Source organism: Alligator mississippiensis, chromosome 11 (assembly GCF_030867095.1).
Source record: "Alligator mississippiensis isolate rAllMis1 chromosome 11, rAllMis1, whole genome shotgun sequence".
NCBI lineage: Eukaryota > Metazoa > Chordata > Crocodylia > Alligatoridae > Alligator > Alligator mississippiensis.
Genome location: NC_081834.1, coordinates 68,390,075 through 68,456,335, shown reverse-complemented (window position 1 = coordinate 68,456,335; position 66,261 = coordinate 68,390,075). Strand labels below are relative to the sequence as shown.

At 42.1% G+C, this 66,261-nt stretch overlaps 1 protein-coding gene across 3 annotated transcripts; it reads left to right on the top strand.

The window, feature by feature from the left end:
* Positions 1–13,354: 13,354 nt before the first annotated feature.
* LOC132243286 (RPA-related protein RADX-like) lies at positions 13,355–45,020 on the top strand. 3 transcript variants are annotated; one of them, XM_059715361.1, is made up of 14 exons: positions 13,355–13,439; positions 16,877–17,019; positions 17,994–18,186; positions 22,959–23,067; positions 23,382–23,473; positions 23,558–23,680; positions 26,995–27,099; positions 27,595–27,774; positions 28,366–28,526; positions 29,253–29,449; positions 31,966–32,045; positions 40,169–40,453; positions 42,325–42,507; positions 43,442–45,020. In XM_059715361.1, exons 2-14 carry the CDS (start codon positions 16,909–16,911, stop codon positions 43,585–43,587), a joined length of 1,965 nt encoding a protein of 654 aa, XP_059571344.1. In that variant the 5' UTR covers positions 13,355–13,439; positions 16,877–16,908; the 3' UTR covers positions 43,588–45,020. The 3 variants fall into 3 exon arrangements, 2 of the variants coding, with proteins under 2 accessions (XP_059571344.1, XP_059571343.1); XM_059715360.1 differs by lacking the exon at positions 13,355–13,439 and adding an exon at positions 13,890–14,595; XR_009455794.1 differs by lacking the exons at positions 13,355–13,439; positions 42,325–42,507; positions 43,442–45,020 and adding exons at positions 13,885–14,595; positions 39,298–39,395 and having other exon boundaries at positions 40,169–40,252.
* The last annotated feature ends 21,241 nt before the right edge of the window (positions 45,021–66,261 follow it).

The following is a 66,261-nucleotide window of genomic DNA, read 5'->3' as shown; positions in this document are numbered from 1 at the left end:
ATGGATAAAATAAGAGCACAGTGCACACTGAAGCACCGATCAAAAAGGCAATATTGTAGGAAGAAGGTAAAACAGATGCAAACAGTGCTGATGCCCCAGACAGTGCAAAGCACTGCAGAGTAACTGTATAGGTTGGTCGTCCTGCTGTGTTTTGGGGGGGAAGCTTTGATAGATTTGATAAACCTCCCTGAGTGGATCACGTTTGTAAAGTCAGTTTATTAAGGATTTCCCCCAGGGCCAGGAGCTAACCTTTTACCATCTATTTTCTATGCAGTATTTCAGTATAGGTTTTGTTGGAGTGGATGTGATTTCCTTTTTTGAAGATACAGCCTAATTGAACTCCACTGTATAGTTAAAAACTGAATACTGGGTGTGTCTAGATTTGCAATCTTTAATATGCTTACAGGGGGTAAATGGACCTGCCGTTTTACTAACAGCAGACAAATATTTGAATCCCCTTTGTTTTACTAATCTGTAAAATGTGGCTTTATTTCATTTTAGCTTATCTTCACTCTAACCAGGCCATGGGCTGGGAAGAGAAAGCTATTGAACTGCGCTCTGTGGAAACAGGAAATCTGGAAGGCATATTTATGCACAAGAAAGCACAGAAGCTAAAATTTCTGTGTGAAAGAAATGACAAGGTACAGATATGGTTAATAGTTGAATAAGAAAAACAAGATTCACCTATTTATTTATTTTCTTTAACATGTTATTGATGGTGGATTTTTCTTACTTTGGCATAACTTCTCAATCAAAAGCAGCCATAGGTGCTGATCCCACGAAACTGCCTTTTATAGACAGAATCCCACATCTGAAGCCAGACAGGTCAAATTTGGAGCCTATGCACACATATTTGCACTTTTTACTTACAAGAATCTCGTTGTTATTAACTTTCAAAATTCATATTCCTTCAGTCAGGAAGAAATTCCATTTTCCTGTCAAATATTTGCAAAAGTGTTTCATTCCATCTACGAAAAACATGGTGCAAACCAAGACTGAATTCACAACGTAGCAAATAGCAACTGTAATGAAAAACCTAGTGACTATAACAGGCTCCTGCACTCTGACAAGTGTACATGTTTTGCACAGATATTGTAACTGTATTATTTTGAACTGAAATCTTTCTCTTTGGACGCAATATCTGCAGTATCAAATATCTGTATTGAGTTGTGAGTTAGAATCTACTTGATTTTGAATTGTTTCTAGCTTGCTTGACTTTCTTTTAACCAAATTATTACTGTCCGAGTCTCACTAGTGAGCTAGCAACTATTCACAAGGGGGCTTAGCGCACACTTGGGCATTCAGGGATAGATGCGTGCCCTGGGTGTGGATGTGCTTTGCTGCAGAGCTCTGTAGAATTAGCTGCTGGATACATAGGCATCAGCCCAGGAGCAGATTTTACAAAATGCATAGGGCTGACTCTGTTAATCTCTCAAGACAGGATGCCTTAGTCCTTAGACACAGTTACTGTAGAATGTATTTGTAAAGATAATTTAAATAGCAGTTTATCAGAACCAATAAACACAGGGCATCATGGACATTTATAGATGTGCTCCAGGAGTTGGGAGGGGGGAGCGTGCTCTGATTAAATCAGCTTCAAGATCCTCTCTAATTAAAGCACCCAGAGCATCACATGTATCAGTGACCCTGTGCTGAACAATGGCAGCGGGGACGCTTTAACTAAATCTCGTTGAACAAGCTTTAGTTAAAGGGCCCCTGCTGCCATTTTTCAGTGCGGGGATACTGATACACATCATGCTGGAGTCTACTGGAGTACAGTTATTACCACGCTCCAGCAGACTCAATTAATCAAATCTGCTCCAACGTGCAGTAATTACAGCATGTCGGAGCAGCCTCGCTGCACGTGTATAGGTGCCTATTAGGCCTCTGACTGTTACTTATACAAGTAGCTTCATTCCATGTGAGATGCTGTCAACAGCACTATTCATGGATGCCAGGGTGCCCAATCAGGGACCCTTTCTTTACATGATTCTCATACCCGCTTGTTCAATAACAGAACCTACATTTCCTAGTTTGCAAATATAAGTCTTTCCAAAATGGATGCCATGGTTAACGAATGTATTCTTAATATAGTTATAAATTTATCCAAAGAACCAATTTATTATAAAAAGAAAAGATAAATAATTTCAGGCACTCTTTCTATACTAATCCCTTCTAAATAAAGCCACATCTACTGATGGCATTGATTTGAGTGCTTCTGTTATAAAGCTATTCTCAGGGGCTAATATCTTGGCCATCAAGTATATAGACATACTAATGCGGAACCATAATGTTTAAATGCACAGTCATTAGTTAGCTAAAGTTCACGCAATGCTTTCAAAATGTAAAGTGTTATATAAGTGCAAAATATTATTATAGATGATAAACTGGACATGCACCTCAGTCCAGAAGTGATCCAGTGTAAAGCATACTGTAGGTAAAAGGAAAAAAAAATAAGGTAGTTAACAGCAGTATTTAAAAATAATTATTTTTTCATTTGAAATCTGTAGAACTGACAGGTGCCTGGGAAATGGTTCTGGAATAGCTAGTCTTCTACCTCTATGATGATGATTCAGAATTGGGTAGGTTGGTAACAATGAAGAGTGAAGCTTGTTACCGACCGGTGGCAGTTTTGCAACCAATGTGAATTGAGGTTGCAGTCACAGTCTAGTTGGACCAGGGTTCATGTTGCAGAACCATCTCCAGAACTGGCAGCAGAGAAGCCAAAGACGGGTTGAGTGTGGAGGCTAATCAGTATTCTTGTCCCTCGTAGTGGTTTTCCAGGGACCAGGGGCTGGACAGCGTTAGGGAAGCCATCCCTGCTGCTGTCCATATGCTTCAGCTAGAGGATTGTGGTTTCCAAAGCTGTCAACCCAGCACGCGTCATGATTATTAGTTTTGCCTCTGACCATATAGTGAGTGTTATACACATTAAATATGCTTATGTCAAAAAGTTTGAATGACCAAATTGTCCCAACCAAAGGCCAGGCTCAGAATGTGCATGCAGCTGCATGCCCAAATGGCTGCTTGAACACCCAAATTGAAGTTCTCCTCAGCGTTGGGTTGCCCATGGGTGAACTGCTGTGCCAAGCCAGAACCAAGTTAAAAGCAGTGGGGCTCAGCTTATGTGCAGTGATCTTCCTACCCACTAGCAGTTGCAGAATTGGAACTATTGTAATTGCATGGGGTAAGTAGGCATCTAGTTTTTCATAAGTCCTGATTTCTGGGCTACTGATCCTTGTGCTTTCTGTGCTCTGTTTTTGCCAAACAAAAGCTGCAAGTTTAAAAATATAAGTAAAGGTAATTGCTGACCAGCAGTAAATCAGAACATAAAATTTACTACTTTTTTTTTTTTTAAAGAAAGCTAAAATACTGTGAAGAAAGGATATCTTTCATTATATGCCCAGTAGGTGTGCAAAGCTTACTATCAAAATGCTCTTGCTATAGCACAAATCAGTGATCCAGGCTGTCCTATATACTGTAACATAGCAGCCTCTGTATTACATTTCTGAATGTCTTGGTGCCAATAGTTACAAGGCAGGTTCTCCTGACACTAGCAACTAATTCAGAAGAGTTTAGCACAAAGCAGTGGGAGCTTGGAACAGCCCCTGCCAAGAGATTGAAGAAGCAAATGTGATTAAACTGTTCTTTTTTATATTATACCAGAAAAATGTGATAGTGAGTTGACATACTGTAAAACTGTTTAGATCCATACCAAGAATAAAAGCTGAGCTTGTGTGAGAGAGAACATAGCATTATATTACTATTTAATCTTCCATTCTATCCCCACTCTACTAGTACAGATTTTTCTGTATGTGGTAAAAGATTGAGTCAGATTTTCAGATCTCTTAGACAAATGCAACTTTGTGGAAGTGAATGGTATTTCGCCCATGACAATACGAACCTGCCCCAAAGAGGTTAACATTTCTTAAAGGATTTAAGGGAGGAATTCCAAGTAATAATGGGAGTTGGGTGCTGCATGGAGAAAAATGTAAGAGCAGGAAGCTAATCAAGACAAAAGAGAAAAATGGAATGACTGAAGGGAAGAGATTGAAGATGTCAAGAGCAGTAATTGAAGACGATGGAAGTGACTGAGCAGGGAAGAGTTGTTGAAGGAAGTGAATAGAAGTAGCTGGAGAGAGGAGATAAATGTCCAGAACAGTGCCTGAAACAGGAGCAATGGAGATGGTTGATGTAGGTCAAGCTGGGAAAGTAGAACGGCAGAAGAGATCAAAAGGTATCTGTAGATACAGTTTATTGCAGGGAAATTCTGAGTAACTGCTGAAGCTGAGAGCACATAAGGTTCAGAAGCTGAAGAGAAAAAAGTCAGAGACCCAAAGTCATTTTTGATGATGATTTAACTTTGCAGAATATATCTCTGGTTTTTCAAATTGAGTTTGCAAGAAGCTGTGATTTTTCTTGTACTTCATTAGAAGTTTGTTTTAATTTGTTACTTGTGTTCTTAAAAGAAAGGCGAGCTGTTACATTGTGGGGGGGGGGGGGGGGGGTCTTTTGTGAAATCATTTTGTTCCAAAAATATATGGCCAACACATTAAACAAGGCTCCACATGATTCATAGATTCATAGATGTTAGGGTCGGAAGGGACCTCAATAGATCATCGAGTCCGACCCCTTGCATAAGCAGGAAAGAGTGCTGGGTCTAGATGACCCCAGCTAGATACTCATCTAACCTCCTCTTGAAGACCCCCAGGGTAGGGAAGAGCACCACCTCCCTTGGGAGCCCGTTCCAGACCTTGGCCACTCGAACTGTGAAGAAGTTCTTCCTAATGTCCAGTCTAAATCTGCTCTCTGCTAGCTTGTGGCCATTGTTTCTTGTAACCCCCGGGGGCGCCTTGGTGAATAAATCCTCACTAATTCCCTTCTGTGCCCCCGTGATGAACTTATAGGCAGCCACAAGGTCGCCTCTCAACCTTCTCTTGCGGAGGCTGAAAAGGTCCAGTTTCTCTAGTCTCTCCTCGTAGGGCTTGGTCTGCAGGCCCCTTGACCATACGAGTTGCCCTTCTCTGGACCCTCTCCATCATGAAGATGATTGCACTTATGCAAGCAGTTTTCCTACAACAAATGGAGCTCCAGATAATTATACTTGTATGAAGTTTGAGCTAATATTCCATCAAAGTTGTGTTGCGTGGTGTCTGCAGTCCATCTAGAAATGATAAACTGTATTCTTCAGTATGCACCCTGATGTCTAACTTCAAAACCTAGGAACAATGCAAACTTACTATGTACTGTACATCATGTGGGGAGGTGGGGGGCGGGTTTCTTCCTTTTATTGATCCCTTACGTTCAAAATGTACATTTGAAACAGTAAATAATAAAACAGTATTCTGAAATGAAGGACTGTTGTGACTGTGAAGTTCCTGGGAGAAACCAACGTGAAATCATTACAGAGTTGTTATTATACACTCTCTTATTAGGTACAAATATAGCTGAAGATATAGATATATCTATCTACAGAGAGAAAAACACATTTGAGTAGATTGTTTGACTTACAATGGAAAAGGGCTTCCAGGCAATGTTGGGATAGCCAAGACAATACAGAACTTCAGTCATGATGCAAATTTGCACTGTGCTTTTTTGTTGCTGTTTTACCTCTAAACACAAATACCAGGAAAAAAATGGAAGTAGGGGTTGTCTCCAGAGGATGGTGCAGCCTGGAAACTTTGATACAGTACAAAAACAATTTTCTGCTTCGCAATATGAATGTGGCAATGTATCCTCCTTCATTGCAGTCCTTTCCTAGCTATCCAGAGCACGTTTCTCTGTTATAGCCTGTAAAATTAAATACGTACACATCATCTGCAAAGTAGGGATCTGACACAAACAAATGAGGGCTTCTGCTTTACCATGCTGGCTCATGAAGCTCATAAATGAGGGCCTGATGTTCCAGTCCTGTTGCGTTCATCCTGAACTATCCAGTGTAAGTGAAAATAAAATCAGACTGAATGTCAACAGAATTGTGTCTGAGCCAGCTGTATTAAATGGGAACAGTTTTATTTTGTGAGGGGAGTTTCAGTGTTTTTTATTGTTTTCTTCTCACAAAATCAGGAATAAGAAGAGAGAGGGTGAATTATTCTTTAGCTTTGCCTTTGACTAACTGGCACTTTGATCGAATCATTAGAGACCTCTGCACAATTTACCTGTCTCTAAAATGGGTATAGTGATGCATACACACCTCACTGATAGGCATTTATCATTTTAGTTTGCTTTAGTACTACCACTTATCATTAAGCACTTCTCATTAACAAGACCCCATTTTCAGTTTTATAATTTTGTCAAACTGTAATGGTTTGGGTTGCTGTCTGTCAGCTATAGGATCCCCTGCTGCATCTGCAAAAGTTATAAGATGTGGAGAGGTGACCAGGGTATTGCAAGGAGAAAGAGGATGGACATATGATTAAAGCAAATCAAAGCTGTCCTGGAGAATGAAATTATCTGCCTGCCTCCTCCATGGAGTTCCCGTGTGATGCTAGGTAAGTCACTGAAACCAAACACTTCACAGATGGTCACTAAAACCTAACACTCCCCATATTCTGAGTGCCCAGTTTAGGACTTTGGGATGTCATTTGCAGAAGTGTTGAGAACTTATAGCTGCAATTGGTATCATTACAGATGCATTGGACACAGAAAACATATCTGATAATACCAAGTACTCTGAAAGAAACAGGTCTTTGTGTCTCAGATTAGGTCTGTAAGATTAGTGTGCCTGCTTGACCTTAACTTTTGACCAGGACTTTTTCATATTTTTACGTAGTTTATTTATACACACTCGTACATATGCGTCTTCACGCACGCACACACAGAGCAACTCTGACAGGGTGAGTGTACATGGTGTTTCCCTGTCCTATGAACAGCTTGAAGCATTTGAGAACGTTCCTCTATTGATACTTGGCATTATTTTATCTCCAGGCATAAAAGTTTTAGTTGGCAATACGCTATTGCTTCCAGACTGACACTTAATTCTGTTCAGGTTTTTATACCAAGGCTATCCTTCCATTAGAAGACATGTCACATGAAGTATTAGGCAAGCTACTGATTAAAATTCATTGCTGTTTGGTGGCCGTAAATTCAGTAAAATAGACTGACTGACTGATTTGTGGGAAGGGAGCATGCCCATGTTAAGAAGTAAAGTAGGATGACCAACTTGTTAAACTGGAAAGGCAGACATGTCTGCCTCTCCCTCCTCCCCCACCCTGCCATGGCCAGAGCAGAGCCAAGTGGAACAGGGGCAGATGCAGGCTTCTCACTGTGGGTTCAGGGTTTCCTGCCCTCCAGGACCCCCACACCAGCCATGCGCCCCCTGCCTGCCTGGTAGCAGCAGAGGGCACAACTCTACACCACCACCGCCCCACTGCTGCCAGACAGGCAGAGTGTGCATGGCCAGCTCAGGGCTCCCGAGGGAAAGGCAGTTAGGCAGGGAGCCCTGAGCCCACAGTGGACAGCCCACATCCACCCCATGCACAAATCCGATGGGGGGCATGTGCCCCCCCAACTCTCCCCAGGGGTACATTCAGTGGTGGGGAGCTGCCCCCGCACGCTCCCTGTACGAGCCACCTATGGCTCCATCCCATTCCACACCCCAGTCTCAGGCCCCATGCACTGCCCTGGCTGGGCAGAGCACCCAGCTCCTGCCCCACTCCCTCCTTCAATGTGGGGGGCCTCAATCTGCCCCTCCCCATGTCCCCTCTCCCACAGACTTATCTGCAGGAAGCTGCTCTCCACACTGCCTAGCTGTGTTCCCGACCACGTGCATGTATGTGGGTGCACATGTGCATGTGGCACCCCTTGCAGGCTGGAATGCTTCCAGCCTACAAGGGGAAACCCACCATTTCCCAGTCCCTGCACAATACTGCAAATCCGGGATAAATGCTGTCCCGGAGTCATGCAGCCTGGGACTGGGACTTGATGTTCCCATTCTGGTACTGTCCTGCCCAATTAGGGATGGGTGGCCACCCTAAAAGTACAGGCAGCCACAAGGGTGCATACAGGAAGCATACAACTGATCTGCCTCCTAACCACAGTTCTGTGAGTATGCTGTGGCTGAGTTCTAACCAAGCTTTCCAGAATCAAAGTAAGCTTTACTGGGTACCAAAAGTGGCTTTTTGTGCTAAGGAAGGGGGTTGTTACTCAACTTATTTACAACTAGCTAAGCTTGTCCTTTCTCTGACCTCCAAGGCCCTGTATTAAAGTGAAAAGGCTTTTTTCTACAAAAGAATTGAAACACACCACTGGAGAGGGTCTTGACTACAACCTCTGTGCGCTTCTGGAGCAGAGAATCTGTATGTGCAGGGGCAGCAAAGGGCTCCATGCTTCCCCCTTACACACACATACACTCCCCCTCACCACACAAATCCTGGCTGGGTTGGGGTAGTTCATCAGCAGTACATTTGATCAGGCCCCCAAATTCTTCTACCTTACATGAGCTGCCTGTGTCTCTAGAGCAGTTCACAATCCAGATGGCACAAATTTATCTTAAAGGAATCTGCTGCCACACTCCCCACCACTGCTGCATTTCGGGGCTGCACCTTTTGCCCCGAGCCTCCTGAAAAGTATTGCATAAAAATCTCAGCTTCTACCAACAGCCACAAAACATAATGAACTCTGGGTCTCTCTCAGCATGATCAGTGGAGCACAGCATCAAAAAATTCTGCCGGCTTCTCGATTAACCCCTGTACCTTATGCAGGCATATAAGAATCTAGCTTTAAATTAGCTGGCTTAGGTACTGCTAGCAATGTAGCCACAATGGCATAGAATTCATCGAGCTGCAAAACCCACATGAAAAGAGGAACCACTTGGATGGTTAACTTCATGTTGTTATGAGTATGCTGTTTGTCTACATATGCATATTAATATGATGCAATGAACTCCAGTGCTTACTGCACTGGACTGTATTGCTCCTGGGCATAGCCTTTACATATATGCCAGGGATCGCAGCATGTTGAGTTCAGAGCAGCCTCAACTGACAGGGGGTCCAGGGAGTTAGCTTGTCTCCCCCCCCAACTCAATGTGCTGTGGAGGAACTGGCTGGGACATGAGGGTGCTCTAGAGCGGGGCTAGCCTGCAGGCAGCCCCCACACTGAAGCAGCCTTGTGCCCCAGCCAGCTGGGGCAGCATCTACATGTGTACTGCAGCAGAGCTTTCTAGTCTGCAGCAGGACAGTACTTGCAATTACAAGTACTATCCTGCTGCAGAGTAAATTGGTGTAGTCCAACCTAATTGGGGCACATATGTAGACACACAACATTTACTGCACAGCTAATTAGTCTACTGCACAGTAAATGTCTTAACGCACCCACTTAAGTATACACGGAAGCTTCAATCACACTGGTATTGACACACCTTGGTTTCAGAGATCCTTGATCTCCAGGGATGCATTATATGTAGAGAATCTACCATGCTTTCAAAGAGTTGGCTAACTCTTCCCCCATCGCCCATGAAATTGCCCTGATTTATTCACTTTGGAATAACTCCTTGGGATGGACTAAGTGGTTTATATATTACCAGCCCCCAAGTTATGCCTTTGTAAAACAAACAACCCAAATCCAAAGGGAAAACATTTGGTTTTTGCCTCAAAGCTGGAGAAAACAAAATGCAAAAACCACAGGGAATAAATTAACATTTCTCTTTAATATACAACAATTGGCTGAACACAGCTAGGTAACGATAAATATATGTATGCATTGTAACTTGCACAGTATATCGACTAAACTGGGTAGAGCTTTGTACCTTAGTGTATTACCAATCTTCACAGGAACCTAAATGAAACTTGGCATTTTAATTTCATGTCTGGTTTATTTAAAAAAAAAAAAAAAAAAAAGGGGGTTCTATTCTATAGTGTCAGGTTATTCTGCAATGAGATCTGTTTCTCTAAAGAACATCATAACTTGCAGTTTACAAGTCCAGTTCTATGCTTAGACAGCTGTATTTAAGTTAAATGGAACAGAAGCAACCCTGCAATCTATATAAAAAGACTTGTTTTCTGCACATTTTAAGGACAGAGCAATAAATCAAGATTCCACATGACAAAAGTGCAAGAGATCTTCCTGCTGATAGCCTGCTACGTTAAATGCACTTCATAGTACATGCTGGTGATTAAAGGGCAAGAAGGTGTCTGCCAGGTAATCGCCTCAAATGATATTTTAGCATTATTTATGGTTTCCTGTTATTTTCAAGGTAGGATTAAAAAAGCACCTAGGAGATAATGCTGAAACAAATATTGGAAAGGCTATTTTTGTCCCCAAAACACTTTGCAGCAACTGTATTTTACAGTAAGCTTGCTGTCCTGTACAATAACTAGATCCTTCAGCTGAAACATAAAATGTTATCCTGTTGTGCCTTTCATTGCTCCAACACTATGTGTGTTAAGTTATTTTTTTTTCCCGTAAGAGAATATAGTCTTTCCTTTTGAAGTAGCTCAGCTTTCACTAACAGCGAAACAGGAATTTGCAGGTACGCTGTACATGGGTTAAGTGCACAGCAGTGAGACTGAAGAAAAAGCTATGTTACCTACCCAGACTATGCACTTACCCAAATCAAGATAACCAATAGTCATTAAGTGCACAGAGCCCTAGCATTAGGAGCCCTGACACAGACTAGCTCCCATCATTTTCAAGGCTTCTCAGTTTCGGGACTTGAAAAGAAGTCTTGGAAAATGACTAGCTCCTGTCATTTTCAAACCTTCTAATAGCAGCCATGAAACTGCTTGTCATTCTTCAAGACCTTTAAGAGCAGCCCTTTGATAGCTGCTTTCTCTTTACTCCTGGCTCCCATTATTACAATTAATTTACAAAGTGGACATTGGAGCGAAAGGATACTACACACTTAAGTGGTTTATGCACTTAACCAATATGCATTTGACAAGAACTGATTTTTTTTTATAATGTAAGCAATCGGCCAAAAACACTGAGACTGGCACGGTGTTGTGCTGTTGAGCGACGCACACATTCACTGTGGTTGTGAGAACACTGGGATTGATCTTTGTGATGTATGCCAGAGCAATCAGAAGCACATCTCCTATTCACCTAAATACTTGGAATTTAGGCCCAAGTGGGAGAGCCTACAAAGTGCTCAGCATTCCAGGCCAATTCAGGAAAAGTTTCCTAAATGTTAAGCATGGGCAATCCCATTCAGTGATCTACTTCCATGCCTGTCGTGAAGCACATGGTTTGCCAGCTCAGTACACGGTAAGCATCAATGGTCCAGACATTGCTACCTTTCTCTTCCTTACGGACTGTGAAGGTATTTCTAAAGAAGTCAAAGGCTGCCTTTCTCAGGATGATTGCAACCTGTCTAATGTACAGTCACACGCCATATGGTGATCAGACGTACTGGAATGCTCTTAGGGAAACTTTTGGATAGACTCATAAGCAGGGATGGGTACTTTCTTCCATTGCTAACAGTTTCACACACCAGGGGAAAAAACGTAAAGAGAACTGAGGCCTAAAGCAGCTTCATCCCGTTCAGTTCTGATTCTGTTGTGTGGCTGAACCCTTGCTCTGGGAAAAAAAAAAACCCCTTCAGGAACCAGACAGTGGGAGCTCCAGCATGAGGCATAAAGGTTTATTCAGAATTAGAAATTGTGATCTGTACCATCACAAATAGCTGCCTTTCAGTGTGCAGACCCTATGCATCCACAGCATTTTTCTGAGTCAAACCTGCATGATTTATAGACATGGAAATCCTTCCCAAAAAGTTTTAAGCATAAGTACATAGCATTGCCATAAGCAAGACACCCTACAGGACAAGCATTTACCTCTGGAGGCACTGAAAGCATGTTGATTGCAGGGAATCTGCAAGTAACCCACAGCTTTTCCCATTAGAACTGGTGAGCCATTTTCTAGTTGAAAGCTTATGTAGCAAACCTCTGGGAAAGGTCTGATAATATGGTTTATGTGAAATCTTCAACCAGTGTGAATTTAATGAAAATATTTACTCCAATAGATCCTGTTTTATAAGGCATTTAAGCATGTTAGTGGCATGTGTGGGCTTAACAAATGCAACAAAATTTGTTGCTTTCGCAATCTAAATTAAATGTAAATCCACCGAATATTCTTGTCTTGTTTGCAAATTTTCTCATTAAGGAATGATTATAGAGATCTGCAGAAATCCTGGGGCAACCACTCAGTGAAGGACTGTTTTCATACATTTTCTTGCATTTTTCTTGGTTTTAAATCATCTAAGCCATAGGGGTTTCCACTGTTTCCCTTAAAGCAAATAGTCCACTGTCTGAAAAGCAGCAGGCTGATGTATTTAACAGATCTCAAACTGTGGTTCACAGAGCTCCTTCTGTTCCTACGTGCGAAACATGTCAGTCTTCAAGCAGCCATGCTTGTAAGCAGTAGGTGCAGCGAGAGGAGCTACCTGCAGCCCGAATAAGGGCTCTTTTATGGTTTCCAGAAGTCATTTGGACTTTCAAATCCTTCTGTACACTTTGTGCTGCTTCTGCTTCCTCTCACATCTGTTAGATTTCTGCAGGAAACCTTCAGCTGTGATCGGATTTGTGGATGGCACCAAACCTGGTAGGATAGTAAACACGCAGGAGGATGGAACTGTTTTACAAGAAGAGAAGAATAGCACTGGAGTCACAGCAGTGGGATAAAATTCAATATTAAAAAGTGCAAGGTCGTGCACTTGAGAGATTGATAACCAGAATTGCTGTTAGATGCTCATTAGCTGGGAACACCTGAAAAGGGGGAAGACCTCAGGCCACTGGCTGCTCACAGGTCTGGGGGTTTTGTTTCAAACAAAGTCAGGTAATACCATGGTGCAACGCGCCAAAAAGACCCCAGCCGGGTGCAATTCTGATCGTTCCTGTCCAGGAAAGACTGCATCAGATGCAGAGAAAGGCTCTTTTGGTAGAACAGGCAAGTCCAAAGAAGTGTGGCTTGCTGGACGCAGTGAAACGAGGGCTAAAAGGGAACAGACTGGAGCCCTGGAAATACCAGGTGGGGAGAAGGGCAGGGTAGCTCTGCACCTGACACATTAACCAGAGTAGAGAGAGACAGATAGCGATAGATAGCAGTCCAGCTATTGATCGACTGATTGAGAGCAGTCGATAGCGATTGATACAGCTAGCCTTAGACAAGTAGCAAGACTAATAGCAAGAGCTATAGCTACCCATGGGCAGATATACGCGCCGCCAGAGCGTTAGGCAGACAAGGCACTTTATCCGTGGATGTGCCATGCCGGCGATCCGCCGCTTCCGAGCGGACCCGACGCGTCGAGCCTGCTCCGCACGTGAGCTGAGGCGCGCTGCGCTGTGCCACACGCACGTGTATAAGCAGCAAAACGCTGCGGAAAGCAGACGGCGTGCTTTTGAACGAAAACACCTCAGAGGTGCGCTCATGTACAAGCGCGCTGCCATTTTCTGTGCGCTGACGTGCATTTCGCCACATAGACAACTGCGTGCAGCATGCCTCAGGTCACCGAGCAGAGTCGATGAATCGGATAAGTAAATCGGTGTATATACGCCCACAGCAATTAGCAGTAGCTCGCTGTGTGGATAGGTAGCGATGGAAGAGGTAGTGATCGCCGGGTCGTTAGCCAGAGGTAGTGACTGATTAGCAGTAGGCGGCTCCAGCCAACTGTGGATGGAGACCTGTCACGACAGCCATTAGCAATAGCGACCGATTAAAAAGAAAAGCAAGAGGCAGCTGGAGCCAGAGAGGAGCAACAGCTAGCGATGGCTACCGCCGGCTGCGGGGAGAGGGCGACAGGCGGACACAGCCCCGCGGGCCACTGAGGAGTCCCAAGGGCGGGGGGGGCGGGGCCGGCGCGCGGCAGTTGGCGGTTTCGAGCGCGGCCCCGCCCCCCGCACGCGGAAGTTGGCCGTTTGGAACGTGGCCCCGCCCCCCCGCGCGGCCGTCGGACGTCTCGCACGCGGCCCCGCCCCGCCCCGCACGCGGCCGTTCGGCGTTTGGAGCGTGGCGGCGCGCGGGCCTGCGCGTTGAGGGGACGGGAGTGGGTCAGGCCCGGTCGCGCGTACCGCCGCCTCGGGCGCTGTGAGGGGCGCGCTGCCATGCAGGAGCCGGGCAGCACCCCCCGTGCTGCTGTGGAGGAGGTGGGGGCGGGGCTGCAGGGCACCTGGCTGCAGAGGGTGACCCAGGAGTGGCCCCTGGACCCAGCCGCGCAGCCTGCCCCGCCCCTAGCGGTGGTGGCTGTGGAGCGGTACCTGGGCGGGGGTCCCGGAGCGGCTGCCTCGGCCCCCTTCTGCCCCCAGTACCACTATGACGTGACCCTGGCGGACGGCACCTGCCAGCGCCAGTGCTACCTGGTGCCCCCCCTGCACCGCCTGGTGCAGCGCGGTGCCCTGCGGGCCGGCTGCCAGGTGCGAGTCGTGCGCTGCTCCTACCTATACGATGAGCGGCAGCTGGGCCGCGGCTTCTTGTGCCTGGAGCAGCTGGAGGTGGTGGGCGACCTCCCGGCTGCAGCCCTGGGCTGGAGGGCGCCACCCGCCGAGAGCTGCCGGCTGCCCCTGAAGGGCGGGAGGAAGCATTTCCTTCCCCTGTGGAACACCGACGACCCGTACGGCGACCTGTGGGTGGTCGAGCAGCCACCGGGCCAGGTTGACGTCGAGGGTGAGTGGCGCTGGCACGTGGGCGGTGGTAGCACCTCTCTCCTCGGCACCAGTTAGGCCTTGTCTGGAGTCTCGGCTGTGCTTCTGGGAGCCACGTTTCAAAAAGGACGTGGAGACGTTCGTGAGAGTCCAGAGGCCGGCGCCAAAGATGATTGCACGGTCACGTGAGAAGAGGCTGAAGGAGCTCACCATGATTGGCTAGTCTGAAAGGCGATTGAGAGGGGACCTGTTAGCAGTCTTCAAATACTTGAAGGGCTGCCATAAAGAGGAGGGAAAGTGCCCCTTCTCTCTTGCTGCAGTTGGCCTGAACCTGTGGCCTGAAGTTGCAGCCAAGTAGGTTTAAGTCGGATCTCAGGAAAAGCGTCTTCACTTCTAGAGCAGTGAGGCTGTGGAAGAGATGCTGTGGGGAGTTGTGGACTCGCCATCACTGGAGAGGTTCAAGAGGAGGTTGATCAGGCACTGGTCAGGGATGGCCTGGGCATAGCTATGCCTATGTCCTACTATGAGGATTTCCCAGGCTTCTGGGCCTGCTTTCCCCCACTTCCTGCTACCTGCATCAGGGTTTTTTTAAGCCTCCCTCAGAGACATTGGGTGTTGGCTGCAGTCAGAGCTAGGGGTTGTATCTGTGCTATGCCCATGCTTTTGCTAGGACCAAAGCCAGAGATTCATGGCTAGAGGGTTTTGCCCCTCTGCTCAGGGTAAAATCGCTCAGGAGAGTTAGGGTCAAAAGAATTTTATCCCCTGGTCCGATTGGTATGGACTGGGGGGTCGTGGTTGCATTCCTCTGCAGGGGGGGCATGGCCTTCTCCCTAGGATCTCATAAGTATATATTAACAGAAGCAGGATGTTGGCTACCATGATTTCCTGTTACCCATGGCAGGGCTAATGGCAGTTTTACCAAGAGTTTAAATTATGGATCTGTATAGGATGGTTTGAATAGGAATGATCCTGCCTCAGGCAGGGGGTTGGACTAGATGACCTCTGAAGGTCCCTTCCAGCTCTGCTTCTCTGTGATTCTATGAATTCACCTTAGGGTCTTGTTCACTGGGCATTGCTATACGTTCAAATGAAAGCTGGATAGAAAGCAGCTATCGAGTTGGTATGCATTTTCAAGCACTAACTTCGTAGATGGTTGGCTCTTCTTTGTAGTTGGGTAGTGATTTTTATCATGTGATAATTACTTTGCACGTGTGGCCAGCCTACATTTCTTGTATGATTAACCAGTTTATTGCATAATGTGTGTAACATGTAGCAGGGGCCACAGTGTCAGGCCCAGAATCCAGGCCATGGAAAATTGATCTGTCCTATGGATCACCTAGCTGGCATTTCTCAAGAGGCCATACCTTGGGAAACATCTTCTGTTACCTTTGTTTGACGGGGTCCACAACAGTCACAGAAATTATTTCTGTTGTTTGTTGATTAACGGTTACTTACCTTAGATGGATAACATGAGCTTTAGTGAGCTGAAACTCACGTCATTTGATGCTGTGAAAGGATGTGCACAAAGCAGTGCATGAGAAGGAGAGAGAAAAAACCCCGGATCAGAGGTCGGACCCTATTGTGTTGTTTGCTTAACAAATATGTTTGATCTCAACAAATGAAAGGTTATGTTTCCTGCCCACCAAACATAAACAACCTAGATTGCATCATAGTTAAAATATATCCCTGCTTTGTTTCTAGATATTTGGGAAAACATTTTAAATTAAGAGCCACTGGCTGGTCCCTGATCTTTTAGGGTGCCCAAAAATGTTTTCTCAGAATATTATTTTTAAACAGGGGCCTACATCCATACTTGAAGTAAAATCTGAGCTGAAATATCTGAACTGCAGTGCCTGCAGGTCCCGTAAGGAGATATTTGCTACAGGCCCCTGCCAGTGCATGGAGGTGTGAATTGTGCTCGGTGTAGAGAAGTGCCAGATGCTGTCACGCAGAACTTGCTGCATGACCAGGGGCCTCATTCTTTGAACTGTGTATGTTTTAGAATAGTTTTCCGCTGCTCGTGGTGATGGTTTATGTGCTGCAAATGTGGTACTTGTGCTTTAGACGTATGTCACCACAATTTAAAAGTATAGTCTGTGCTATGAACAAATGACTGAGAACTCAGTTCCAACATGTGTAACATTAGCAAACAGTTTCTTATGATAGAAACTTTATAAAAATGCACAACATTTTGTTCACTTACCAAATAGTTTGCCACAGATGCAATGTATGCAGCATGTTTGCCACCAGACATGTTAAGTTCTGACGTTATGAACTATTTTATCATTTTGATTTTTCCATAGCATCCAAATTAATCTCCCTTGGTCATCTGGAAATGAGCTGGAGAAGCAGAATTCACTTCCCTCCCTTGCTTGTGAGAGTCATGCACAAATCTAGACTAAGGTACTATGGGAAACCTGACAAAAGCCTGGACGTTCCATATCAGGTAAAAGAGCAACATGAATTAGACCTCTCATATGAGTAGCTCTAAAATGTATGGAAGCAATTTAATTACCATATGGTTAAGGTTCATGCATTCAGTAACAAATAAACTCTAAAAATGTTACTTTTATACAAGCGTAGCCATTTAAAATATGGAACTGATAAATCCAGGTAGGTATGATTTCATGATTGAACCTGCAGTTTGGTGACGGGGACAGTCACAAATAACAGTAGTGTAAGAGTAATGATGTAGCCGTGATGGTCTAGCATTTATGCAAGCAGCAAGGATTTCTGAGGGTGATGTTTTATTGAGCCAAACATGTAGTTGGGATAGTTAGGCAAGCTTTTGAATGCAAGATGTACTTCATCACGGATAACGAAGTTTTCTAGAGTATCGTGACAAATTGTCTTTTCAGTGGTTGAATCTGTGTGTTTATTTGGGGAGAGAAAAATGTCTTTAAGGTGCAGAGTGAGTAATAAGTTGTTAGTTTGATCCTTTAAAGATTGCAAGTATCTTTATTAACGTGAATGGTGCACTAATGCCATTAAGACCCTCTTTTTCATAAATCTTTATTGATGCCTGATGAGCTAATAATCCACTTTACTTTTTCTCTGCATTTTCTATTTTTATTTTCTTGTGTACCCCTACCCAGGGTATTTTCTTAACCACCTAAAAGAGGAACAGATTAAGGTGAAACTGATTGTAACTCTTTCTGTTCCTTTCAGCACCTAGCAGTGCTAAGAACAGAAATAATTACATCAGTTGGATTCTCATGCAGGGAGGTATAGATTTCTTGCACTCCTCTTGTTGAATTTAACCTCTTGGTGCTAACTATGGCTTCAAGTAAGTGTGACTAGTATTGAAACTACTAAGCAAACTACTGTGAAGTCAGCGGGAATTGTAATAGTTATTTAAAAACAACAGTTCTCTTTTGTGTTACCAAAGGTCAAACGCTTATTTTTTCCCCCCTCTCTTAGGCTTATTTTGAAGTTGCTGACAGTTCAGGCATGATGTCAGTGGTTTTGTGGAATTCCTTATGTCCTGAATGGTATAACAGTATAAAGGTTGGCACAGTGCTTCTACTTGAACAGTATGCTGTCAAAACCAATTATGCATGTAAAACACAGCCAACCCCAAGGGATTCGCAGATGAAGAGATTTGCTACAATTGGTTAAGTATTCCAGAAATCTGTTCCGATTCAATGAAGTGTAGCTGTATAAAGAAGGGTGGTGTGTTGGTGTGTGCTCTTCCTGGATGGAATGAAAAGTAAAGAAGCCAGGGGCTGGGCTGGGGAGTCGGTTGCCAGGAAGATTATAATGTGTCAAAAATCCAATGTCTTTGTTTAGTCCATGATCTCTAGTATGCAGCAGGTTGATGAAATGGAGCTCATAGGCTCGTCTCTGGGAAGTGTTGTGTAAGTTTCCCTTGAGGATCAGGACTGAGAGATTGGAGAGAGAGTGGCCCTCCTGTGAGAATTGTGCCCCCACTGGTAATTGGGTGTTTCTGTCTTTGATAGATTTCCAGTGTGCACACATTCTGGTGCGCAGTTGTTGTTTGGTTTCTCCTACATATCTTCCATCAGGGCATTTGGTGCACTGGATGAGGTATATCACATTTCTGGAGGTGCAGCTGTAAGATCCTGGGATGCTGATGGCTCTGTTGTGGGGTGTAGTAATTGTGGGGGTAGTGGAGATGTGTGGGCAGGTTTTACATTTCTTGTCCTGGCACGGTCTGGATCCTTTTGGTGTGTTCTGGGCTTGAGGAAGTTTGCTTCTGGTGATGAGGTTGGCGAGGTTTGGTGCTTGTTTGAAGGCTAGGATGGGTGGCTCTGGGAAGATCTTTTTAAGAACAGGGTCTCTGCGTAGTATGGGTTGCAATTTTTTGAGGATTTTCCGTACAGGTTCAAGGGAGGGGTGATAGGTCATAACCAGCGGTGTGCAATTTATGGGTGTTTTTCTTCTGTACTGCAGCAGTTCTTCACGTGGTATCCAGGGGGTTCTTTCAAACATGTGATCTACCTCTCTGGAGGAGTGTCCTTGCTGGGTGAAAGCCTTTTTAAGATTGGTGAGGTGGCAATCCCGGGTGTTCTCTTCAGTACAGATGCGGTGGTTTCTGAGGGCTTGGCTGTATATCACAGGTTTTTTGGTGTGTTTCGGGTGATTGCTGGTTCTGTGCAGATATGTATGTTGGTCTGTGGGTTTCTTGTATACCGTGGTCTGTATTTTACCCTTCTGGATACTCATCATTGTGTCTAAAAAGGGGATGTTGGTGCTGGAGTATTCTAAAGAAAGTTGGATGGAGGGATGGTGACTGTTGAATTTCTGATGGAACTCAATCAGATATTGCAGGTTTTCAGTCCAAATGATGAAGATGTCATTGATGTATCTTAGGTATAGTAAGGGTTTGATGGTGCAGTTCTTGAGGAAGTCTTCTTCCAGGTGGCTTATAAAAAGGTTGGCATACTGTGGGGCCATTTTAGTGCCCATAGCTGTTTCCATCTTCTGGAGGAAGTGTTGATTATTAAAAGTGAAATTGTTGTGTGTGAGGATGAAGTGTATAAGCTCAGTAATATCTTTGGGTCTGTATTCTGGGTTGTAATCTTGTTCCTGTAGATATGTAAGGCAGGCTTGGATGCCATCCTGGTGTGGGATGTTGGTATATAGGTGGGTAACTTCCATGGTGGCTAGGAGTGTGTTGCTGGGAAGGTGGTCTATTTTTTTAAGTTTCCGTAGCAAGTCTGTAGTGTCTTGTACAAAACTTGCTCTGTGGGTGACAAGCAGTTTTAGGATGGATTCAACGAAACCTGATATTTCCTCAGTTAGGGTCCCATGGTTGAATATGATAGGTCTGCCAGGGTTCACTTGTTTGTGGATTTTAGGGAGCATGTAAAAAGTCCCTGGGTTAGGTGGCGGGGGGGATCAAGGTCTGTAGTTTTTCTTGTAATCTTGATGGAAATGATTTGATGGTATTGTTGAGTTTTTTGGTGAAAAGGGGAGTAGGCTCTTCTTGTAGTTCTTTGTAGTAGGTGGTGTCAGAGAGCTGTCTCTTGGCTTCCTTTATGTAATCCTCACGGTTTAGGATGACTATGGCTCCTCCTGTATCTGCTGGTTAAATACTATTTGGTGGTTAGATCTTCTATGGCCTTTTTCTCTGGTAGAGAGAGGTTGTTGTGGTGGTGTGTGTTGCTGATTATTTCATTGTTCATTCTTTCCCTGAAGCAGTCAATGTAGCGGTCAGGGTTAGGGTTTCGTCCACTGTGAGGTGTCCAATCTGATGTTTTTTTGGGCTTTTTGGCATTGATCCTTTCCTGAATGTTGTCAGAGGATGAGTTGTTGTTGGGAGTGGGTTCAGTTTGGTTGTGGAAATATTCTTTGAGGTGCAGGCGTTGGAAGAATTCTTCTGGTTCTCCACATTGAAGTATTTTATTAGGGTATTTTTCTGGACAGAAATTTAGGCCTTTAGAAAGGACAGATTTTTCAGTTTTGGTAAGCGTGTGTGTGGAGAATACTCATATAAGCTGGTATGATGCAGCTGTTAACCTGCATGATTCTGTAGCAACACAAGTGTAGCAAAACCACTCCAGCTTTACCCCTGCTTCATTCATTATCCAAGTTAGGGTGACTTAGCTAAGTTGCACCACTGCAGGATCCAGCAAAGGAAAGTATGAGATCATAGCAGTTGATGCATGCTTTCTAGGCACAGCCCAACCCCACATTTTTTAAAGCAGCAAAACAGATCTGTTCATATTCTGTGTTAGTGTAGCACCCAGCCTGGGTGGGTGCGTTAAGTACTCCCTTTGTGTCTGTGACTTCTGTCCAATGCACTGAAGTAATAGTGCCATAGGGAGCCCTATGGCACTATTCTGATATTCTGATTCTGTTGAGGAAGGAAATGACTTTCTCTCTGCTGTTTCCCAGTGTGATTTAAAGCCAAGGAATGCCAGCGTGCTCTGTGCAAAGTACTGACCTCCCCACCCTAGGCTTTGTCATCAGCAATTCTTTCTCCTGTCCTGAAAATGGACTCCCTTTCCCTAATGTACTCGCATTTGAATTAATCAGTGACACCCTTTCAGAAAAGCCACTCCATTTCCTTGAATCAAGCAAAGCTGTGTACTGGAGAGGGATGGCATATGTCTTAGTCTTTTATTAGTGGTGACAGTTTTGCTAATGTAGTTGCCACTCTGCATGAAAATAAACAGTATATGGTACTGCTCAAAGCTGTGTATTTTCTGCCTAATATATTTTGCCTTAAGACCAGATCTTAGCATCTGAAGTGTTTATGATGAGTTGGCAGGAAAGGGAACTGTTCTGCCAGACAGGGAGATTTTGGTGTGGGGGGAGGGGAAGAAGATGAATGAAAACTGTTAATGATTACAAGTGAGCCTAACTATAATTATAAATTGTCACAGACCTTCCTGCAGCAAAGGGGCATAATAAAATATGCCAGTCTGAGAGGACTTCTTATGTAAACAAACCATTTTTAATGGCTTGGTGGCATTCCACAAGCGTTAATGTGCAAATGACAACAGGGCAATCAAAATCAACATGAGAAGTAAGACCAAGAGGCTGTAAATAGTAATAGCTACACAATAGGAGAATGAAGACAGTAACTCGGTGAAGTGTCATGGGGCATCTGCAGGTTGCAGATGTACTGTAAAAAATGACCCATCTTCTTTCCTCTTAAATGTGTACAGTATTTCTTGTATTTTTTTTTCTCCTTTCAACAAAGAGTTACTCTTTTTTTTACTTAAAAAATACATGTCATAGATTGATGGATGAGCTGTTTTCATGGGCCCTGTAAAAATAGAGAATAGTACTGTAAACTGCAAGAATATCAGAAAAATCTGTAGGGTAATAGATATGGTCCATTTTATATCTATCTGAAAATGCGTTTGCTTTGTTATATTTTTCAGAATGATCCTGTCAGTGAAATGTCATATTATAGTAAATTGCTAAGATGTTGAAGATGTATAAAATAGCTTGATTTGAATATTCTTTTATCCTTCAGAGTATCACCTGCATAAACAGACACCATAAACCATCCCTTTTTGTATCGCCCAACCCTGTTTCCAATGAAAAATGGTGATGTTAACCAAGCTGTGTACAGCCTGAACCATTCTATTTGCTATGTTTAACTTTTCAGATGCCGTGGAATGGCACAGAGAGGGAAATAGCAATGCAACCTCTACTTCCTTTGTCTTCTGCCCCCATGACATCTGGTTCCTAACTGCTCGGGCTCATACCAGAACTTGTGCCAGTGGGCTTTACCTGCCTTCCCTTTTGTTTCATCTCTTGGAATTTATCTGAAAATTATGGTGCTCTTTGAGGGTGAAACCAGTAGACAGAGTGGTTAAGAGCCAGTCAGTATTAATATCAGTACTAGTTGACAGAACATACTGAAAAAAGCCTCCCTGGCCAGCAGCAGATTGATCTATACCAGTAGGTTCAACCTTGGGTGCCTTGACATTCTTTCAGGGGTGCCATTCAATGTTAGCACTGTTCGGTGTGCAAACATGACTCACATCAACTCCGTTTTTAAATAGGGATCTGTAATGTTAAAATCATTCTGACCTGTTGTGATCTGAATTATTTGCAACAGGGGAATTGCTCTGTAGTCCAAGAAAGGGAGTGAAAACTAAGAGCTGGCATTTTTCAAAGAGTGCCTTGAGTGTTTGAGTGGTGTCTCAAGTATAAAAAGGTTGAGAACCACTGGTCTATGTAGTGCTTTTCCTATATATGTATTTCCCCTTTCTTTGTCATGATTGTAGTCCTTACTCTACCCACATAGAGATCTAGAATCAAGGGGGTTTGTTAGTAATTTAGAAAATGTAATAAAGTTGTTTCATTTTATTCATTCTGTCAAAATAAGTTTTCCATTGCTCAAATGCATTTTCATGCTTAAAATACTGTTCTGTCTGTTTCCCCCTCCTCTTTCCCCCTCAGAAATCAGCCTGAATTTTCGAGATCCTCCAACTAAAATTACTGTTATTCCCGAATCAGTGGTTAAACCGGAATGGAGATTACCTGAAGTTAAATACCGGTTTATAACTAGGTAAAATAAAGATTTCTATAATTCCTGAAGGGTGAATTTTTGTTAATTAACATTGAATATTGAATGATATTATAGAAAAAAATATAATTGTGTCCCTTGCCCCCCCTCCACCCTTTCTCTTTGGTTTGTCATTTAGGAATTTTTCTGAGTGATTTCCTTTTTGAGTCATTAACAAGTGTGTGTGTGTGTGTGTGTGTGTGTGTGTGTGTGTGTGTGTGTATATATATATATATATATATATATATATATATATATATATATATGTATATATATATATGTATATATAAAAAAAATTCTCCAATTTTTATTTTTAGGTCAGAACTGGATGACTTACCGAACAGTCATTCCTGTGATATAATTGGCCTTGTGACATTTGTGGGACGGACTGAACGGACAAAAAAGAAAGGTTTCTTTAATAAAAATTGTTTTAAATATTTGACAAAAATTATAATTTTAATGGTGTAATTGTGTGTGTGTTTGTTTTGGACAGGACATGGTGAAGATTTTTGGACAAGCCGCTGGGTACATGTTATTGATGGGACCTCAAATCAGCCATTCATAATGGAATTGTTTGCCACATCTCAGCCAGATGTGTTTGAACGTATTCACCCAAGTATTTATCTTTTATAATATTGTGATAATTGTATTTTCTTTTTTATTTCAATGCAAAATACATTCTTAGATGAGCATGAACTTTGAGCACCAGACATCATTACCTTAAAAAAAAATAGCAGTATAGATTTTCCTTATCCCGAATCAAAAAATAAATGACCTGAATGAAAGCAAACCCAAACAAGGCACCCCTCAACAAAATTGGTAACCAGTACCATGCCATAATGTGCCCAGTAATCTAGGTTTTGCTCTGGTTCAGACAAAGTTGAATGAATCTTAGTACGTAAGAGAACATCTGACTGACACTCCCATTCTGTCTTCCGAGGTGAAGCCCTTCTCATTAAAGACCACTGACTCTATAGCTATGTCAGTTCTGTATAGTGGGGAGGTAGTCTCTCAACTAAACAAGTTCAAAGCCATTTAGAGCTTTATATGTCACAAGTAACTCTTTAAACTCCACTCAGAAAACAATATGAAGCTAGTGGAAATCACAGAGCACTAGTGAAGTGTTTGGAAGGATAATCAGGTTAATAAGGCTCCCCGTTTGTTCATAATCTTCAGTTTCTGCATCGAGCTGTTAAGAGAGAACTTTGTGTTCTTGAGTTGACCTAAGGTAGAAATAATTGTAGGAACGTCAATACACATTGCTAGGAACATACTGACCAGGTGGAGATAGAAATTCTGCTTTCTTTATGATTGTCTAATAAAAGCAATGGCTCCAAGTACTGCCTCCAGCTACTAATATCTACTAACAAATGGAGAAACATGCACCATCCGTTAGATGCGCTAATGCAGTTATTGGCTAGCTCTCATCCATGACTGTACTCCCCTGATCCCTGGTACTTGTCAGAACTGGCTGACAAGATGAGAGAGTGCATGCAAAATCTGGATATAATTGAGATGCATGTAGTACCTACCCCTCGGCTCACTTTTCTGAGGGACTTGCAAAGATAGGTTAGAACACTTGGTAAATGTATATTTTAAGTCACTTCAGGATGATAAACAGTGGCCTAAAACTATAAGATCTCTCAGCCAGGGAGAAACAGCTACACTGCAGTCACGTGATGCACTGGTCCTAGAGCCTGATCAAACATACGGTGAAATCAGTGGGAGACTTCCCGTTGACTTCATTCCATTTTGAAGCAGATCTATAGGCACTAGAAAATAGGATTTTAGAATTTTTGTGCTCTTTTTATTCTAATTGTTTTTAGAATGCATATGATTGTCAGAATTCTCATATATAGAGAGAATGCACATAGTTTGACTTCAGAGAATATACTGGTAAGACTTCAGCTGAAGTCATTAGTAGCACAGCTGTACAAATCAAGCACTTCATTTTGTGCATAAATAGAGATTTGAACACATAACTTTTGAGCACTCAAGTTTGAAAATTTTCATCTAAAACTTTCATCTAACTGCACCATATACTGAAGTGATGGATTGGTAGCAGGATATTAAGCATGTGCATCTTTAACCTGCTTATTTGTACGTAGCGCAGACTGAGATTTTTTTTTTGTATGAAACAAGTCTATGGTTTTAGCCTAGACCCCTAGTAGGTAAGAGTCCATATCACAAAGACTGCAATGACACTTTTTACCCACATCAGCAATCCTAGCAAAGTCTAAGAATTGACTGAACATTAGGAATTAACTGCATATTCACTCCAGGGACTACTTTCATGTCAAGGATAAAGCATGTTGAAAGGCACTTTAGGAAACGTAGTAATACTCTGTTTTATTTAAAATTCTATTGACTTGGCTAATATATTTCTGAATATCTTTTCCAACTGCTTAGTCAAGATAATCCAGACCCTATTTATCCTGCTCTCATTAAAAAGACCGAACTGAATATTTTTTTCCTAAGCATGATTACTTGATTTCATGTCATTAACTGCAGCAGCTTTTAAGGAATTTTTATATTCTCTAGTATTTAGTATTTGGTGTTTCTTTTCTGCTTTGAACATGACTGAAGTTGATGTTCAACTGTACCACCTTCAATAGCACTTTCTTTCCCTTGCCAACAGTGATTAGTATGCATCACAGAAACATCAGTGATCTGAGTGACTACAGCTCTAACCAGTGGAGCATGATGAGAGTTCATGGCTAGGGGCAAAGAAATAAACTGCTGTTTCTCATAAAATAGTCACTGCTGTGTTTCTGGGTTAAGGGAAAGGGGTATGGATTGGTAGGGCTTCTGTGACAAATGGTGTCACAGCTGTTAACCTCTTTGAACAATCACATTCTTTTTCAAACGAATTGACATGAAAATGAGTGAAATCAAATGTAAAATTGTACCTTACTTTTAACTGTTTGTTACTTCTAGTTGTTTGCATTGGCTGTTTCTTCCCAGTACCTGATAATAAAGAACTAGTTAGTTCTTCCATTGGGCAACGCCTTCTGAGCTTCAAGCTTTCTTTTTTTGTTTATTGTAGAAAAGTAATATTAAGACCTTTCCAAAATTTTCATGGGAAAAAACCAAGACAGAGAAGGACCAATCAGTAAACTAACCAGAATAACTGATAGCCTAGTATTTCTGGAGCTCATATTGGAAACCTGTTTTCAAGTCCCTTCTCTGCCAGATTCAGATCAAAGACTTGAGCCTAGGTCTGTCACATTCCAGGGAAATCCTTTAATCCACATTATATAGAATCAGTGCATCCCCCTCTCTTGCCTTCCAAATGTTTAATCATTAAAAAAAATCTCTTCACATCCAGTTCTGATTGCTAGAATATAGGAACTAGGGGCTAACACAGTATGTGGATTTCAAATGGTTTCGAATGTTCTGGGGAAATCATGAAGACTTAAGTTCTTGTGAATAAATCAAGTAGGGTACTAAACTGATATCCCTGGGAAAGTTCAAATTATTATAGTGCACCTCGTAAGTAGCCTAATGAAAGAGTAGGCTTGTTTTTTGTTAACACTGTTATGGCATCTGGGTGGTTTGTTTTGCCTAATTATTAATCTGTACCTGAATATCACATTCCAGGGAGGAAAAACGTATCTATATCTTTCAAGTAAACTTACTTTTAATCGTATCACAGCTGTTTAGGGCCCTAATCTTGTGTACACACACGCACATAAGCTTAACACACATCAGGATATCCTTGTTGCATCTTTAACAACTGCAAATCCAGTTAGATTCCACGTGGCAATCCCTTAACACAAAGTTAAAGATTAAGCATATATTTCAGGGTTTGTAGAACCGGGAGCTAAGCTATCTTTGTTTTTAGTATCCATTTTGATATGAGAAAACTTTGAAACTGCAATACTGTTAACGATATATTATTACCAACTGAATTTCTTTCTTTCTCTCTAGTGATGTGCTTAGTGTGTACACAGATGAGAGTGGTACGAAACATCACTGAACATCCTTTACTCATTTATCTTACAACATCGAATGAGAGTCAGTTATTCATTACAGGTAAATGCATTTGTTTTAAACAAATAAATTTGTATATGGTTATACATCTACCATTTTAGAAAATCAGATCCTGGAGCTGTTACATATCTCTGTGAGTTTTATTGATACAGAAGAACAGCAGTCTGCTTTTATAGCAAATTCAGCTATTACGCTGTTGCATACCTTGTCATGCTCCTTCCATTTTACTGAAAAGCAATTTTAAAAATCCTCTGGAGTCTGTCCCTGGTTGGATACAGTTAAGTTTTCTATTTCTTAAAAAAAAATAAGTTTTCTCTTTTCCCCCCATGCCCTAATGTAGCTAAGTCTTATTGGATAGATTAAAACCTGGGACCAGTCAAGTTTCAGCAGTTACAGGAAAGCAGTTAGATTTCCTCTCTGAGACACATGCAGAAAGAGAAAAGAAAAGATTGATTTTTTTTTTTCTGTAGATAGAAGCCAATTGAAGCGACCTGGTTAATTCTTTTATTTTAATTCCTAAATCTCTTGTTTTAATAGGGTGGCACAAAGGTCAAACATATACAAAGGATACCAAAGCAAAAAGCTTTATTACGTGGATTAAAACTCAAAACGAAGCTGATCTTATGAAGAAAACTGTCATTGGTGGATATTACCCTTTTCCACCATTGCCAAATACCTTTCTGGAATACTGTAAAAACAATAGAAGTATAAATAAAGGTATAAACACCCCCTATATGTGCATGCCCACTTTCTTTTGGATCCTCCTTCTAGAGCATTTAGTCAGGAAATGCATTACGTTAATTGTTACACAAATGCATCTTAAAAATTGATTCCTTAGCTGCTATTGATAGACCAGACCTTCTACTGATGTAAATTGTTATAGTTATGTTAACTACAGTGGATCTGTAATGGTTCACACTGATTGTGAATCTGTCCTTATGAGTTTGCACTGTAGATGTTTTGTTCTACTCCATCTTCAAGCTCAAAAAACTCATCATACTGAAGAACATAAAGTGCAATGATGTTAAATAAAATTCAGCACAGCATATTAAATGGAAACTTACTTGCCTATAATTATGTATTTACTTGATATTATTTCTGAGCAGACTAAAAAGGTTTGGACTTCAAGTAGTCTGCAAATGATACGGAAGGGGAAATTCCTCCAAAGTTCAATTGTGGATCAATTTGACATTTTAAGTTTAGCAACAATATCTTTTCAATGTTCTTGTATGTGTCCAGCATTCATACATTTTGGTGGAACTGTATTTCTTTAAAAATGTTAAGTTTGTGGGAATTGCTTTTTTTCAGTTGAATCAGTCTTGAAAATCATAAGTGAAATGGAGAGGGAGCTTGAAGACTTGCACTACAGGGAGCACAGGCGCATCGCTATTCAGGGAATAATTAGTGTTATAAGATATGTCAGCTGTAGCAGTGCAGCTCAAGATGCCTCAGGAGTGGAACCAGTTCAGGTACAGTGCTTGATAATTAAGGGTATAACACTTAAGATGTTATGATCATAATTACAATTGAGATCTTTTGCATTTACATTCAGAAGCATATACATTGTCTTTGATTAACTTAATTTACAAATCTGAGAGCAAAGAAGTTTTAATTTTGAAAGTCATAGTTTAAAACTTGCACAACTTAAGTTTAGTGGTTTCCTGTGAGAGTTTTCTGACAGTCCTCCATCAAATTGCTTTATGTAAGTGTTCTGAAGTTAAATTAATTGATCAAATAGCTTAATTAAAGTAAATTGGGGACTGGGAAAACTATTTTTAATATACGCTGCCACTTTCAAGACAGAATTGTTTTTTAAAAACCTTGATTAGCCAGGCAAAGTAAATCTCATAGCTAGTATGAGTGTGGTAAAAGATTGAGACCTGGGTGTCTTTAAAAGTTACCGCAGGGAAAAGTATCTGAGGAACCACTTGTTATCTTTTTTCCCATTTAAAGACAAAATAGCTTTAGTTCAGGGGTCAGCAATGTTTTTAGGCAATGTCAAAAATACCTACAACCTTAACTTGTAAGGTGTTGGCGTGCCAGAGGCAGGTGGCAGAGGGGCCCAATCCTTGTGGCAGAACAGCCCTGGCTTTTCCCAAGGCATGCATGCCAAGCAAAATTCTTTTGCGTGCTACACACTGTCACTTATGCCAGGGGTTACTATTTTATGCTTTAATTGCTATTTTTTGTCCCAGCCACCATCTACAACTACTGTAAAGCATTCTAAGAAGTCCGTAGAGGATCGTGTTAACAAGGGGAAAGACAGAAAATGTGAAGACAAAGAAGATCCCAGTTCACGGTGTGCTCCCCTTGAACAGCATCACCATGCAGCTGTGTTAACCAGAAAGAGTGCAGTCAAGAGAAAGATCATGCATTGTCTAGACTTTGAAAAGTAAGCCTTTTGCATAAACTGCAGTTATATTTGTTTCATTTCAGTTCCCTACAGTTATATAGGACGGGTTTTAAAAAGAAGCCCCTAATGAGTTAGTAGGACAGTTCCCATTGGAAACTATCCGCAACCCAGTTGAAAGATGGATAATCCTTATTCAGAATAGACCTGGTCTTGCTGACAGACCGGAAATTGGTGGAAACAGAATTGAAGCCTAAAGCCTCTGAGAAGGATTTTCAGAAGTAGATACGGAGGTGCAAACTCTCCCTTGTAGTACTTGGCAGCTACTATTCAGGTGACAGCGGTCTGACTGAAGTGCTCTCATCTTACCAGTGATGATGCTGTTCTGCTATCAGAATCTGGCAAATTTTGACATTAAAAAAGCTAACTCTCTAGTTGTGTGTTCTACAATGATTAGTTGAAGAGTTAATATTGCTACAGTAGTAAAGAATACACCTTTTTCCAAAAATGTTAATAGTGGCTTAACATTAGACCAAGGGGTGTGAAACTGGCTGTTGGAAGATCAGATACTCTTTCGGTCCAATGAGCTGCGTTCGACCCCAAGCAATATTTTCTGTGTTACTTGCTGATTTTTATTTATTTATTTTTTTTTTTTTACGTTGGACCATTTTTAATTTGCAGGGCAGATTGGAACATGAGTTCTATGGCTGCGTGCAAACCATTTTTCATTTTCATTTAAAAAATGAAACTTTCAGTTGTTCTCTGCAAAAAAGAATAGAAACCAAAAAAGCAATTAGGATATTGCAGTTTTACATTCCACGTGGTGTTTTTTTTTATCTGCAAAATTACAAGGCTAAATTTCCAGCTGCTCAGTTAGCACCATTTAAATCAGAATCCTAGTCACAGCACTCAAAATTAGATCAGGATGAAATCACTTTTAAAACTTGGCCAGCAAAAGGCGATGGTGTTATATTTTAATTGTAGGTATTTTTTAATTTAACCTTCTTTATAGCCCCAGAGGTGGGCTTTGTCCTTTACACAGCCAATAAAGGCAATCTTCTATCTTTTATAGGAGTTATTAATATGGATTGTTTGGCTGAATGACAAATATGGAGAGCTAAAGCAAGGGAGAAAGGAATAAATGTCTCTAGTGGCTGGGTTATAGTGGCCAGACAAGCCGTGGCTCCGTCCTACATCTGCCCCGCCCCACCCCAGTGGGGCAGCCCTTGCCCCAGCCCTAGCCCCACTTTCTCCTTCATTGCAGGGGCCTGGATCTGCCTCCCTCCATGCCCCTTCCCTTCCTCCTCCCCTTCCACCACAACAGACTTACCAGCAGAACACTGCTCTTCAAGCCGCCAGGGTGCATATCGGAAATCGGATTGGTATTGGCCCATACGCCTCCTTATAAAATGGCTATCGATATCAGCCCCCAAAATCTCTAGCAGTGCACCCCTGACACATACTAACAATGTGCCATAATTGGTGCTACTGCACGTTAGTGGAGATGAACACTTTTTATGTGACGCTGATGCACAGTAGAGTAATTCTACTGCACATTAGTGCATTAGCAGGGTTTTTGCCAGCTGTGCTAATGTGCGGTAGAATTATTGTGCTGCAACATTAGCATTTTGTGTAGACACGCCCTGTATGTATCATTTTAGTTCCCTTGGAATTTTGCAGGGGTAAGAGGGGATAACTGACCAAAGGGAGTAAAATGCTGGTTGCTGGAGAACTAGTTCATTTCACTGAAAATTAAAATCTAATGAAATCCAGTGTATTTCACTCAACTGTCACAGCAGGATAACATGTAAAATCATTTGAAACCTTTTCTTTGCCACTTTAGGTTTTGGATGATGGTCTAGCGCCATGAGTTCATACTGCTTTGTATCTTCAATTGCTGAAGTGTGATAATATCACAGTACAACAGCACACTCTGTAGCCTTTTTAGAGCTAGTATAGAAACCTGTTTAAAGTCTGTGACGTTTGGCTTTGCGCAATGCTTGACTATCAGGGCCATCCCTAGCGGGGGGCGAATCAAGGCAGCCACCTTGGGCCCCATGCTTTGGGGGGCCCTGTGGAGCCGGCTGCAGTGACTCCGTGGTTTCGCCGGCTTTACGTCCGGGTGCTCGGTACCCTGCCGCCCAATCTGCTGCTGGCTTCCTTGCGTCCAGGGGTAGGGCCCTGCACAGGCTGATTTGCCCTGGGCCCCGCACCCTGCTCAGGTCATCTCTGTTGACCATGTCACACATGCCACTTCCACAAGTGACCAGTAGAAGGCAAATTTTCACATATACTTCCTGCCTTGTGTGCTTTGACAAAGTTGTTCTTAGCAAAATAGTGTTCCTTTTCTCAAATTTGATTTAATAGTTTATGACAGGAAGGTGATCAGTAACTCTTCTTTCTGTGAGTTGATCCAGTTTATCATAAAGACCTTTTCAAGGTCTGAACTCTGGTAATTATTGGAATTTGAGTAATTTATAACATGGTAACAAAAATAACTTACTAATTTTAGCTGAATCCTGCAAACCTCAGGTTTTACTATAATTTTATTTTTACAGCTTGGATGAATTTCACCAAGAAAATTCTATGTCTGAAAACGTTGGACTGGCTGTGCCAGATGCTTCAGAGTCCTGTACTGGTATGTCTCTAAATATTTGATTAAACTTTGATCCATTTTAGTACCATATCGTTTGCAAGTCACTTAGTATTTGTTTATACTAGTGCTAAATGACTGCATGGTAACAACTATGCAGTCAGTTTCTTGAGTAGATGAGGCCTGTTTCTTAATCTTGCTGCTCTGTTGACCCAAATATACTGGTATTCTCCTTGGCCCTACAGAACAGCAGTCTTTAAAAGTCAAAGACAAACGCAGAGTGGGTGGACCAGGATGTAACATATCAGTGAGTCATCAGTATGGGGATAGTATTCTTTGGTTTGGGTTTTAATTTTAAATTAAATAGCCCAGATTTTCTTCCTCCATGTTTGAAAAGTAAACCCTGAATATTTTTCTTAAACTAAAACTATTACTGGGCTAGAAGGATAGATTTAATTTCTCAGTTGACTGTTACTACAGGTTGCTTGGTCCCACTTCTAATTCACTTGAATATCTTGGTTTATATTCTTTTGGCTATTTCTCTGACTGAGTGGCAGAATTTCATCTGTAATCTGTCAGATTCTGATGTCTATCCTGGAGGCTAATACCCCTTAATTTTCTTTCTCCTTCCCAAGTCAGATGTCTCTCTTTGCATTTTGCTCTTCGTTTCTCTTAATGTATGGTATATATATTGTTCATGTGCTGTTTTTATAGTGTATTGATTATTGACTTACTGATTTTACGTTACATCTTTGCACTTTTCCAAGAGCCTTTAGTAGATTAAAATTCTAAATGCCAATCAAACTCTTACAAACTAATATAAAACAAAAACCTGTAAACTGACAAAGTAAAATTCCGTTTAGTGTAAAATAAGAATGGCATCTTCTATTGCATTAAGATCTGTTCTCACATACTGAAGAAACTTAGCTCTTAAGGAAGCTTGAAAAATCCTAAAATATTTTATTCAGTCCCTTTCTATTCTCTTTTAAACTTGAGAGATGTACTTTTCTCAGCATTGTCTCTTAACTTTTTTAACCAGAAACTTGGGTAGTCATAGATGTTAAGATTTTGGTGCAGCTAACCTTTTCAGGATATCTTGTAGATGCCTATACAGTGAAGAAAATAATTACATAATTTCAATATTTTTTTTGTATTCAAAGCATTAGGTATAAAAAACAAAAAACAAAAAACCCCTTATGATAATATAGTTAGTTAGTTGGGTCAATAACAATATCACAAAAAATTTTAGCCTCATATGTTTCCTAGACCTTCACATCTACAACAGCACACCAATCCTACCATGATAATATATTAACATGACATTATCAGTACTGTAAAGGAATTTCACAGAACCTTGCTCACTTTTGCCTTAAATTGGAGAATTATAAGCTGGGAAACTCCCTTCTTGAGAGCATGGTGGCAGAAAGAGATCTTGGAGTCATTACTGTCTCCAAGATGAACATGGGCCGACAATGTGAGGTCATGGTCAGTAGGGATAACCATACCTTGTCGTGCATCCACAGATGCATCTCAAGCAGGGCCAAGGAGGTGATTCTCCCGCTCTATGCGACACTGGTCAGGCCGCAGCTGGAGTACTGCGTCCAGTTCTGGGCGCCGCACTTCAGGAGGGATGTGGACAGCATTGAGACGGTCCAGTGGAGGGCCACCTGCATGATCCGGGGACAGCAGGGCAGACCCTATGAAGAGAGGATATGGGACCTTAACCTTTTCAGCCTTCGCAAGAGAAAGCTGAGGGGGGGACCTGGTGGCCATCTATAAACTCACCAGGGGGGGACCAGCAGGGTTTGGGAGAGACCCTGTTCCCCCTAATGCCGCCCCCCAGGGTAACAAGGAATAACGGCCACAAATTGTCAGAAAGTAGGTTTAGACTAGACATCCGAAGGCACTACTTCACAGTCAGGTCAGCTAGGATCTGGAACCAACTTCCAAGGGAAGTGGTGATGGCTCCTACCCTGGGGGTCTTTAAGAGGAGGCTTGATGTCTACCTGGCTGGGGTCATTTGAGCCCAGTTTTCTCTCCTGCCCAGGGCAGGGGGTCGGACTTGATGATCTTCAAGGTCTCTTCCAACCCTACTTACATGAATCTATGAATTATAATCCTGTTGTTTAGACTGTATTGACAGTCTAATGAACACCTTGCTGGGGTCGTTTGACCCCGGTACTCTTCCCTGCCACGGCAGGGGTTTGGACTTGATGATCTGCTCAGGTCCCTTTTGACCCTACAAACTATGAAACTATGATATCAGAGGAAGGGGAAGGTACAGCGTGCTGTTGTGTTAAAAAAAGTCTGACTTCCTTTAGAATACAGTCTTAATAGAATTTCTTTCATCAGCTCCGTAACAGATGTTATGCAAGTGGGTTAAATCAACTACTATTTTGAGCGCACTGCATAAGTCATAAATCTCTCGATTTTTTTCTCCTTTCAGAAGTGGTTTCATATGGCATTAACAGGTCTGCAGAGCAGGGGCTTTTAGCATGATACCACAAATTTGTTTGTAGCATAATTATAATAGTTAAATGAAGGCTAATTCCAGTTTAAAGAAAAACAAATTCTGCCTTTTATATGAAATAATTGAAGCACATCAATCTTCTCTGATATGGAGCTACCAGTACTACACAGGTAGTTGTTTATAGGTATTTTTTTATTCAGTCAGAATTCTAATAGAAACATTAGTATTACATTCGTTTGGAACACTGCTAGGAGGAGGTTGGTTTAAGGCCCCAAAACCTAATTAGTATTTAGCCAGTTTTAAAAACAGTCTTGCTGTTTTTCTTGGTGTATGAAAATGTCTACCATGAAGTTTTAAAACATGCCAGATTTCTCCTATTTTTCCTCCGATTTTATGTATTTTTTTTATCCAAAACAATAAAAATTATTTCTTGTAAAGCTTTAGTCCCACAAGTTGAAAAAAGAATGGAATGGCTATTGTATATCCAATCTTTCAAAGAACACGCAGCAGGTTTTTATTTTTCCTCCTCTTTTTTTGTGTGGATGTTAGTTGATTTAAATAACATGCACTGGCAATTTCCTTACTGATTTTTCATACTGTATGCAACATACAAGTGCACTTCAGTCTGAGAGTCTTATGATGCCATTACCATGTTCCAAAGAAAATGGAGCTGTTACACAGTGAGTACCTGCACTGGTGGCCATCAAAAGCCACTTTAGGGAAGGCATTTGTTCTTTATGGTATGGACACACACAACACTTAGACCAGTTTAAGTACAGTTTAAAATGGAGAGACATACCAAGCCCATTAAACTGGTTTAAAGTTGTCTGGAATGGTTTAATAGTGTACCTGGAAAATCAGGTACTCTTTTGAATCGGTGCACTGTAAATGGAGTACATATTACATGTGGGCACCATGGGTTTTGTGACGTAGCTGTGGTCCTACACTGCAACGCTCCTCACCCTCTCTGCTGTTGCAACTGGCTGCTCTGGTATATGGCCAGAACTCTACTGCCCCATTCCCCACCTCCTTTTTTCTCCTGGCACTTTTTATCCATGGGCCCGAGCCCAAGGCCCCCTACCACTTGTTCAGTAAAAACTCTTTGACATCCAACTGTGTCCTCACTCCCTATTTAATTGCAGCTCCTCATCATGACCCCCTAACCCCTGGGAATCCAGAAACATAGGTTTGAGCATTCCTTTCCTCTTGCCCTCCTGAGTCCCCACAAATTAGGTGCACATACTAACATTTGATCCAGAGCAAGCAACTTTATTGAACTCATGTTTAGGAGAGAAAGGAAAGCACAAAAGTGGACGTGCCCCAGCCCCAGGTCACCCACACTCTGGAACACCCCTAGAGTGTGGATGCAAGCACTTCTTCCCACCCTACCTCACCCATTGCAAGGCACGCTGCACAGCTGGACTCCCAGGCTTTGTGTCATAGCCACAGTACTTCAGCTACCTAAAAGGTGACTGATCTGCCTTAAACACTAGGGTGTTGCATCTGTGAAAACCACTGAACAGCAACAATTGCGGGCTGTTTCTCAGTCAGTGACATTTCAGAGCTGTTCAGTTGTAACATGTCACCATCCTTAGTAACAGTGTCTGTCATTGCTTTACAAGCAGTTTCTTTTCCTTTTGTTTCCATTTTAGTCATGCCCTCTGTCATTAGTAAGACCTTAGATGGCTTTTCTGCTTTGCCAAGGTTAGTGGATGGGGTGGAATGGGGTAGAGCTGTGTCATTTAATAAATGTAGAGAGCCAACCCAGAGATCATGTCATCAGAGCAGTGTTGCAGCCTTTGCCCCAGTCTGGATAAAAACATGTAGAAACTATAGAATTGAACACGGTGGTCTGAAACTAAATAATTTATACTGAACAAAAAGTTGGGTTATTTTTTTTAAATGTGGATAGTTTTTAATCTTTTTGAAAAAGAAAAATGGCAGTAGATTGAAAGATAAGTGTCCGTCTTACTCTAGTGATTATACTTTTTAGAAGGAATGGACCAGTGAAAGATGCTGACATTCTGCGCAGGTTTAAAGGTAATTTAAAACAGGACTGTCCAACTTCTAAGAGACCGGGGACTGCACCCCATGTGGGCTGCATTAGCAGAGCCTTCAATGGTGTGAGCCGTGGGCCCACTAGAGCTGCTGCTGAGCAGGTGCCCCCCACCCACACACTCTCCACTGCATGCATAGGCAACCTCCCCCCCCCCCCCCCCCAACTGTTATGCTGGGCAGAATGGGCGGTCCCACCCTCAGCTCACTGGTCATGGGCCACCCTGCTGTGCCATGCCAGGTTTTCCCCAGCTGTGTGCTGTGCCCCACGACACCACCTGTGAGGGTGAGAGCAGGAAGCAGAAGCCAGAGAAGGGAAGGGAAGCCCAAAGACCTTGGCTGCAGCAGCATCTAGAGCTACAGAAGGAACAGCAGCCTCATGAGAGCCCAGGGCCTACAGATTAACCCCTCATGGGACAAATGCAGCCCCTGGGCTGCCATTTGAACAGCTCTGACTTGGAACATAACTGTGAAACCAAAATGAATTATCTAACAAAATGGTGTTGGGACAGGTATTTTTGAGCATGAGGGCTGAGGATCAAATTAACTGTTAAACTTTACTCAAGAATATAACATCTGCTGCATACTATAAAAAAATTATACTGAAGTTTTTAAAAAGCATTCCATGCACTAAATAAATCCAAAACATAGTTTATTTTAGTTGCTTTTAGTGGACAATTGTACAGTCATATTCACAATACCATTTGATGGTACAGACTGGAAAAATACCTATGCAACAGACTCACCTAGGACAGCAGGGCTTCAAATGCTTGCTTTGCTTTGGTTGGTAGTTTTCGTGGCGGGCCAGTAGGGGGAGCTCCTGCGTTGAGCCTCCCACCTCACTACGCCCGTCCACGTGACCCCAGGGGCGCCTAAGCCCTGGCAGACTCCCTTTCAAGCCCCACCGCAGAGTCTGGGGGTAACGTGCTACCACCACCCCGAGAGGGGACCTTCTAGGTTCTGTGTCCTTGGGGAAACACAGGCCTAATAGTCCTACAGGTACTCGACCCAATACAAGCATTGGGGCTCCTCCCCAAGTCGGGGGCCAAAAAGGATAGTCTCCTTTAGTCTGCAGACCTAAGGGGCCTCCTAGGCATAATTAAACCCACCCCTCAATAAGTCTCCTACACCAGTCACAAAGGAGAACTTCATTGGGTTAGAATAGGGTAAGAGGTAGAGCACTATCAAGGGATTACCATTGAGCAAAACAGTCTGGCTGAGGTAGCCGTTTGATACGCAAACTCATCGCTGTGAGCTGACTAGCTCTCTAGAAACACAAGTATCATCCAGAAGATGGTAGAGATCTGGCTCAGAGATTTCCAGAGAGAGAGCGTTTCATTTGGATCACACTCTCTCCCTGTGTCCTGATGCTTGTGCCATGCTGGTAAAATGGCTTTTCTCCCTTCTTCTTGGACCAGGCCCTTATATAGCCTTTCTGACCTCAGCAGCACGGTCCAATAGAAGCCAGCAGTGTTGGTAACTAGCCAACCAATTTAAAAAGCATCACTGGTTACCTGGGCAGATGCACAAGGGCTTTTCCCTCCCACTCAGGTGACCAGAGGGACCACGCCCTCGGCACCAGGCTTTTGTCACGTAGGCAGAGAGGAAAATCCCCCCTCCCTTAGGAATTCGACCCCAGTGTCCCAAGCTGACCGGGACAGGTTTCTGGAGGGAGACACAGACGGTGGCATTTCTGCCACCATTTTCAAGTTTTATTATTGCTGCAGTTGTTTTTTTTTGGTGCTGTGGGTCTTTGAGACGTGGATTTCAGCTTCTTATTATTCAAATAGCCAGTGGCTGTTGCTTTTACTGTCCTGCCCTAATTTCACGAGTTTCTGTTCATTTAAATATGAGCGTACACATAGGACATGCGAATTACAGCCCCAAGATACTGAGATAGAAGTAAAGAAAAGGAATGAATGACGTTTAGAATGGGAAGAGCTTTTTAAACCCAATTTATACCCTAGCAGGTTTTAATGCCATAAAATTTTGTAAATGAAATCTCCACTCTTATTACAGAAGATGGTGGGTACTGTATTTTTCTTTCTTCTCTTAATGTAATTATACAGACTATCCCAACAGAATTTTTTTTTCAGCCAGCTATCTTTCTAACCAGCTGTGAGCATTTAGTTGCTCAAAATTAAAAAGGTCAGTGGCATATTTCTAACATGCAGTATACTGAACCACTGATGTAGGTGGTGCATCCAAGCGGAGTTCTGAGTCAGCCATGTTATGGTGTGCCCAGGGACGTACGTTGGTCCAGTGATATTTTAATGTCCTTTTTGTCAATTTAAAAGGTTGGAAGGGACTGTTACATAGTTCACAGCTAGGTTTCCAGCACTAAGTTAGTTTTTTAAGTATTACTATTTTCAGTTGGTTTTGATGAATTTAATAGTGATCTTTACCTATTTAATGCCTTACAACCTTCACTTTTTCCATGCAGAAAATTAAGTGTATGCTTGTACCTGGGAAAAAGTGGTGCTTGCAAACTCTGTTACAATTGTTTAAAAATCATCCTGCGCCTTGTTTGGCATGAGGCCTAGCTAGCTAGCATCATTTCAAAAGAGAGCTGAGAAATGAATTGAAGTTAATGGTAGTCAGTTTGAACATTTACTAGAATAAATATGTTATAATGTCTGTGGGTCCTGACTTTTGCACCACCCTCTTAAGATTTCTAGTTTTCTGTCTTAAAATTTACCATCCTTTCCTTGCCCCTGTTACCCCAGGCAGTAATACTCTTGTATTCTTTTCTTTAATACTCTTCCACTTTAGTATTGCTGATTCCTGTTTAGCCACATACATTCCGGTATCCCCACTTCTTTGACCTACATACAGCTCATTGTAATAATTGCTGTAGTGTTGCACATGAGGTAATGTAGAAGTTTTTATACCTGATTCATGTGATTGGATTGCAAAGAAAACACTGGGACTGATAAAGAAATGGGTTGGGAGTACTGTTTACTGGGAAGTGGGGAGGGAGGTAGATGCAGGCAACATGAGATAAAAGAAAAAGATAGTTGGGAGACATTCAAAATGGGCCTTGTGTTAAGCTCAGAGTAGGATACAGGACTAGCCTACAGAATTAGGACTGATGTTTGGTTTGAGGTTTTTCCAGTTCAGAATCCATGTGTTAAATATAATGGGAAAAGGGACTCAGCCTTTAGTTGGCTGTACAGTGGAGAACCCTACTCAAATATGCTTTAGAAGCTAAAAACCAAGAGCCTTGATGAAGAATACACATATTGCCCAAAAGTTAGCAGAGCTGAGCTTCTTAAAGTATCTGTTTAATTTTTACATACTTAGGCCAATTTTTACAGTTCTTACGTGTTGCTGGAACAAGTTGGCTGAATACAAGATGAGCTTTTTGTGCTTTCCCAAAGAAGTAATGAATGTCAGCTTTCATCCAGTATAACTGTTTGAACTGTGCCTAGACTTCAAACTTGACTGGGGGAAACCCTATTTATTTAAATTGCAGTGTAAATTCCTTTTGTACTCTTTGTTTGAATTATTCCACTATGTAGTTTCATATTTGACTATGTATTAATCTTTTCAGCAACTCTGTTATATTTTCTTGTGCATTGTTGAAGCGGTATGGTTTGTCAGTGCATATGGACCAACTAAATGTTTGACATATTTATAATAGACAAGGAAGGAACAAATGACATGCCTGAAATAGAAGAGACGGGAAGGACTTGTGATTCTTGGCAAAGTGATCTGTGGACACGGGTGAAAGACAAATTAACAGAACACTTGCATCACAGCACTGTATTCCCAGAAAGCATCCCACATAAATTTGATTATATGCACCAAGATTTCCTTTTGCAGCAATGCAACCTTCATCCAGCAAAGCATAAACCAGAAGAATACAAAACAAATATGGAAAGCCATGATTTTAGCAGCACTGGCCATTATGAAGTGACAATACTGGGTAAGTGACAACTAGTAGATCCCCCGTTTGGAAAGCATTGAAATCTTAATGAGGTATGGTTTTGTAGCGTTCTCATAGTTTAACAAAGAATGCTGTTTCATTTTTTTTTTTTTGAAGTTGAATGGACTACTTCAGTTTGTCCAGTGCTCATTTGGGTATTAGAAAAGAAAACTGAAGGAATTGTTTCTTTATAAGCAGTCTTGTTACAGATATGAACTTTGGTTATTTAAAAAAATATTATTGAAGTGCTAAGCCAAACTCCAAGGTTAAAGTTGAGTTGAGATTTTTACATTTAATGTTTTCAAAGTTACGGCTCTTCAAATTCTGGGAAGGTATTTGTAATTTGAGAGAAGGCCCATTTTAAAATCATGTATCTAAAATCTAGCACCCGTTGAATGTTCCTTTGTCCAAAATATATTTTAAAATAAAGGAAAACAGATTCCTCAGACTGTATGTAGTAGTTATTTGAAAGCCAGTACAAGAATTGTTGAAAATGTCATCCCTCTGTTAACTGACATTGCAAATCTGAAAATATTTTACTAGCTCTACTTTCCATACAGTTAACACTTGTAGCAAATTTTGTGGATATACATTTGAAGAATGTGGGTTGCAATTAAGGTATTAAGCAGTAAAATTATGTACAGGCTCTGTTCAGTAGGTCAGGTCACTCTTAATGGGCTATCCTGATATCGACAGCAATTTACTCAATCACATGTCCTCTTCAGCTAATTTGCATGCATGAGAGCTATTGATTGAAACGAGCAAGTGGTGTAAGGGGAACTGGATATGTCATGAGTACTCCTTTAACCTCATCTATTACTGGATTGGTTCCAATAGTCATGGCTCTTAAAGTACCATGGTTGCATTATGATAAAATAAGGGTCAAATTCATCCAGACCCTTCACCTGCTTTATGTTCCTTCTGAGTAGCTCAAAGCAATAAAATGTACTAATGAATTTATACTCAGTCTTTAAAATTAAACATATAAATAAGGGCACATGCATCGAGGCTACTCCAACACGCTGTAATTACAGCGCGTCGGAGCAGACCTGACTTACTGAGTCTGCTGGAATATGGTAATTACCGCACTCCATGAGACTCCAGCATCACGTGTATCAGCATCTCCACGGTGAAAAATGGCAGTGGGGCTGGTCTAAAGCTCATTCGAGCCTTCTCCCCCTCCTCCCTTTCCTCCCAGAGCGCATGTGTAAATGCCCTTAAAGTTGATGAATATTTCACCTCCTGAAAACTACTATGTGACATTAATATATTTGTGTTTATTATTTAGCAGTCATCAAATTGAAATTTTGAAATGAAAAAGATAGGGAAATTGCTTGCCAAAACCTGTTAAGCTGAGTTTCAGGCTGAGGGTTTATGTGAGTAACTTTTAAAAAGTTTTGGGATCATTGCGAGCATTCTAAACCTAGGAAATCTCATTAAGATTAAACTTAAAATAAATCTAGACACGTGAGGCTACCAAGCAACATCAGCTCCACTGCAAGCTCTGAGGTGGAAACGTCTAAAAATTAGTGTAATATACTCTGGGCTACAAGCATTTTTAAATCCTTTAATGGTTGTTATATGGTTATAACAGATTGTCAGTACATACATATATACATATATGTGTTGACGTATATAAGTATACATATATTTCTGCAGAAACTTATTGAATTGCAGTTGTTTGGTACCTAATGGAAAAGAGGGGACTAGGTAAAAATCTTCTGACAGCTTAACTGTACAGATTGGAATGCTTAGTTTTGATGGAGTAACTGGTCTTCAAATTTTTTATCCTCTTCAGATGTAAATATTTCATGAAACTCTTGCAAACTGCAGATGAAATATTTTGCTATGGTAATTCTCTTTCTTAACAGGTATAAACCGTGATGTAGCTATTGATATTGCATTCTTTCCTCTACTTTGTCCTGAATATCCCCATTTATTTCAAATGGAGAATATTCAGAATGGTGCATTATTATCCTGTATGAATTGCATCTCTGTGCAGCAACAGGAGACCACCATCAATGAGAGGCCTTGTGACGTGTTTCCACTTTCAGGTAGGATTTACTCACTGGTGGATTTTCTTGTTTTATCTCTAACCACAAGTTTTGACTCTGTGAGCAAGTATCAAATTGTAGGGCAGGCACCACTTTCCATAGTATACACATGCATTTATGCCAAACATTTTTACTAATAGTATAGATATCATATCAGATTATTTGGGCCAGTCTTTCACTTGCCTTTTTTGCATTGACAAAGCATCAGCCTTAAATAAGTGCTAGAACAAGTTGATACCCGAGTAACTAATACATAGGCATGTTGAGGCGCTTAAGAATCCTGAATGACCTATATTGTACATGCAGTTGTTTGCTGCTACAGAATTGTATTGGCAGGGAGGCCGAATGTTGAGTATTTGTCTGAGTTTGGTCCATAAATGGAAGAGCATAGTTAGCAGTCTTTCGTTCTTTTTTCGCTAATATGGCTCTGAGGAGCTGGTTTTCAGTTGACAGGTATAGGCTGCAGTATTTATGTACTTGGTAATTGTTTGACTTTTAAATTAAGGTTTCGACTATTAGCCACCCACTAAAAGTACAGTAAAGCTCATATTAATTAATGTTTGTACCTTGCTTCAAAGATGTAAAATACTACAGAAGTATTAAATAGAAGTAATAAATAAAAACACTTGATTTTAAGCATAAACAAAGATGTATCTGATATGTGAAACACCTTGAATAAGACCTTCTACATTGACTAAGGACTTCTGACACTATTCTTAAAGTGTGTACAAGTTTGAGTTTACCTTCATCTGTATGAGATATCTACCTGTGTAGTAGTTGAACTTACATATTCATATGTTTTTTGATAGATTAGCACATAGCAAGCCAACTTATCCTTTTCACTAAAAGAAAGGAAAGATGCATGGCTCATTGCTTGTACACAAAATGTCAGTTAAGAATTTGTTTTACAATATGTCATCTGTTTGCCTTCTAGATGAAATTGTAAAAGCGGCAACTGGCCTAGACAAACAGCGTGTCATCTGTATCTTGGACATCTGTCATTTGGGTGAAGATAAAGTAGAAGTCTTTCTGAGCAAAATCTATAGCATAACAGAGCCTGATGTGGTAACCCCTGTGTAATCTAAAAAATAAGTTATTTTGATGTTTGTCAGAGTTAAGCATTTAAAGTATTATGATGTCTTATGACAGAACGTTTGTAATGATAGTCAAACTATTACAAAGGAAAGCTTGGTCCTTTGTATCTGAAAGCATTAGAAAGAGTTACAAACACGGTTGGTTGCTGTTGCTTTTGTATATACTGCATTGGATGAATCAACATCTGTCAGCACCCAACTGACAGATTTATTTTTGTTTATATATATACATTCGACAATTAAGCAAACAGACTGGCTGAGTAATGGAATATTGAAACGCATTCTGTCTGCTTTCAATAGGACTGGTTTGCACATATGCAGCAGAAGAATTTAGTTTTAAAGCACCCAAGTGATTGTCCATAGCTCATTGGACCCTACCATCATTGCTGTGTGGCAGCTTGTGGGCTTGCTCGCGTGCAATGTTCTCAGTTTAACTCCAGGAGAAGAAGTTGCTGTGACACAAACTGACCATGTGCATTGCCCCATTGCTTGTTGTTTTGGTTTGGTAGAGCCCAAGAAGCTAATTTGGGTGTGAAACAAAATTATGCTTTATTCTGTAGAAAACAGATTTTAGAGAGAGGTTGGCTAGCTGGTAGGGAGAAACGTTCCCTGCTGCCAACAACTTTTCTGTGGATAGACCTTAGATCTTCAGTGGTTTCAGTTCTGCTGTCTAATATAAATTACTTTAAATAAACAAGGAGTGACTTCTTTGTATTGAGTATATTATAATCTGGTAACTAGATGTGCACTTAATATGTTGTGATGGATATCTACATACCTGGGGCACCAGGTCTAAGTTTGAAAATGTTGTCAGTGTACTTAGAGCATCATCCCTGCTACAGGTATGTGTTACAATGTTACATTTTTTAAAAAATCTGCTAACAGTGTTGTTTTTGAATAAAAGTTGTTATTTAGGTAGATCCACGTATCTTTTTTCTTTCTGTTTTGCATTTTATATTTTAAGTACAAGATTTAATGTAAGCTCTAGGGCTAAGAAAGAGACTAGCCTCCAAACTGAGCCATGCTGACTATGCCAGCAGATTTTTTTTGTACAGAGTTGCCGTATTTTGAGTAGTTCTCATAACACCCTTTTGATGCAGTATAGCCCAGGAAAGTGCTGCATGGTTCTTAAAGTATTGTGCTATTCAAAAAGGCTCAGGACAAAATAAAAAGACAGTGTACTATAGGTTAGCAAAAAACTATTTTGTAAAGGGTCCTTTTTGTTTCACCATCCATTTCATTCAGTGTTGCTAATGTTAAGAAACTAAAGTCATATCCATCATGAAACTCGTTTAAAATCATAATGCTTTGTCATATCTCTCGTACCCCAGGATCACACAGGGCTTTGTAGAACCTCTGCATATTGAAGGAATCATTTTTTCACTGCTGAAATAAAGCTACTGCTGAGTTTAAATGTCACTGGAGCCTTGTGTATATTCCCTGCCTGTGTTCCTAACTCTAACTTTTATTTTACCTTTATAAATGTTTCTAATTTTCATAGTTGCAGAGAAAACCAAGGAAATGTGAACTGAATACAGACCAGTGCTGAGAAACCTCTGTGCAGAGTGCCCAATTTCATCTTAATATGGACTGTTAATTCTCAAACTGTTAATTAGTGACTTCTCCCGCACCCCCCCTTTACAAAATCCTGCATCTGCCAGTGAACACGTATCATATAGAACTGAATATTATCAGTGTGAATATCATTTCCTCTTTTTCTGCATAAATGCAGTGTCTATTTTGTGGCTGAGTTTCCTAAACACCAGAAACACATGCTGTATTCATGCATATCTTTGAGGAAATTTTCTCTGAGCAGAGAAATTTGGCACTAAACAAACGGAAATATTAGTGAAGTGTCTAGAATCATAACTAGAGGGGAATTAGCTACCCACATTTTTTTCTTATTGCATAGCCCCTTCCAGATTTATCGGCTTCCTGCGTACCCATGCCAGCATGCCGTTTATGTTTTAACCCCTTAAATACCAATTATTATTATAATAAAAATTAAATCTGCCATTACACAATGTCATGTACCCCACCACAGAGAAGTTTTGCGTGCCCCCAGGGGTACACATACTACAGTTTGGGAACCCCTGAGCTACAGGACATCCACTGGACAGTTCAAGTACCAGCACTGGGTCTCGGTCCTAAACTAACTGGTAAGAGGGTGAAGTTTACTCTCCATCCACTCCGTTTATCTGGATTAAGTGTTTTGTGGTCATTTTTCAACAGCCAGGAGCCAGGCTAACATCACAGACTTGTTTTGTAAAAGTTGCCAATGAGCAATGACTCGGTTTGTTACCAAGCTGAGCTGGTGAAAGAGTTCATATTCCAATAACAGTCTCCAGAGTCATCCAACTCCCATTAAAAATTCACTTCCAGCTTCCTTTATTTCACAGGAGCTTTGTTCACGCACAAAAATAACTGATACAAAAACTGATACAACCCACAGTTTTAAAAGGTAAATGTCATCACCAGCCATCTCTAGCCATACGATTGCTTTGTTAGAGTTATCTTAAAAACAACTATAAACGTTATTTTTAGGAGAACTGATCTTAAGCCAACACCTCAGATCAAAATCCCCAGCACTGGGGAGCATATCTCATATAGATACAGAAACAAGGTTCACATCTGGCTTTATCTTTGTGGGAAGCCTACAGCTGAATATCCACAACACTTTAGAAGAGCTTGGAACTGTGTTTTCTAACTCATGTCCTGGAACAAGCTCCCTGATTTTCATGAGCAGACCCCTGCACCCACATGGAACCAAGTGCCAGAGCAGGGACCAGCTGCCTGCTTATTTTCAGAATTAATATGGGGTTTTTCCCCTAAATTTTAATTTTGCATGACATGCTGTGCTTCCATTGTGCAATGAGGAATAAGACATTTTTTTAGTTTAAGATGAAAGGATTTGCTTAGTGAGCTTTTAATATGACTTGATCTTTAGCAAAATGCTTCAGCTCTTTCAAAGCACAATGGGACTTCATTCCTTGCTTTACTTCATGCCATTTGAGTAACAAAATGTTTCTAATCTCACCATCGGTCTCAGCCAAAAATGTTCAGCCAGCTATTCCAGTCGGGGGCAGCTATTTTGGCTTGGGACATAACCACTGAACAATGTTGCCAACATTCGTATACACAAAAGGGGGTACAAATTCACAATATTCATGCATTCAGCAGAAGACTCTGTGTCAGCCTAAAAAGAAAAAAAAATCACCAGGGTGATGAGTCAGATTTTCTGTTTTCTAGTTGCAGGGTTTTCCTGATCATGCCCTGCCTAGTATCCTTACATTATAATAGTCTGAGAGTCTGGAAATGGCTGTATTTTTTTCCTTAACTGCATCTGAATTACAAGCTGCTACATACTTTACCAGGAGATCCATCTATACTGCTCTGAGGTTTTAAGGGGCTGTTTTGCAAATAGTCTGTACTTTCCTGTATGCACAGAAAGAAGTTTCATTTGGTGAAATGTACTGAACTCAGTGCCATAGTACTGATTTTTGTATAGCCAGGATTTCATGGTTTGGCTTCACCAAGACAATTCATGTGCTTAATATTAAAAATATGCATAAGTGCTTACAGGCTTGGGCTTTTTTTCCAGTTACATACAATTGTGATTTGCTGTCAGAAATCACTGTAGGGAAAATGTATGCAAGACATTTGCCTGAAAGGGGTTCCATAAGCATTAAAAAATCACTTCTGGCCGTACCGGCTTAACTGCAGTAACTTCCACTAATATTATGATCACAATTAAATGGAAGAACTGGGAGAAAGAAAAAAGGAAATGCTCCCTGTCTCTCCCAATGTGTTCATGCAGTGCTGTGGAGATTTCACTGTTTCTCCTGCTATTACAGAAATTGTAGAACCACTGCTAGGGGATGCAGATATAGCACCTGATGTGGCTTTTAAATTTTTTAACTGCTTACATTTCAAGTGGATGGTGTCCCCTTGAGGAAAGTTCATAGTGTTTGTAGAAAGAGACATGTTTTTTCAGTATGTCTTACTTCTGGAGCAACGGACCTTGTGGTGTTGTAGCCCCAAGAAATGTGCAACAATTTTACGCCTTGGCTTGGTTCCTAGATGGAAATGAAGAGCTTTGCCTGGCCCATTGTTGGAGAGGGAGCCGCTGTCTGGTGTGGCGGCGGTGGGGGGGAGGGAAGGGGGCGGCGGTGAAAAACAGGATGGGAAGGTGAGGTCCCACCCCACCCATAGGCAGCATCCACTACTGATTTTTGTATAGCCAGGATTTCATGGGTTGGCTTCACAGAGATTATTCATGTACTTAATATTGTGCTTATACCCTACTTATTCTTATGCCCTGCTTCCCTACCCATTGCCTACTACACTACTCTGAAAAAGCATTTGCAGGCCTGGGACGACCACTGTTCTGCTGGCAGGGTTATGAGTTACTGCTATGTGTCTGAGGGAGGGGATGGTAGAAGGCAGTATCTCAGATTGCTACCCCATGGGTGGATGCATCTACACGTTCATTAATACACCATAATTACGGCATGTGGCAGAAATGCCACTGTCTGTGTCCCTCTCCAGAGATCTGTCTCTGCCAGCGTGAGAGGCTGGTGTTGAATTCCTCAGGAAGGGGGATCTTCTTCCCTGCTCACATGACAGGGGCTCCGAGGCGGATTCTCTGGTCACCTGGGGAGGGGGAGGGAAAAGCCTCGCTCACCGGCCCAGGTAGCCAGTGATGCTTTTTTAGATTGGTTGGCTTGTGGCCAGCCCTGGCCGCTTCGATTGGACCGGGCTGCTGAGGTCAGAGAGGTTATTTAAGGGCCCGGTCCAGGAAGAAGGCAGCCATTAGCCATGGGCTAACCCATGTGAATCTGAAACTGGCTCTCTCCTCATCACCGCATGCTCAAAGAGTGACCTGCCTCCAGACGGAAACTCCAACCACCTCTGGATGATGTGTGTGAGTAAGCTCCTCGAGATCCGACTAGATATTTAGCTTACAGTAACTCAGATGTGAGATCAAAAGGCTACCTCAGCCATGCTGGTTTGCTCTATGGGATTCCTCTGATATTCTTCTGTTACTGCTCTACCTTTTACCCTGTTCCCGCCCTACCCCCTGTAATCATAAAGTGCTCCTTTGTGACTGGTGTGGGAGACTTATTGAGGGGTGGGTGTAAATTATGCCGAGGAGGCCCCTTAGGTCTGTGGACTAAGGGAGACTTTCCTAATAAGCCCCTGACTTGGGGAAGTGCCCCAAGTGCCTGTATTGGGTCTAGTACCCACGGGACGACCAGGCCTGTGTTTTCCAAGGTGCGCAGAGCCAGAATTGAGTCCAGAGCCTTGGATGGTGGCAGCGGGAACGCAAGCTAGCGGGTGTGCTCCAGGGAAGGGGTCGGCCAGACGTGAGGCACCCCAGGGAGGGCACTCAGAGCCTGGAAGGTGGTCGGAAGCAGGGAGGTGGGTGGCTCAATGCAGGAGCGCCCCCTACTGGCCCGCCACACGGCACGTTTAGTACCTGTAATAACAGGTACTAACTTAATGTGCTGTAATCAGCGCTACTGTGCATTAGTGCAAACGAATGCTTTTTTTGTTATGCTTAATGCTCATTGGAGTAATCTACTGTATATTAGCATAATTGTTGCCAGCTGCGCTGATACGCAGTAGAATTAGTCCAATTTGCATTAAGCATCTCGTGTGGATGTGCCCCTTGATTCTCCAAGCTGCTTTATGCAGATGGACTCCTGAAATGCACGGGGTTCCACAAGGCAGAACACTTCCCATAAGACAAATTAGCTTATAGGTTGGAGGGCCGGACCTTGGAAATGGTTTTTCATATACGGTGAACACGTGCCAACAGCTCACTGCTGTGTGAATACAAGTGGTTTTACTTATGTGGGTAGTTTAACTGGGACAGCTCAGCAGTAAAATGACCCATGCTCATTGGTGTTGAAAAGATTAAGGTTAGACAGGTGCCCATCACCACTACCTTTTGCACAGGTGGTGTTCCAGTTTCTCAAACTGGAAACATGAAAATGAGATCCAAACCAGACCCCTGTCCCCTCCCTGAGGGGTTTTCATGAAGCTGAAGAAGAGGGAAGCCATTCAAATGTGTAAGAGCTGGTTCAGTTTATTTAACACAGGCTTTGGGCTGATCCAGAAACAAATGCAGCTGATAACTAAACTCCCAGGGTTTAGCAGGAATGGGGTTATGGGGGCTTGATTTTCCACTGCCTCCTACATTGCACAATCGTCTGCACCTGTGCAAAAGGGTGGGGGGCGGGGAGGGGAATACTTGTTTAACCTTTATCTTTTAAACACTAATGAGCATGGGTAATTTTACACTGAGCTGTTAAATTAAACTACCCACAAAAATAAAGCCACTCCTATTCACCTTTTGCTGAAGCAGGTCCTGAACGGGACCTTAAAAAAATGACTTGCTATTCACAGATGGGAGCAGTTCCCCTAAGGCTGTGAACACAAGGCACATTTGTACCAGCGTGACCTGCCTTAGGTGTAAATGAGGAGCAGATGCTCAGGCAGTCAGACACTGGTATCAGTTCTTCTACTCAGGGGTAAGGTTACCCCTTCAGATTAGAGCAGTGGATGGGTAATGTGCCCAAGTTTCGTTCTAGAAACCAGGTGCAAACAAGTCATTACCAGCTTTCTTACCACCTACAGCACAGACAGAAGTTATAGAACATGCTGTTTTGAAACGTCTTCATCTGACCCCTCATACAGCGAGGGTTCAGATTTTCACCTAACTGGCCATTTTTGAAGCAGTCTGCAGCCATGCACTTGTGTTTGGTTACAACTATAGACTGCTTTCTGTGACCTGATTGGCCAAAAACTATCACTTCTGTCTGTGCCCCTGGCAGCAAAGAGCTCTAAAAGCTTTTATAGCAGACAGGACCTCAGGGAAGCCAGTTCTGGCCCAAGTCCCTTAGCTCAGTGCTCAACTACTGTACATAAAACTGCAGTAACACCTTGCTAGGGAAGGAGTGGTCTGTCTTCAAGGAGTGCTTTGGAAAATTCCCCTGCTCCTCCAAAATACCAGGCAGCGGAGGCCCAAGTCTGGTGTTCCTCAGAGCCAGAGGTAAATCAGCAGTCCTTCAACCTCAAGTGGGAAGGATGGGATAAAGAACCAAAACGCAGGTATTGCATGTGCCATAGGCAATGTTTCTAAATTGCACTGCTGTGTCTCAAAGGTCCATAGTTTCCTGCTCGGGAAGCTGTAGCATAATCAAAAAGCAAACAGCTTCTTATTACTAAAGTAACATTAAGCTTATGACATACACATACAGTCCTTGTTTTTTCCCCTTGATGCTAGACTGATCAGATAAGCCCAGCTTTCCCAGGGTACATACACCATGTCCCAGCTCTGTCCTGGCATGGAAGCTATTCATTTCCCACTAGGAACCAAGCCCAAGGTGTAAAACTGTTCAACATATTTCTTGGGGCTGCAATGCCACGAGGTCCATTGGTCCAAAAGTAAGACATACTGAAAAAAAACATGTCTCTTTTTACAAACCCTATGAACTTTCCTTAAGGGGACACCATCCACTTGAAATGTAAGCAGTTAAAAAATAGTTAAAAGCCACATGAAGTGCTATATCTGCATCCCCTAGCAGGAGAAACAGCAAAACCTCCAAAGCACTGCATGAACACACTGGGAGGGGCAGGAAGTATTTCCTTTTTCTTTCTCGGAGCTCTTCTGTTTAACTGCAATCATAATATTAGTGGAAGTAACTGCAGCTAGGGCAGTACAGCCAAACTTTTATGTTTATGGAGCCCCTTTCAGGCAAAAGTCTTGTAAACATTTTCATGAATGCAGATACAGGGATTTCTGATAGTGTATCAAAACTGTATTTAACTGGAAAAATCCCAAGCCTGTAAGCACTTGCGCATATTTTTTAATATTCAGCACATGAATAGTCTCGGTGAAGCCAAGCCATGAAATCCTGGCCAGACAGAAATCAGCGGTGGGTGCTGGCTATGGGTGGGTTGGGGCCTTGCCTTCTTATCTTGTTCCTCCCCCTCTTCCTCTCCTACACCAGACAGCAGCTCCCCCTCCAAAAACGGGTGAGGCAGAGCTGCAGCAATGGGGTTGGCAATGCCTAGGTGATGACAGCACCTGGGGCAGGGGGAGCACTCAGCAGAAACAGGGTGCTGCAGTGCGGGGAAGTGTCAGAGGGGCAACTTCTCCCTTCACAGCAGCAAACCTCTGGCTCCTGCCCCATTGTCACTTCTCAAGGCACAGAAGTGGCCAGTTATACCTTGACTTTTATACACTTTGAGCACATAAACCATCCTGTTCTCCTCAAGGGGACTATTTAGCGGCTTAAAGTTAAGCATGGACCCAATGATCTTGTGAGGTCCCTTCCAGCCCCTAACATCTGTGAATCTATATACAGTATTCACATGTACAGGAAGAGGCCGTAGAGTGACAAAGCCAAAAAGAATCATGTTCCTACAGCAGAGAGCCATTAAATGCATGCGAAAGCCATTAAATGCATGCGAATTCGCTTTGCAAGCAGCACATTAGAGAAATTAATAGCCATTAGCCAAACAGGAACAAATGGCATTTGACGGAGAAACAGTGTGTGGTTCAAGTGATGGTTGTGTTATCAAATATGAATGATGACGAGGACAACAGACAGCAACTGGACATTATTTACATGGTGGTTTATCAATAATAAGGCATACCATAGAGGCTGCGCTTTGAGTTTATAAAGTGCTCTGCAAATATTAGTGGCAGAGCAGCCTGGGTGTAAGCTGGTGGCTGGTAACAGCCTGCAACAGCGCAGAGGGAGCTGGCGCCTGCTCTGCAGCGCTGGGCGCCACAGCTGGAACAGGGGCACCCCACGGAGAAAGAAACGTTGATAAGCGTTTCTCAGCCCTTTCTAGACTCAAGGCACCTTTTGATATGCTCCGGGCATCTCTTCTACTTATACTAGCTCTCCCTTGTCACTTCCTTTTTTTTTTGACCACAGAAAAATCACAGTGCAATTGTGTGGTAAAGGACTCAGGAGGGCCACCTCACCCCACCCCGGGGCAGGATGCTCCGAGTTCCTGTTTGAAATCTCTGGGTCTTTTTGGTGACTCACATTTGTACAATAGGCGGCGAACCCGGCGTCTCAGAGAGGATCTCAAGGCGGTGGCACCCTTGAGAGTCGCTGGCGCATGTGTGGCTGCGTGTCTTTGCTAGGGGGAAAACAGGCTGCTCCTGAGGGCCCTGATTACTCGGGATGAGGAGGTGCCCCGATTGCACACGGGGAGGACGGGCGTGCAAGTGCCTGTGGGGGGACCTGATTACACAGGGGATGGGGACGCAGGTGCCCGTGTGGGACCCAATGCTGCACAGGGGATGGGTGGTGCTGGAGCCCATGGGGGGACACGATGACACAGTGAGGGGGGCGCCGGACCCGATCACAGGGTGGGGATGAGGAGATGCTGGTGCCTGTGGGGACCTGATCACGGAGGGGTGGGGTGCTGCTGCCTGTGGGGACCTGACTGCATGCGGGGGTCACCTGATTACACAGGGGTGGGGGTGCAGGTGCCTGTTGGGGCCCGATCACACGGGTCATGAGGTGGTGCTGGGGCCTGTGGCACGCCCCCCCTCTCCATGCCCCATGGCCCCACCCTGCCCTGCCCTGCCCTCAGGTGCGGGCCCTGCCCCACGTGGGCATGGGGGTTTTACCCGCTGGCGGTGCAGCACTGCACAGCACGGCTCGGTGCGGTCGCAGCAGGCCGGGCTCGAGGATGCGGCAGGCGGCGCTGGTGCTGGCGCTGGCGGCGGTGACAGCGCTGGGCCCGCGGCGGGCGGCGGCGCAGGCCATGTGGACCACCTGGGTGAACGTGTCATGGCAGGAGCCGGGCACCAACCACAGTGGCTGGGAGGTGGGCAAGGCCGGGCTGTACGGGCAGGACTCACCCCTGCGGCGGGTGGCCGGGCTACTGGTGCCCCCTGCCGGGCATGACGGCCTCAACGCCTGCATCTATAATAGTTTTTTTTCCCCCTCATTCTCTGTATCTTGGGGGGTTTCTATTCTGGAATATCACTTTAATAACTGAGCACCTTTTGCGGAAAGGCACTTTTGTATTTTGCAGATCAGCAACCTATTACGGTTTATGCCAGGGAATGTTGCACTTCAACCACCTCGACCTGTCCTGTCTACCATAACTTAAAAACTCATGGCTTTTCTTAAACAGGTTGCATTTATTAACATGTTGCAAACGGTGATTAAAACAGGCTTCCCTCAAAGCTCGAATTCGTATTTTATTTCTCTTTTTTTAAAAGGCATCATACTTTGTCTAGAACTATGTGCAGCAGGCAGAAACATCTAGTTGAATAATATACTACTCTAAAAAGTCCTATACAAGCAGGTGAGTTTGAGGGTCCTTCACTTGGCTGCTAACGCTGTGATCTCCTCTCCTCATCCTAGTAAATATAACACGTGTAAAAAGAGGATCTTATCCTCTAACTGCTTACAGATCGGGTCATTGACTTCCATAAATGAATGTTTATATGAAATGCTTAAAAAAGATTATTTTAAATTCCAACATTCCCCAGTTCTTGTTTTGCAATCTCCTCCAGTCGCCCAGCTTACTGAAAATTTAACCTCAAATGAATGGATAGAATAGGCTTTGTTAAAGTGTGATAAGAAATTACTTTTAATGCAAATGGGGCCCGTTTATATAAAAATGAGTTGATCCCAAAGCAAAATTATTATTCAAGTCTGCCAAGGCACACAAGTGCAGCTTTGCCAGAACAAATATAGTATGCCTCGCTATCTCAGGGTTACTCACAAGTATTTCCATGTGTGTTCACCAGCTCAAAGGTTTCCAAAGTCATGCCCCTTTGCTGCACACATGCATGCACATCCATGGTATATAAAAATAGGACTTGTTTATAGAGAGGTTTTAGTAGTGCAGATATCACAAAGCAACAAAGTCATCTGCATCTACTTCCTCAGCCTGACAAAGGGTATTTTAACCCAAAAGCTTGCTAGGAAGAAGTTTTCCAACTATTTGAGTTGATCTAATAAAAGATATCAGAGTTACCTAAAGAACCTTGTCGCCTGTGTCCTTAGACCAACATGACTACGACCAGCACCTCTGAGATAACTTGTGGTCTGCTTCACAGATGGAGGAAAAAGCACTAGTAAATCATTTTAAAGGTGAACACAAGAAGCTCTAGTCACAGACGTTTTACATTGTGCTTTTAATCTTCTTGTGGGCTGAGAGAGAGGCAGGACCCTCAGTGCTCAATGAGGCTTCCCTCTGATGCCTTCTCCCTGCAAACTTCTGGGTGACGAATATACACGACTTGAAAATACAGCAGCCTAATGCAGATTTATGAATAATGTCACCTGGGCCATGTTTTACTTTAGCCACTGCCGTGTTTCAGAGAAAGAGGCAGGGAAGCTTATGATGGAAAATGTATTTGGCAGATTTGCCCTAGAGAGGGTTTATTCCCTTTTGCTATCACCTGAAGCCTGGCTTGTGTCCACATGTATTTGGATTTACCGTATTTACTCAAATATGGAATGACCTCCCAATACTTAGTCTGTATGTGGAAAATGTACAAATGTGTTATAATTTTCGAGGTAGAGACTCTAATTATTGAAGGTTTGCTTTGAATTTGTCCCCCTCCCACTGCTACAGCAGGAAAAATAAATCTGTGGGGTCAGGTAGCTCCCTTGCCCTCTGCCTCCCCCAACTTCTACCCCCTGCATCCCCTTACCCGCTCCTTACTGTCAGACCCTGCTCTCCCTGACCATGTGAACAGCAAATTTGAAAAACTGATCTTGATATAAGCATAGACTTAGTTTATTGAGAATTGGTGCATTTTATCTTTTTTTTGAAACTGCTGTAAGTTTTAGCACAGATACTCCATAAACACACTTTAAGCAGCACTTTTGTACCTACTTATATAGAGCCCAAGCTATGCCTGATAGTAGCCTAAAGCCAAAAGGTTCATGATTTGCCATATAGCTCATTGGGCTGGGCCCCACAGAGTCAACAGCATTTCAAGCCATGGTGACCCCACTGCTCAGCACTGCTCACTGTGTGTGTACTCCAGATGCCCCCCTACACAAAGGAGCCATCTGCTAATTAGCCCCTAATCCTGATTGTAATTAAGTATTCATGAGTCCTGGGATCCTCCAAAAATGTATAGGCAGATGAGGAGCAGGGGACAACCTGGTCCAGTTCCACCTTTTTGGAGGATGGGGCCACACTAATCATATGCGCCAGGCTGAGAGGGAGCGACAGAGAGATTCTGGGTGAAGTGTTTGGGCCTAGAATAGCTTCTGAATATGTTGAGAGAAAACACTTTCAGAGTCCTGTTCTGTGTGAGATCCAAGGGCAGAATTACCTAGGCAGAGTTTTGTGGATGATACGGGCTTTGTACCTGACCTTGGGATTTCCCTTTGAGTATAGATGCATTTCATCCTATATCCACGTGTATCAGGTTAGTGGTAGGTCTTGGCTTGTTTTGGCCATTACTAATTGTGATCCATTATTCTGGTATTTAGTTCAGCCCTGTAAATCCTAATGGTATGGCTTTTCCTTTCTAATTGAATGGCTTTTCACAATAGTGGCATAAAGGTCTTGGCTATCACCAACGCTTGTATTTGTATGCAGCTGTGGATATTTCACATAGGAAGTTGCTCATCTCTGTCGAGGGTCAGTTTATGGATTAATTTGAGGGCTTAAATGGTGCCTTGTTCTTTTCTGGCCTCTTGCATAGGGATGAATTTCAAAAGCAAAAGGAAATTACAAAATTGCTTTAAATTACAAAAAAAAACACAAAACAAAAACAAAAAAAACCCTCTTCCAAACCTTAAAATAAGGCACTTAGGACTCTCCTATCTGACACAGATTAACCCCATCCTCTGAAATAGTTTTTACAGAATAGCTTGATGTATTCTGAAGACCAAAGAAAAGTAAACTATTTGGGCAGCATGGACCGAGGTTGAGCCCATTGCTACTGTACATAAATACATAACTTCTTTCTCTCTGATTTGGAATATAAACTGGAAATTGGACAGGTGGTATCGTATTGTCTTTTTAATATCAGAGCCAGAAAGATGTGTATATAACTTTCTCCCTATACTAATTCTGTCTTCTCCTAGGCTAGACCATTTCTCCATCTTGACAGTGGAGTATACACGAGACCTGAGTGTTTTCTCTTTGAACTGACAAAGCAAGTTGTTTTTGCAGAGTGGCTTATGCTGGTCAGCATTTATAAATGTGAATGCTTCAAAAGCAGTCTCCTGCTTTGTCATTGTCCGAGTATACAAGTGTCCCAAAATAAGCTGACAGCATGGTTACAGTTTCTTTAGGATAATTGGTATACCATGCACAGTCCTTTGGATACCAGCCTTCTTTATCTTTGGGAGTGTTTCTTTGTTTCTGTTGTTAACAAATCAATCGCATTCCTTGGTATGGATGGTGTGGGCAATTTTGCAAGGATAGCAATGCTGGTGTCTCTAGTGCTGAAGTGCTGTTTGCTGCTGTCTCTCCACACTGACTCATCTCATTGAGCGGGGATACAAATAAGAAGCTTGGTAACAATTTAACCATTTTGTAATGCTGAGGTGCAACCAAACAGTGGCACAGTACTTGAGGTCTGCTAAATACACAGGGGAAGATCATTCTAAGGAGAAAAATGCTTTGTTTCATCATCGAGGCAAAGGACTTCTATGGCACAGACAGAAGTGACCATTTTCACCTGATCTTGCCCCAAAAAAGGTTCAACAGCCATGACCAAACACAAGTGCATGACTGTAGCGAGCTTTAAAAGGGTCTGATCCTGTGACAATCTGGATCCTCATTACATGAGGGTTCAGATGAAGGTGCTCCAAAGTGGAGCACATTCATTAACTTCTGTCTGTGCACACTAGGAGCAGGGCTCAGCTGACACAGCCCAGCCCAACCCTCGGTGCTGCTTTCAGAATGGAAGTCAGGTAAGGGAGCAGAGGGAGCTCATTCTGGGGGTTGCCCATTTGGCACTGGAGGGTGGGGGATGGATTGGAGCCCCTCCCCCCATTCCAGCATGGCTTGTGAAACCCCAGAACAGACCTCCCTCCTCTGCCTTCTCCTCCAATTTTGAGACAGAAAGGGATCTGGGGGTGTCGGGGGGGGGGGAGGATTGGGGGAGGCAGAGCTAGGGGAAGAAGCTGCAGAGATGCAGCCTCTCTTCCTGTATCTTGAAAATTAATTCGTACACTCTCCTGACCCAACAGGAGGTTGGGCTAATGTCTTGCACCAGGAAGATCAGTCTAACTCATGGCACTTGCTGTAAAGTGCCATGAGTTAGACCTGAGAGCTGCCCTTCTCTCTGCACCTTTATAGTTCAGCTGGGCACTCTTTGCTGGATGAACTTGTCCTTGGAAAGCTGTGATTTGTACTGGTATATAGTAAAACCCTCACCCCCCTCTGAGTAAAACAAGGTCTATGGGTAAAGTACAGCACCACCAGATTAACTAAAACTACTAACAATTGGAGCCTAAATGGTTCATGGGTATACTGCTGGCATCCTCCCTACTGTCAGTTTTACCCTGGAAAATCCTAAATCAGATTTGCCTGAAGTGAGATATCTCTGGAAGCTGAACCTCTTTAATAGAAATAACTTTGATAGCTCCAATCAGAAATATCAGAATGGCTCTCTGTACCTCAGTCTACTGATTTCCATTAAATCAGTATTGAGTAGATCAACTGAGTTTTGTGGGAAGTATTTGTTCATTCCTAAAGGGGAAGCTGTGGTAGACCCTTGTATTCAATGCAGTAGAAGACATGCAGAAGCCCAGTATACTGTTGGAAATCTGCACAAGCTACATAGAGAATGTGGCATTGATGTCAGTTGTTTTGAGTCACTGTTCATTTGTCGTGCACAAACATAACATATTTTCCATTGCTCCATTTCATCCTGTCTAGCAGTAGAAGTTGAATGTAAAGTCTCATCTTTGGCATCAAAATTCAGGCTATGTTACAAATAACATACTTTTCTAACTGTCCTGTGGCTCCTTTCTCATCTGTGTCTGTTAAGAGCTGGCAGAGGAAGCCATTTGCAGGGCACAACATCTTTTTTTGGTCCAATAGAACCAACAGCTATTCTCTACATTCTTAAGTGCTGCCTATTGGAATTTTTTTTTTCTATTGGCTGTTTGCATACGAGCAGCGACCCAGCATATGATCGTGCTTTGTGTAACTAAATGGGAGGGAGACAAAATGACCACACTGATGCTTTTCCTGGCCTGGGGTTGATCAGTCACCAGTCTTCTCTAACTACTATCAGTCAGAGTTACCCCAAGGGAATTGTTCTGTTAAATAAGTGCTCCCCTCTCCCTGTAGCATCCTTCCCACAGAGTACCCAAGGAAGATGATATGGAAACCTCAGTGATGGAAACCTCAGCTACTACATATGGAGGATTTTTCTGGCCACTTAGTATCGTTCTGACCAGCACAACGGACCACAGTGGTGACCTATTACCTGGTCCTTACTTTTATTCTTATTTATATTACAGTGGCACCTTGAAGATGGAGGAGGAGGAGAAAGGCCCTGTTGTGCTGGATACTGTCCAAATGTTTAGTAATAGAAAGTTCCTTCTCAATGGAGTATACATAAGGGCAAACAAGCCTGGGAGGGGAAAGGTCCTTGAAAGGAAAAGTGACTGGCCAAAGTCATATAACAATAAATGCAGATCACAAATCCAGATCCTGTGATCCTGCCTACATTCTGTGCTGCTGTTATGGCTTTCCATTAGAATACCATTATTTTTTAACACAAAATCTTTCTTTATTTTACATTGAAAGAAAGTGAAGAACTAAAATACATTTTTAAAAAAGGTTGGTCATTCTGAATTCCTGTTAATAAAATAAAATAAAAAAAAAACAAACAGAAATTTCAATGATGCACCCTATTTGATGGATGAAAACTTTTGTTGATTTCATCCATATTCTTTAGCGAGGCAAAGAAGAGATTTTTTTTTTTTTTGCTTACAATTTTTTTTTTTTTTGTGGTGAATGTCTACACTAGCACATCTATACATTTATAAAATTCCATTCAAGCTCTATTTAATATGCACCAGAATTATTGTACTTGCTATATATCAACTTTAAATCTGCTTCAATACAACCTTAAATGCCTTTCTTGCAGTATATCACTTCATCAGTCTAGCTTAACTAGAGCTGCTTTATCATTTTTTATTGCCCCCATAAAATCTAAGAATGGAACACTTCGATTTTTCTCGCAGTAATTTTTATTACTTAGACTTTTTTTAAAGTATTTGTCAATGAGATACAGTACTTGCACAGAGTATATTTTTCAGCTCTGCATTATATTTTTATTTCAATTTATTTTAGACAGAATGCATAACATTCATCTAAATAATACCTATGGTATTTCAAATGAGTATATTATGAATATAATTAGAATGGATATAAACCTACTTCGTCCATCAAGATTTCTATATTTTGTTGCCTGCATCTAAGTGTATGGTATCTTTCAAGTAAGCCTTTAAATGATAACTCACATTGTGCTTTCAATGCTGCACATAAAATCATATCACAATGTGGGGGAGGGAGGGAAATTAGTTTCTTGTAATTTTTATGTTTTAATTTCCATTTTTTAGAGTTGTCTAGATTTTTCCTTGTAGTGAGTTGTACCAGAACTTTTTATTCCCCCCCCCCCCCCCCCCCCCAACCTTAGGCATATAGAAATTGCCATATTAGATCAGGCCGGTGATTTATCTAGTCTAGTAGTCTGCTTGTTTCTTAGACTCGTAAGAGGAAAATGTAAAATATGATGCTACGTGTTATGAAAAAGTCTGTTCACTGGGAGAGATTTTTCCTAACCCGCTTCAGTTTTAGTTTAGTGTGTGCCCTGTAGCATGAAGATTTATAGCCTTCCCAAAAAAATGGAGATACAGTTGTTTAATTCTCCCCTTCCCTTCCCTCATTGGAGATATCGGTTCTAGTCTAGGTCCTGCTGCCTTTCTTGACTTTCTTCAGGCAAGTCATTTCACCTTTCTGTTCCTTGATTTCCTTTTCTGTCATTATCCTGACCTTAGGTTAAAGCCTGGAGGACCTACAAATCAAATATACAATTTAAGATCTAGACAGTATTGGATTTAAAACACATTTTAATTCTTAATATTGTAACTGCAGATGTTCACACCATCCATCTAAATGTCCAGTTCTTTGGTAATGCTGAACATCTCTTGGCCCCACTGATGTATTGTGGCTCTATGTTCCACGCTCTAATTGTATACTATGTAAGAATTATTTTTTTTGTTTTTAATCAGTGAAAGTGAATTGTTACTTTCCAGAAATCTTAGGGATTGAAGGTGACACGGGGTAGAGAGGCAGCTTTGCATTTCAACTGATGGATGAAATTGTGTGTTTACAGTCAGCATTTGCATTGAAACATCCAATTAGCTTTTGCACTGTTTCCATTAGTAGTGCTAAATGTGAACTTATGTACATGAGAAATTAATGTTTCTGTAAGAAAAAGAAAACTGTAACCAGATATGTCTAAACAGCCCTCCTCAGCTATGTCATAAATCCCCCCTCGTTATTCTCAGTTTGATGAATGAATATTAATAATGCATTTTAAATAATACCTATCATAATATAGCGTGAGTGGAGAATAGGAACACCTCTCTAACTAATTAGAGCTGTTGAATGACATTGGGAAAAGGTTCTGGGTTGAATCACCGTTCCTTGGACGGGATTGAATTAGCATAGATTTAATGCCAGTGATAATTCTACGCAATTGTGAGATCAGTAGTTTAATGCATCTGGCAGAGAGACAGGGATTTTCTTTCTCTTACAGCACTGAATAACCCCCTATAATCCTTTTCCTTTAGCGCTCACATCTATCCAGGCTTCAGTTTAATAAAAGGCCAAAGAAATCAGGATTCTGCTGAGCTTCTGTGGCTCAAACACAGAGAGAATGAGATGTTATCTCAGGGTGGTTGTGGTTCAGAATCATTAAAAAGACGAATGGGTGGATTGGAGGGCTATGTTTATATTTCCAATTGCTTGTATACTGCAGAAGACATCCTTCTTAACAGTAAAGTGTATATGCTTTCTTTAATCCAGTAGCCCAAAAACTAAGAGGATAAAAGAGAGCCTGGAGCAATCACTACTTCGGAGTTTTATTTTTATAACATTTTGTATATGTTTGTATTAATTTGTATTAGAGCTGGACCAAATCTGAAAAAACTCCATTCATTTTTAGCCAGGGCAGGGTAGGAGCAGTTGAAAACTTCCTGAGGGTTGTGCTTTCTAGTGCAGTACAGGTTTTAGTGATCCTACAAACCCAAGGAATTAGGCTACATTTCCCTGAGCACCATCCACAGATACTTTATTTCTTAACTACCTACCTATAGGAAAAAGAGGAAGTTAGCTTTGTATTTTTAACTGGTGAGCCTACAAGGTGCCGCCCTGCCCTGCCTTCTGCCTAACTATCCACAGGTAGAAACAGAGCACTGCTGGAGTTAAATGGATGGATGTGTGTGTCTGTATACAGTTCTTTCTTTATGGATGCCCCTACATGAACAGGCTCATGTAGTTGTGATCTTCTTGGTTTATTGAATATAGTAAAACCTATTTGCATGACTTTTCCACACACCTGGTCTTTCGTCTCTGAAGTAGCCATGAACCTGACCTTGAACAATAACCTCATCCAGAGTGGAATTCTTCTTGGCCCATTTTCTGCTTTAAATGTGGAATATATCTGGTTCTGTCTTTACTTATTGCCAGCCAACTGAGGTCTGAATGGAGCCCAACTTGTAAATGGGTTTAGAGAGTGTTTTTGGTGTCTGTACTGGGTGCTGAGCCAGGAAATTGGCATGTAAGGCCAGATCCTCAAAGGATCACAGGTTCTCCTTACACACCTAAATGAGCAGTTAGTTTCTCCAAAGATCTGCCAATAGTTGCTGAGCTCTTCTGAAACCATGGCCATAAATGTTTCAAGGGGAGCTGGAGGAGGTCAGCCTCTTTTGCTTGCTTGCCTCATTCTGTTTCTGGTACCCAACCTGAGGAAGAGCTGCACAGATGCAGAACACCTCACTGCAGCTGCTCTGTGAATATCAAATGAGAAATGTTTCACGACTTTGTTCTCCATGGTTGGCAGACTAATATATCACTATAACCAGAAAGCATTTCCTGTTAAAAGCATGATTGCAAATGGATTCTGAGTTTCACTACCTTTCTGAAATGATCATAGGGACCTAGGAGATTCCTGATTGGATTGGACTCAAAATTGAGTCCAGCATCCTGTCTCTCTACCAGGGTTTCATTGGTAGATATAAACATGACACTGTAAACAAATAAAGAATAATATGTCTCCCCTTAGTTCTCATACCGGTGTGATGGACTTACCCGACTGAGCTCCAGTGTGTCCTGGGGCTCAAGAATCCTTACTTCTGATTGGTGGACTGGCTCCACCAATCGGGAACAAGCTGAGAAAAGCGGGCACCGCCCCTTTCCCGAAGGGAGGGGGAGAGGAGCTCTCCAACCTAATTGCAGACTGCAGCACGGCAGGTCTGCTGGACTTGAGGGGCAGAGCCCCTGAAGTGTACAAAAGGAGAGCATGTTCAGCATGCAGGGCAGATGCAGCATGGGGCTTAAGAACAGCGGAGCCAAGAAAAGCTGGGGAAAGCTGCCCCGGCGGGTGATAGCCCTGGGCTCCTGAAGACATCACTGGAGGAGTCACCACCAGAGCCTCGACCCTGGGAGCAGGGAGAGCCTGCTGGGGCCCCCCACATGATGCAAAGCCTGGTGCATGGGGCCATTCCTGGTTGCTGCAGGAGGCAGCTTGGGTCCCAGGATACTTGGTGCACATAGCAGTACATGGGGACACCAGACCCTGGAAGCTGCACATGGCGGCTCGGGTCTGCTACCCTCGGCATGTGGCTGAGAGCTTCAGTGCACCTGGAGGTGCATGGAGGTCACCAGACCCTGGGATTTGCATGTGGTGGCTATGGTGATTTTATCAACCTGATGAGATCTGGTACTGCAGTAATCTTCATTTAAATGCATATTTTAGGCTTGTTCTGACATATATTGATTTTTCTCAATGAAAAGAGGTCTTCTCTCTTTGAATGCAAATGAGCTTGTTGATTCCCAAATGTGATTTTCGCATTACTTTCATAGCACTGGGGTTTATCTTTCAAAAGGGATTAGAAAGAAAAATATTGTTGGTGCCCAGAAGGTCCATAAAAGTTTTCAGGAGGAGTTTTTAAGAGTACCTCAGGAACCTTTTAAATAGACAAAAGTTTCAATCTTCTCTCTATGCTGGCAGTACCTCTGCCATGTATAAGACTCTCTGAGGCTGTTGATAAAGTGTCTGGATCCAAGACCTGGATTAACAGCACGAGAGCTCTTATCACATGAACTGCAGAAGTCAGCTGTAGTACATTATTAAGGCTTCTTGGGAAGACTGCTGTATAAGCATGCTATAACTGCATTTAACTTTGGAAAAATATCCTTGTAATGCCTGCTCTGCACCCTTTCCTTCCCTCTCCTGTGCACAAGGACCCCAAAGGATTTAGTTGCTCAAATCCTATGGAATTCCAATGGAAAGGTATACACCTCTCGGATCCAAGCCTATAAGCTTCCTCCCCACATTTTAATGACCTTTTAATTCCTTTCTAAGTTTAAGAGCTTGCAAAATTAATTTCAAGTGCCTAAGTGTCAGTCCAGTTACGTGGATTTGGAACTGGACGTGTTAACATTGGAAATCCCATTTAAAGACCAGATCTAGGATGGGAAGACACTGAGGCCCCAAATGTCCCCTATGTTTTGGGTTTTTTTCCTTAGATACTTTTGCAAAGTCCAGATAATTACTGATTGTCATGCATTCAGTGCTCTTAGTATTGCAGGCAGCTCTTCAGTGAAAACCAATGTGTTCTTGTGGGAGTGGAAAAATATGAATACACTGAGGCTGCCATGTCAGAAAAGCAGGTAAAATTTTCAAAGTTTGGAATTTTTAATTAAAATTAAAAAAAAAATGTTTCTACAACATTGCGCAAAAATTGTCAACATAATTCAGTGGTGGTCAAGGGGCTATAGGTTTGAGCAACTACTGATTTGCTGGAGGTTTTGCACTAAAGGAAAAAAAAAATCTTTTTTTTTCTAAAGTGCACACTTGTGAAAATGATTTCATGTGCGTGTTTTTGGTTACTGTTTTTGGCTGAGTCTAGTTGCAGCTTATGTTCTGAGAGAATTGAGACAGGTGCTCCGGTTTACTACTTCAATCATGTTTGTAGTCTCATTTAGTTTGGACAGGTTAGGAGTAAATATACCGCTGAATGCAGTACCAGTGCGTGCATACTTAAAATTAAGTGCAATGATCTTTTTCCACCCTGGGGCCTTGAAGTATAAGCAGTTTGGGGCAGGGGGACTTAATAGGTTGTTGTTTTTTTTTTATCTTGTAAAGTACAAAAAAGCCTTGGGATGTAACTACAGATATACTGAAAAAAATATGACAGGAATGGATCCACATTCTATGTAAAAATACTACTTTGCCTTCTGGAAAAAAAAACAAATTTTCTTTTATTTACTTTTACTTTAATTAGTTCCTGAAAAAGTCCCATTATACGTTAGTTACTGTACATACATGTAGTAAGAGCCTGCATTTGCCCTAAACAGCCTGCGATCTAAATGCAAAACGGATTAAGGAAACGGTGTGTTAACTTTATTTTAGAGGTAAGAAGCTTGATCCCGTAAGGGAATCAGTGTTTTTTTGCAAATTCTACACAAAATCTGTGGCAGACCTGGGAGCTGAACTCAGTTCCATTAATTTCTTGGTCCTAACCACTAGATCATCCTTCTTCCCTTCTTTTGTCCTCAATTCTGTCCTGGGCTCCAGATGGAATATCAGGTCTTGTTAGGTCCTGCTTTAATTATTGTTGACCATTACTTTGTAACTTCAGCACCAGCTCAAATGTGATAATCCCTTGGGCAATTCAGCATCAGCAGTTCTCCCTTTCATATCCAAATTGATTTGATATATATAAGTATGTGTATGTATGTGTATATATATGTATATTATCAGGAGATCCTGAGGATGTAGCAGCAGTATTAAGGGGATTAGAAATGACAGAATCAGGGATGTGCTACTTAGACAACCCTTCTCTTCCACACCCATGCCTGGTTTTCATGTACCATGAATGGGGAGGCGTTGTTTGGGAGTTAATATTGTGTCCACTCCAACCCTTTTCTGGATATGTATAAGATCTTAAAGTTTGTATAAGATGGTAAAGTTGCATTGGTGGAGTAATACATGAATAAAGGTTCTAATAATTAACCAATTGTAGAATAATCAAATTTCGGAGGCAAAAAAATGATTATAGCTGTAGCTTATAACTTTCTCCCTTTCTTTCTAGTGCTTATAATCCTCTACAAACACATGCTTACAACAGGAGTTGGGGAAAATATTATTAGGTGAAAAATGAGTAGTCTAAAATTGTGTTTTCAAGCAGTTAAGAAATTAGAGTCAAATTTGATGTTGTTTCACCCCAGAAATCAGGTCTAGACATTTATTCCAAAAGCCCAGTGGTTACAGCATTGTGCCCCAAATGAATGCAGTTTGAAATTTTCATCTGATGGGAAAACCATGTGACGTTCCTAATACACTGAGTAAATCCTTAGCAGAGGTGCCTCTGTTTCTGTAATAGCAATA

Excerpts from the sequence above, each read along its gene's own strand:
- LOC132243286 (XM_059715360.1), top strand. The coding sequence starts at position 14,037 with ATGCAGGAGCCGGGCAGCACCCCCCGTGCTGCTGTGGAGGAGGTGGGG. Across the intron at positions 23,474-23,557 it reads TGAACGGACAAAAAAGAAAG|GACATGGTGAAGATTTTTGG; the intron begins GTTTCTTTAATA and ends TGTTTTGGACAG. Across the intron at positions 29,450-31,965 it reads CATTGTCTAGACTTTGAAAA|CTTGGATGAATTTCACCAAG; the intron begins GTAAGCCTTTTG and ends TTATTTTTACAG.